This window comes from Zingiber officinale, chromosome 6B (genome assembly GCF_018446385.1).
Source record: "Zingiber officinale cultivar Zhangliang chromosome 6B, Zo_v1.1, whole genome shotgun sequence".
NCBI classification, from domain to species: Eukaryota; Viridiplantae; Streptophyta; class Magnoliopsida; order Zingiberales; family Zingiberaceae; genus Zingiber; species Zingiber officinale.
This window is the reverse complement of record NC_055996.1, coordinates 54,226,846-54,298,934: the sequence shown is the minus strand read 5'-3', so window position 1 is coordinate 54,298,934 and position 72,089 is coordinate 54,226,846. Positions and strand designations below refer to the sequence as shown.

General features: G+C 36.0%; 2 protein-coding genes across 3 annotated transcripts; both read left to right on the top strand.

Annotated features, from left to right (window-relative positions):
- The first annotated feature begins 25,404 nt into the window (after positions 1–25,404).
- LOC121992449 lies at positions 25,405–46,718 on the top strand. Of its 2 annotated transcripts, none has more exons than XM_042546834.1 (8): positions 25,405–25,638; positions 25,913–27,037; positions 28,199–29,519; positions 29,766–30,045; positions 43,613–43,720; positions 43,799–44,077; positions 45,550–45,693; positions 46,186–46,718. In XM_042546834.1, exons 2-8 carry the CDS (start codon positions 25,966–25,968, stop codon positions 46,372–46,374), a joined length of 3,393 nt encoding a protein of 1,130 aa, XP_042402768.1. In that variant the 5' UTR covers positions 25,405–25,638; positions 25,913–25,965; the 3' UTR covers positions 46,375–46,718. The 2 variants fall into 2 exon arrangements, with proteins under 2 accessions (XP_042402768.1, XP_042402767.1); XM_042546833.1 differs by lacking the exon at positions 25,405–25,638 and adding an exon at positions 25,769–25,808.
- A 747-nt stretch (positions 46,719–47,465) lies between these two features.
- Positions 47,466–49,549, top strand: LOC121992450 (deoxymugineic acid synthase 1-like). Its single transcript, XM_042546835.1, has 4 exons — positions 47,466–47,842; positions 48,100–48,343; positions 48,438–48,617; positions 48,877–49,549. The coding sequence occupies exons 1-4, from the start codon at positions 47,514–47,516 to the stop codon at positions 49,099–49,101; spliced, it is 978 nt and encodes a 325-aa protein (XP_042402769.1). The 5' UTR covers positions 47,466–47,513; the 3' UTR covers positions 49,102–49,549.
- Positions 49,550–72,089: the final 22,540 nt, after the last annotated feature.

Sequence of the window (72,089 nt, the reverse complement as noted above, 5' to 3'; positions counted from 1 at the left end):
ACTTCTGACAACATTTTGATATTGTTTCCAACTACCAAAAATGTTATCTACGTATAGTACAAGAAATATCACCACGCTTCCATCACACCTTTTGTATACACAAGACTTATCCAGTTACTAAATGAATCCAAAGGTCTGGATTACTTTGATAAACCGGATGTTCCAAGACCTCAAGCTTTTATCGGTCCATAGATCGATTGAGCTTGCACACAAGATGCTCTTAGCCCTTTGCAATGAACCCTTCGGTTGCTTTATATGGATGCTTTCTTCAAGACTTCCATTAAGGAATGTCTTGACATCCACTTACCAAATAGATAAAAGAATCCGGATAGACTTAAGCATGGCTACCAGTGAAAAAGTTTCCTTTTTCATCTAGCCTTGCTTTGAAAGTTTCTACCTTCCTGTCTATCCCTCTTTTCCTATTATAGACCTTTTATACCCAAAGGCTTTTACACCATTTGGTGGTTCTACAAGCTTCCAGATTTTATTAGAATACATATATTCTAATTCTGTTATTCATTACTCTTTGCCAAGATATTGCATCTTTATCTTGGAGTGTTTCGTCATATGTCCGGAGATCAGGTTCATGTCCTCCAGGGATCGAGTCCAAAAACTCTCCCAAAACATGAATCTTTTTAGGTTGCTTAACAACCCTCCCATTACGACAAGGCACTTTCTGCAATTGTGTATCATTTGTGATATGTGTTGCAGTTTCCTTGTGATATCTCATCTTGTACAGTTGGTACTAGATTAGACATGCCTTTTAATATTTCCTTAAGAACAAATTTTCTTATGGGCACGTGGTTTATTACATAGTCTTTTTCTAAAAATCGGTCATTGATGCTAACAATGACCTTCTGATTTTTAAGACTATAAACCTACTTTCATTTCTCTAGGATAACCCACAAACAAGTGAATTCCTGTCCAACTTATCATTGTCTCTCTCCAGCATATGTGTTGGACTACCCGTATCCGAATATGCTTCGAAATAGGCTTACGTCTATTCAGCAATTCTATATGAGTAGAGAGTTCTGACTTTGGAAGGTACTATATTCACTTCCGTTTCTAGAGTATATCCTAAAAATGACTCATCAATCTACTTATTTCCATAAGAGTCCTATACCTTCCTTTTTCTTCACCATTCTGTTGGGGTGTACCAGGTGCAGTTAGTTGGGATTGAATCCCTACTTCTGATAAGTGACTCCTAAATTCTCCCAAGAGGACTTGCCACTATGTTCTTACCATAGTGACTTTTACTTTAACATTTCTCCGCATCAACCTTGTACTATTTGAACTAATCAAAGTACTTAGTCTTGCGGTACATTAAGTAAATTTATTTGTATCTTGAATAGTTGTCTATAAAATAGACGAAATATTCAATACTACCTCTTGTCTGGATAGTCATAGGATCACACAAATCAGAATGAACCAATTTCAACATATCTTTGACTCCATACCCCTTAGACTTAAAAGCTTCTTGGTTATTTTTCCTTTCAAGTAAGACTCGCAGGTTGGAAAGATTTCCACTACTAATGAACCCAAAAGTTCATCAGCTACCAATGAATCCTACTCAAGTTAATATAACCTAGCCTTAGATGCCAAAGATATTAATGGTTCATTTCCGAAGGTTGCTTTCTCTTAAAATTAGAAGATGTGTTACTAATTTTCATTTATTGTATCGTGAGAGTTATTGGATTTATAAATTGCCAACCAACGTACCAGAACAGATAACTTCCCTCTTTTTCTTAATAACAACTTTGTTATTAAAAGAGGCAGAATATCAAGTTCTTTGAATAGTTTAGAAACTGAAAACTAGTTCTTTCTAAACTTGGTGCGTAAAGACAATTACTCAAAAATCCATGTTTTATTCTTATCAAAAGATAAACATCTCCCACTGCAACAACTACCATTTTTACAGTAGTGCCTATGTGGACGGTGTTTTAATTTCATTTAGTTGCCGGGTTTCCTGGAACCCTGCAATGAATTGCGGACATGATTGATGGCATCTGTATCTACACTCCAGGTTCTGGTAGATAACACCACTAAACATGTTTCAACTAATGAATTAAATACACCTATATTGTTCTTAGTTCTAAGAAGACAGTCTACCTTAATGTCCAAGTACTATTTCCAATCATTACAATTGGGACTACTAAGTCTTTTCTATAGTATGACTATTAGGGATTGACAAACATTTTAAATCCTAAGAATTACAAAAATATTTGGTCAAGATCAACTCCTTAAAATTTCCATGAATTTTGTGTATACAAAATCGAAGAGGAGATTTTATTCATTAATTTTATTATCTCGTCAACTTTACTTTATGACGAATAAAATTAATAGTTGATCTGTCTTTGATCAAATATTTGGTCAAAAAATTTTGAATTTAAAAAAATATTGATTCCTCAAACAATATTATTTAAATTCACCAATACCTCAAACACCGTGAATTTTGCATGCCACGTTAGTGTGGACGTATACAAATTCAACATTTGTAAAAGGAGGGTTTTAACCCATTAATTTTATTATCTTGTCAACCTAACTTTTTGACAAATAAAATTAATAGTTGGTATCATTTGGTCATACAAATAATAGCAGTGACTCCGATGGGGAGGATACTATTAAATGTGTCTAAGTGTATACCATTACTTGACACTAAGTCCATTAATAAGATTATGCCCCTTCCGTTGGGGAAGATCACACGCCTTTAACTTCGTCATCCAAAATGGAAGTCATGGAGATGATCACAAACATCCATCCACATGAAGGAAGGCACTCAGAGCCAACGCGCAAGCTTGTTTGTATCACTTACAAACCAGTAATGGAGACCATGGGATTTACTTAAAAATCCCTTTCCCACTTAGTTATTTATAAATGAGGAATTTTAACTATGCTAGCCTACTAAATATGTAACTAACATGCACACACAGCACAATATAAAAGCAATAAATAGAAAATCTAATTTTCAACTATTATGGCTTTTATCTCTTGTTGTCCTCCGTGTGTTGTCATCCCAAGCTGCTGCCATATTTGGCCACTGCCACCGGGTCTAACTGTCGCATCCATCTTGCTCCTAGTTTCGCTGCGCCTCTGGTCCTTAGAAGGTTCCACGCTTTGCAAGATTCGATCCGCGACATAAATAAAATTTTACATTTTGATCCTATATTCCTCGAAGGAATGTACATGTAAACTAGATCGAACATAAAATAAAATTTACATCCATCGATCCTATATTCCATAAAAGGAATGTACATGTAACTAGATCAAAAATAAAATCCTAATAAAACTAAATACATTCTATTTTATAATACAATCATGCACACACAATAAAATGCCCTTGACATGTCCAAGGGTCCAATCACACACATAATAACTATAAGCCATAATAGTTGGATCCTGCATCCACAAAGTTAGCACATCCTACTATTATCCTGCCTAAATTATGTATGACATGTGCATAATTAAACTAATACCAAATACACAGAGGCAAAACCCTAGCTCTGATACCAATTGTTGGTTGCTACTCGGAAAACCTAGAGGTTCCACTGTACAAAAATTTTGTACAAAGGTCTGAACCTTTTCCTAGCTACCATGTGTTCTTTTAAATTAAATTTTGGATCGCCTGCGGAACTTAACACGTTTGATCCAAAACTTAATCTATTCGTTCTTTTAGGTTTTGACTTGGGTCTCCTGCGGAACTTAACACGTTCGACCCAAATCACCTTAAGTTATTAATTCCATTAAATATTAATTTCCATAATTGGTTCCCAGTACTGACGTGGCGAGGCACATGACCTTCTTGGATATGGGAGCAACCACCACCGACTAGACAAAACCTTTTATGGAAAGCTAATATTTAATTTCCTAAAATAACTTTAGGTTAACCGAAAAGAACAATCAAATCACAAGGAAAAAAAACAAAAGAACACTATATCGAAAACAAATTCGAAACTCTAGAATCGTATGCCTCTTGTATTTAGTATTATTTCCAAAAATAACTAGTATGATGCGGAAACAAAAATTACTAGTTATACCTTTTAGAAAGACCTCTTGATCTTCTACCGTATTCCTCTTCTAACCTCGGACGTTGTGTGGGCAACGATCTTCCGAGATGAGAACCACCAAGCACCTTCTTCTTCCTTACAAGTTTCGGCCATCAAAACTTCTCCTAGGATGAAGAGGTTCGGCCACCACCACCATGCTCCAAGGGATGCTAGAAAAGAGGCTTCTTTTCTCTCCTTCTTCTCCTTCTTAGATCCGGCCACCAAAGCTATCTCCACCATGAGAAGGTTTCGGCCACACAAAGGAGAGGAGAGGAAAGAAAGGGCCGGCCACACCCAAGGAGAAAAGAGAGGGAAAATAGAATAGAGTCGTTAGCCTTGAAGTCTCCTCTACCCCCTCTTTTATAATCCTTGGTCTTGGCAAATAAGGAAAATTTAATAAAAACTTCCTTAATTCTTTTGCCATTGAAAAGGAAAATTTATTTAATTAAAATAATTTTCTCTTTTCAAATTATAATGGTCGGCCACTCTTCTCCCCAAAACAAGGAGAGTTTTAATTAAAACAAAAATTAAAACTTCCTAATTTGTTTCTAGAAATTTATAAAAATTTCTCCAATAATTTTAATCCCTTCATGATTGGTTAATAAAAAGAAATTTTATAAATTAAAATCTTTCTTTTAAACATGTGGATAATTTCCAAAAAGGAAAGTTATCTCTAAAAATTAAAATCTCCTTTCAATCTACAAATAAGGAAAGATATTAAATCTTTTCTTAATCTTTTGTAGAAACTAATAAAAGAGAATTTTTAATTTTCAAACTTTCTTTTAAATCATGAATATAATTAAAAGGAAAGTTTTTACCAAAATTAAAATCAACCTTTTAATCTACAAATAAGGAAAGAGATTTTAACTCTTCTCTTAATCTTTTGTAGAATCTTATAAAAGGAAGGATTTAAAATTTTAAACTCTCTTTTAAATTATATTATCCACATAAGAAAAATTTTAAAATTAAAATTCCTTTTTATTTTAATAGGGACGGCTACATGAATTCACCCATAAACATACCCATGGCCGGCCCTAGCTTGGTCTCCAAGCTAGCTTGGCCGGCCCCTATAGGATGGATAAGAAGGTGGATATAGGTGGGTATAGTACTCTATAATTAAGAGGCTACGATAGGGACCGAGAGGAGGAATTGGTTTTGGTCTCTCGATAAAATTAAGCATCCCGTGCTCGCCCCGAACACACAACTTAATTTTATCAATAATAATTCATTCCACTAGAAAACTATTATTGAACTACCGCACCAATCCCAAATTACATTTTGGGCTCCTTCTTATCATGAGTGTGTTAGTCTCCCTGTGTTTAAGATAACAAATGTCCACTAATTAAGTAAGTTACTGACAACTCACTTAATTAATATATAGCTCCAAGAGTAGTACCACTTAACTTCATCGTCATGTCGGACTAAGTCCACCCGCAGGATTTAACATGACAATACTTATGAGCTCCTCTTGGGAACATTCTCAACCTAGATCACTAGGACACAGTCTCCTTCTATAATCAACAACACACACTATAAGTGATATCATTTCCCAACTTATCGGGCTTATTGATTTATTGAACTAAATCTCACCCATTGATAAATTAAAGAAATAAATATCAAATATATGTACTTGTTATTATATTAGGATTAAGAGCACACACTTCCATAATAACTGAGGTCTTTGTTCCTTTATAAAGTCAGTATAAAAGGAACGACCTCAAATGGTCCTACTCAATACACTCTAAGTGTACTAGTGTAATTATATAGTTAAGATAAACTAATACCTATTTACACTACGACATTCCAATGGTTTGTTCCTTTCCATCTTGGTCGTGAGCCACTGTTTATAATTTATAAGGAACCGATAACATGATCTTCTGTGTGTGACACCACACACCATGTTATCTACAATATAAATTAATTGAGCAACTACATTTATCATAAATGTAGACATTTGACCAATGTGATTCTTATTTCTAGATAAATGTTCATACCAAAAGCTAGGCTTTTAGTATATACTCTAACAATACATGCATTAAATAATAAGTCTAATAACCTATGTCTAGATACCATAACAGCAAGTACCATAGTAATAATCTAAATACAAGAGGATCTAGCCATCTAGTCATAATATCCTCTCGGACTCCATGGTATCATCATACATATAATAAACAGTAGGATAGATGGTGATTCGCAGAGAATAGCCTAGTGGAATATGCTACCCCTGGGAGTGGTTTCTATCAAGTATAGGTAAGTATGATCTCACTAGCCTATATGCCCTTACACAAGCATACATCTATACTACATATGATATCAATAACTTGTAGGCAAGAGCCTAAGTATATAACCATATTATAATATAAATACATAAACATAAGTCTATAACTAAACTATAGTTTGGTAATATCATGCATATATATAACCAACCCAATCATAAATAACAAATGAGATTACATAGATATCCAATAGATCAAAATATAAGGACAAGCAATAAGGTATCAAACTCCAGAACAGATCTAAATTAGAGTCAAGGTAAGTAAATCAGTACTACCAAATCAATAATATAGATCATGCACTAAAGTCAAAGATCTAAATAAACAAATCAAGAAGTACCCACCTTTATCTGTAGTTCATATAGAAGTAAATCCCATGTCAAGCTGCTCATCTTATATCAATGCCCTGCAACAGTATGTATATTATAGCTAAATTCCACCATAAACCAAGTAGCAAAACCTAATCCTAATCTGATTAGGTAATGCCAATTAATTCATCATATAAAATAGATCAGATACTGCATTGATCTTTAACCAACTGATTAACTTGTCCATCCATTATCTCCTAACACCTTAATTGATTAAGCATAATGAATCATTTACCAAATCTAATCATCCCTATTCCACAACCAACATTCTCATTAAGCAATTCATATTTAACTATACATAACACCATCATCAATTAACAATCAAATCCAAAGTAGGGATGAAATCAATTGTAACTCAGGCAAATCTGGATGCTCCTTTGTTAACCAATAGCCGAAAAGCTTGCTGCGGGGAAATGTGACCGAAGCTAGGTGGATATGTTGATCACTAAATCAAATGCTCCAATTCATGATCAATACATCTACATCTGTGATTTAAACCAAAATATTAATTCACAACTTTTAAACTTGTTAGGGTCGAAATGTGCTAGAGGGGGGCGAATAGCTCGTCGCGCTTGATTGCTTGCTTCGTTATTGTTGATAGGCAGCGGAATAAGACTACGAAGCACTCTACAATGCTAACACGAGGATTTACTTGGTATCCACCTCAAGAAGATGTGACTAATCCAAGGATCCACATACGACGCTCATTCCACTAATAAAATACTCCTTCTTGGCAACTACCAGAGGTGGAGAAACCTCGTACAAGACTCACACACGCATACAACTCAAAATAAGAAGAAATACAAACACAAACCTTACAAGGTTTACACACTTATGCTCTCTTCTTGTTTGGGAATGCCTCTTGATGCTTGGGAATACAATTGCACTTCACTCCAAGACTCTTCAAGAACTAGCGTGTGTCACTGAGCTCTGTGGAGAAGAATCGCTGAGAGTGGAGTCGAGAATCTGCGGAGGAAAGCATTCGCCAACGGCTATAACCTGCGCAACGATTGGATCCCAATCGATTAAATGACTCTCAATTGATTGGGGAGGTTTGAATTGATAGGCTAATCAATTCAGAACGCCTCTATACTATCTGGAAATAGCCTGAATCGATCGACCAATCGATTCAAGCTTTCTCGCGTTTGCGCAAGAAATCCAGCATGTCCCCAATCGATCGGCCGATCGATTGGAGGTTCCCAATCGATCGGCTGATCGATTGGGAAAGCTTCTGTGCGCATGACATAAGCTCCCAATCGATCGACCGATCGATTGGGCCATCTTTCTTCGCAGCGCACATCCAATCGATCAACTAATCAATTGGACTTTGGTTCAATCGATCAATTGATCGATTAAACCACCTTTGACTTGCCTAAAACCAAGTCCAAGGTCTCCAATTCCAACATCTGGACAACCGTGACCTGTTGGAATATTATGCCTAGCATCCAGTCAACCTTGACCTGCTAGGACTTCTTTACCAAGTGTCCGGTCATTCCCTTTGACCCACTTGGACTTTTCTTCTCGTGTCAAATGTCCGATCAACCTTGACCCACTTAGACTTACCGTCTTGTGCCAAGTGTCTAGTCCTTCATGACCCACTTGGACTTCCTTCCACCAGATGTCCGGTCAACCTTGACCCACCTGGATTTCCACATGTCTGGTTTCACTCACCAGGTCTTTCCACTACCCGCCTTCACTCACCGGGACTTCTACCTGCCTGGCTTCACTCACCAGGACTTTCCATTGCCCGGTTTCACTCACCGGGACTTTCACCTGCCTGGCTTCACTCACCGGGATTTTTCCATTGCCTAGCTTCACTCACTAGGTCTTTTACCTGGCTCACTCACCAAGATTTCACATATGCCTAACCTCCAGTTAGGACTTTCCTAGTCAAGTATCCAGTCAACTCTTTGACCTACTTGACTCTTCTTCATATCTAACTGGTCAACCTTGACCAGAGGGGAATTGTATCACAATCTCCCCAAACAGACGATTGCATCTACAATCTCCATGTATTATCAAATATTGAAACCCAAACATCTAGACTCAAGCTTGAGCCAACTCAAGCCTAGTCAACTTGATCAACTTTGACCCAGGGGATATTGCACCAACAAAACTAACATCTTACCCAAATAAATTCTCAAATCTAGCTGGAACAGTGATGTTTGACTGGTACATGGATTTTGGCCGAGAGCTTCACTTCAGACTAGAGGGAGAGGTCCAGCTCTAACCCTAGAGGTAGAGGGTTAGCGAGAGTGAAGTATCTAATGGCTACAGCTAGCTACCGATGACCAAGACTCAACCGAAATTGAACGCCTAGCGGAGGAAAGATTCTAGAGTGAGGGAGCTATGTCTTTGGCAAGGGTTGGTTGGAACAAGAGATTCTAGTGGTCAGAGCTATGTCGCGTAGGTGTGACGATAGGGGAATCAAAGTTAGGGCTTGGATCCCTGTTCTTGGCCAAAGACCAGCCCATGTAAGGGCGTTGACGTGGATAGGACAACAACCAGATGGAACTTGAGTGATCAAAAGAGAAGGAAGGCTCAATTGACAGTGGTCACACGACGTCGGCGCGATCGGAGATCTGTGGATATGAGATGTCAGTGATAGATCTACAACATTGCCAAGTGGCCTTTGCATGAAGAAGATGACGGCGTTGCTTTGAAGGGCAGCACACGGGTGGTACTCAGAGGGCTCTTGAGCACCGACATCAGGGCGGCATTGATCAGGTGTCAGGCCATGGGAGTCGGTGGTAGCGCAGAGAGGAGAAGGGAGAAGGGAATCGCGAAGATGAGTTCAGGAAGATAAAGAGGGATTAGGAATAGGAACTTAGGTTTAATTAATTAAACCTTATATTAATAATTCCAATCAACTCTCATCTTAATTGGATATCCAAACAAGCTTTCTCCAAACCCAATACCTCTATCCCCTTAAACTTATCATACAAGCTTCAATTAAATTCTAAAAAATTTCTATAAAATTTTAGAAAATTTCATAAGGTTATTTTTCTAATAACACTTATTATTTAATTTATCATATCATACAACAATACTCTTAACATGTAATGTTTTGATCAAAGACTTTGAGTAACAATCCTGACAAGTGACACTACAACAAATATGGCTTTTCACAGCTCAAATATGTTATTCGTAGCATGCATTGCATGTTGCATAATTGTAAGTTGTTAAAAGTCATAAGACATTCGTAGTGCACGACACGCACTACAGTTAAGAGCATTTGTAACGCGCGGCACGTACTGCGGCTAAGAACATTCATATCTCATTGGATAATCTTGCCCAATTTTGATTAAATCTAACTCATTAGAATAAATCTGGCTCATTGATAAAATTTAGAAAGATCTAGCCCAATTAGATTCAATCCTGTCTGATTGAATCAAACTGATCTTGTTAAACCAACTAATGGTTTGAACAAGATTGAGTTCTTATTGAATCAAATTGATCTAATTAAATCAACTAATGATTTAAACCAGACAAATTTAATTGGGCCAAACTAATCTAATTAAATTAACCAATAATTTAAATTAGATTAAATCTCAATGATCCAATTATTCAAGTCCATGTCTAATTCATGGATTGCATTCATTGAAGAAAAATAATATATACGTTAACATTTTTTCTTTGCCAATACTATTTGGCCATGCAATTCAATTAAAAAAATCATGTTTTTTTTAATGTGCGATTAACATGCAATGAAAAAAATGTTGTTTTCCTTTGTTTTTTTCCTTCTACCATCAAAAACGCTAAACCTAATCCCTTCTATGCCAAGCCGCACCGCCATCCCTGCACCCATGCAACCACTTTTCACTCGTCGACCATTTGAGGGATGTAAAACTCGCCGACCATATGTTAAAATATTTGAGCACTGCCATTTGGTATTAGTTTATCTTGACTATAAAATTATACTAATACACTATGTGTATATTGAGCAGGACCATTTGAAGTTGTTCCTTTTATACTGATTGCATAAAAGAACATAACCTCTGTTATTATAGATGCGCGTACTCTTAATCCCAATATAATAACAAACACATATACTTAGTATTTATTTCTTTAATTTATCCCCGCAGGACTACATGTTTACATCCCTGCACCCAAGATACACACATGTTAGAATGTATACTAAAAGCCTAACTTTTTTTATGAATATTTATTTTAAAATGAGAAATCACATTGGTCAAATGCCTGCATTTAGTTAAATGCAGTTGTCCTTTTAATTTATATTGTAGATAACTTGGTGTGTGGTGTCACACAGAAGATCATGTTATCTGTTCCTTATAAATTATAAATAGTAGCTCACAACTAAGATGGATTGGGGCAAACCATTGGAATGGTTGTAGTGTAATTTGGTATTAGTTTACCTTGACTATAAAATTACACTAGTACACTATGTGTGTATTGAGCAGGACTATTTAAGGTTGTTCCTTTTATACTGATTGCATAAAAGAACAGAACCTTTGTTATTATGGATGTGCATACTCTTAATCCCGATATAATAACAAGCACATATACTTAGTATTTATTTCTTTAATTTATCAAAGGGTGAGATTTATTCGTTAAATCAATAGGCCCGATAAGTTGGGAAATAATATTATTTATATGGTGTGTTGTTGATTATAGAAGGAAATTGTGTCCTATTTATTAGGATGATGATGTCCCCTTGAGGAGTTCATAAGAATTGTTATGTAAACTCTGCAGGTGGACTTAGTTTCGACATGACAATGAAGTTGAGTGGTACTACTCTTGGAGCTAGATGTTAATTAAGTGAGTTATCGGTAACTCATTTAATTAATAAACATTTGATATCTTAAACATAGGGAGATTAACACACTCATGATAAGAAACCCATAATGTAATATGATATTGGTCCGATAGTTCAATAATAACTCTTTAGTGGTATGAATTATTATTGATGAACTTGAGTTGGGTATTCGGGTCGAACACAGGAAGCTCAAGCTCATTAGGAGGTCAAAGTCAATTCCTCCTCTAGGTCCCTGTTGTAGCCTCTATGTATAAAGTCTCGTATCCAACTAAGTCCACTTCTTACCCAAGTAATGGGTCGGCCACATCCTTGCTTGGTGCCCAAGCAAGGGTCAGCCAAGCTTTGCTTGGAGCCCAAGAGGTGGTCGGTCAAGCCTTGCTTGGTGCCCAAGCAAGGGGCTGACCACAAGGGAATTAAAAGGGAGTTTTATTTTTTTTTTAAATCTTTCCTTTTGTAGCCATCCTCCAAGGAATTTAAAAGAGAAATTTTAATTTTAAAATCTTTCCTTTTATAGCCATCCTCCAAGGGACTTAAAAGAGATATTTTAATTTTTAAAACTTTCCTTTTATAGCCATCCATAAAAGGATTTAAAAGAGATATTTTAATTTTAAAATCTTTCATTTTTTGTAGTCATCCACAATGGTTTAAAAGAGATATTTTAATTAAAAATTTTCCTTAATTGTTGCCCAAATAAGGGTCGGCCACACATAATAGGAAGGTTTTAATTTTAAATCTTTCCTTTTTTGCATTCACCAAGGATTATAAAAGAGAGGTAGATGGTGTCTTATGGTAGAACACAACCTAAGTCTCTTCTTTTAATCCTTGTTGTGGTCGACCCTCTTCCCTTTCAATTCTCCCCTTGTTTCCTTTATCAAGGGTCGGCGGCATCAAGAGGCTCCATCTTCTTGTGGCCGGTTACTTGGAGGAGAAGAAGAAGAGAAGGAGGCTCCTTATTCTAGCATCCCTTGGTGGCCGAAAGTCTTGGAGGCAAAGAAGTGGTTCAGGTGGTGTTGTCTTGGTAGATCGTTGCCTACACGACGTCCAAGAGGAGGAGAGGAATACAACAGAATATCAAGAGGTCTTTAAGATGCAAAGAAAGGTATAACTAGTTAATTGTTTCCATTGTGTACTAGTTTAGTTTTCCTTTGTATGGATCCTGAAATACCAACACAAGAGGCTAGCGATCTTGTGCTTCGATTGAGGTCTCTGTAGTTAAACCTAGGGTTTACTGTAAGGAGCTTAAATATTTAATTTCTTTGAAATGCTTTGTCTAGGAAGTGGTGGATGATCCCATACATAAGAAGGTCGAGTGCCTCGCCAACGACCTGGAAGTCAATCCTTGAAATAGATATTTAATCAACTTCTGTAATATGGTTTAACTTCTGATAAAGACATGGGTTAAACTTGGATTAATAATGTTAAGTTTCGTTTGCAATCCAAGTTTAACTTCTGAAAAGCACATGGGTTGCTAGGAAAAGTTCTGTGCTTGTACAAATTTTTGTATAGGGGAAACAGAACGGAATTCCGAATAGCACCCAACAATTGGTATCAGAGCTAGTTTTCTGCCTCTGTGTGTTTGGTTTTCAGTTAAATTATGCACTTTTCATACATAAATTTAGGTAGGATAATAGTAGGATGTGCAAATAGATTAACTTTGTGGTTGCAGACATCCTAGTTCCAACTATTATGGCCCTATTGTGTGTGTGTGTGATTTGGACCCTCGGACATGTCGAGGGCATTTTATGTGTGTGCATGATTGTAATTATTAAATATAGCAGGAGCTGTATTAGTTTTAGGATTTTACATTCTGTTCGATCTAGATTATATGTACATTCCCTTATGGAATATAGGATCGATAAATGTAAAATTTTATTTTTGTCGCAGATCGTATCCTTGCGAGGCGTGGTGCTATTTGAGGACCAAAGGCACAGCAGAAAAGGAAGCAAGATAGATGCGACGACATGACCCATTGACGGCGGCTAGGGTTGATGGCACACGGAGGACATCTATGGATGAGGCCATAATAGTTGGAAAATTATTTTTCATATTTATTGTCTTTTATACTGTTTATATGTGCTGTGTGTGTGTGCATGTTAAAATTTCTCGTTTTAAATAACTAAGTGGGAGAGAGATTATTTAAATTCCACGGTCTCCATTACTGGTTTGTAAGTGATGCATTCAAACTTGCGCGGATGAGTTTGTTTGCGGATCACTAGATCAAACTTCCTTTATGGATGATTATAGGAAATTATTTAGGTTTGTGTGATCTTCTCCATCTAAAGGGGCACAATCCTATTTAATGGACTAAGTATCAAGTAATGGTATATACTTAGGCACATTTAATAATATACTCCCCATTGGAGTCACTACTATTATTTGTGTGACCGAAGAAAAACCAACTATTAATTTTATTTGTCATAAAGTCAGGTTGATAAGATAATAAAATTAATGGGTAAACCCCCCTCTTACAAATATTTGATTTCGTATACGTCTACACTATCGTGGCATACAAAATTCACGGTGTTTTGAGGTGTTGGTGAATTTAAATGATATTGTTTGAGTATCAATATTATTTTAAATTCTAAAGTTTTGACTAAATATGTTATGATTCTTAGGATTTCAAATGGTTTTCAATCCTCTTGATGTTATATTGAAAGAAAACAAACTTACTGGTCTCAATTATATTGATTGGAAACGAAACTTGGACATTGTCTTAACTGCTGAAGGATATAAGTTCGTACTTCTTTAGGTATGTCCTAGCGTGCCTGATAAGGATTCTAGTGAAGAGGAGATAGAGAGACATAGGAAATGGGTCAAGGCATATGAGATGGTGCGGTGTTACATTTTGGCTTCTATGTCAAATGTACTGCAGCATCAGCATTAGGCCCTACCCACTACCTATGACATGATGATCAATCTCAAGAAACTCTTCGCACACCAGAATCAGGCTGCCAGGCAGGAAGTCATGAGAAACTTAATGACGACCACCATGAGTGAGGGGATACCCGTAAGGGATCATATCCTCAAGATGATAGCTCATTTGACGAACTGTCCTCGTAGAAACAAGAACAATGAAGGTGTATCTTATTTATTAGTTGTCGAAACATATTTAGCAGTGTTATCTACCAGTACCTGGTGTGCAGATACGGGAGCCACTAATCATGTCTGTAATTCATTGCAGGGGTTCCAGGAATCCGGACTACTACATGAAGGGGAAATCACTGTCTACATGGGCAATGCTACGAGAGTGGCGGTTGTTGCAGTGAGAGATGTTTATTTATCTTTTGATAGGAATAAAACATAGATTTTGAGAAATTATCTTTACGTGCCATGTTTTAGAAAGAACTTGATTTCAGTTTCTAAATTATTTAAGGATGGATATTCTGTTTCTTTCGATGACAAAGTGGCTGTCAAGAAAAATATGATGGTTATCTATTCTGGTACGTTGGTTGGCAATTTGTATACTCTAAATCCAATAACTCCCACAATACAATAAATGGAAATTAATAACACGTCTTCTAATTCTAATAAGAGAAAGTAACCTTCAGAAATAAACCAAACATATCTTTGGCATCTCAGGCTTGGTCATATTAACTTGAGTAGGATTCAAAGGCTAATAGTCGATGGACCTTTGGGTTCATTAGTGGTGGAAAATTTTCCAACCTGCGAATCTTGCTTGGAAGGAAAAATGACTAAGAGAACATTTAAGGCCAAGGGGTATAGAGCCAAAGATGTGTTGGAATTGGTTCATTCTGATTTGTGTGGACCTATGACTATCCAGGCAAGAGGTGGTTTCGAATATTTTGTCTCTTTTATAGATGACTATTCGAGATACGGGTACATTTACTTGATACACCGCAAGTCTGAGTGCTTTGATAAGTTCAAAGAATATAAGGCTGATGTGGAGAAACATCATGGTAAAGGTATCAAGACACTATGGTCTGATCGTGGTGGCGAGTACCTCTTAGGAGAGTTTAGGAGTTACTTATCAGAGGTCGAGATTCAATCCCAACTGTCTGCACCTAGTACACCCCAACAGAATAATGTGGCAGAACGAAGGAATAGGACTCTTATGGAAATGGTTAGATCAATGATGAGTTATTCAGAATTACCAAATTCATTTTGGGGATATGCTCTGGAAACGACAGTGTACATTTTAAACTTGGTACCTTCTAAGTGAGTAACCTCTGCTCCCACAGAATTATGGAATGAACGTAAGCCTAGTCTGAAACATATTCAGATTTGGGGTAGTCCAGCACATATGCTGAAGGGAGACACTGATAAGTTGGAATCATGTACAGAAATTCGCTTGTTTGTAGGTTATCCTAAAGGAACGAAAGGTGGTTTATTTTATAGTCCTAAAGATCAAAAGGTCATTGTTAGCACTCATGCCCGATTTTTAGAAGAGGACTATGTAATGAACCACAAACCTATGAGTAAAATTATTCTTAAAGAAGTAAGAGAGGACATGTCTAATCTAGTACCAACAGTACAAGATGAGATACCACAAAAAACTACAACATGTGTCACAAATGATACACAATTACAAGCAGTGTCACGTCATAGTGGGAGGGTTGTTCGACAACCTGATAGATTTATGTTTTAGGAGAATTTTCGGACTTGATCCCTGGTGAACATGAACCTGATCCCTAGACATATGATGAAGCATTCCAAGATAAAGATGCAACATCCTGACAAAGTACAATGAACTCTGAAATAGAATCTATGTACTCTAATCAGGTATGGGAGCTTGTAGAACCACCAAATGATGTAAAAGCCATTGGATGTAAATGAGTCTACAAAAGAAAAAGACGGACAGACTGGAAGGTGAAAACCTTCAAAGCAAGGCTTGTTGCAAAAGGATATACTCAAAAAGAGGGAATCGATTATGAGAAAACCTTTTTGCTAGTAGTCATGCTTAAGTCTATCGGGATTCTTTTATCTATTGCTGCTCATATGAATTATGAGATTTGGCAAATGGATGTTAAGACAGCTTTCCTTAATGGAAGTCTTGAAGAAAATATCCATATGAAGCAACCAGAGGGATTTATTGCAAAGGGCAAAGAGCATCTTGTATGTAAGCTCAATCGGTCTATCTATGGACTGAAGCAAGCTTCGAGATCTTGGAACATCCGGTTTAATGAAGTGATACAGTCTTATGGATTTATTCAGTGTTCGGATGAGTCTTGTGTATACAAGAAGAGTGATGGAAACATGGTGGTATTTCTTGTACTATACATAGATGACATTTTACTCATTGGCAACAATGTTAAAGTGTTGCCAGACGTAAGAGTATAGTTGTCCAAGCAGTTTGATATGAAGGATTTGGGAGAATGTGGACATATTCTTGGGATCAAAGTAATAAGGGATCACAAGAAAAGAATGTTGTGCTTATCCCAAGCTTCATACATCGATACTATTCTAGCTCGTTTTAGCATGCAAAACTCTAAGAAAGGTTTTCTACCTTTTCAGCATGGAGTACCTTTATCTAAAGAGATGTCTCCTAAAATATCAAAGGAAATAGAGAACATCAAGGCAGTTCCTTATGCTTCGGCTATAGGAAGCTTAATGTATGCGATGCTAGGTACGAGACCGAATATTTGTTTTACCGTAAGCATGGTTAGCAGATATCAAAGTAACCCAGGACATGAACATTGGACTGCCGTAAAACATATATTGAAGTACCTGAAAAGGACTAGAGATTATATGCTAGTTTACCAGACAAATGATTTGCTCCCTGTGGGTTACACAGATTCGGACTTTCAATCAGATAGGGACAATAGTAAGTCGACCTCAGGATATGTGCTTACTTTGGGAGGTGGAGCCATAGCAAGGAGGAGTGTTGAGTAGAAATGTGTTTTAAACTCCACTATGGAAGCTGAGTATGTGGCAGCCTCTGAGGCAGCCAAAGAAGTTGTATGGCTCAGAAACTTCTTGATGGACTTAGATGTGATTCCTAGTTTGCCCAAAATTATCATAATTTATTGTGATAATAGTGATGCAGTAGCAAACTCGAAGGAATTACGAGCCCATAAGGCAAGTAAACACATTGAGCGCAAGTACCACTTGATACGAGACATCGTAAAGCGAGGAGAAGTTGTTGTCGCCAAGATTGCATCAGAAGATAACCTGGCAAATCCTTTCACTAAGGCCCTTCCGGCGAAAGATTTTGATGGACATGTTGAGGGGATGGGGATCAGATGTATGACAGCATATATGGCAGCATAGTCTTTTAGTATAAGTGGGAGATTGTTAGAATGTATACTAAAAGCCTAGCTTTTTGTATGAACATTTATTTTGAAATAAGAAACTACATTGGTCAAATGCCTGCATTTAGTTAACTGCAGTTGTCCTTTTAATTTATATTGTAGATAACATGATGTGTTGTGTCACACAGAAGATCATGTTATCTGTTCCTTATAAATTATAAATAGTAGCTCGCAACCAAGATGAATTGGGGCAAACCATTGGAATGGTTGTAGTGTAATTTGGTATTAGTTTACCTTGACTATAAAATTACACTAGTACACTATGTGTGTATTGAGCAGGACCATTTGAGATTGTTCCTTTTATACTGATTGCATAAAAGAACAGAACCTTTGTTATTATGGATGTGCATACTCTTAATCCCGATATAATAACAAGCACATATACTTAGTATTTATTTCTTTAATTTATCAAAGGGTGAGATTTATTCGTTAAATCAATAGGCCCGATAAGTTGGGAAATAATATTATTTATATGGTGTGTTGTTGATTATAGAAGGAAATTGTGTCCTATTTATTAGGATGATGATGTCCCCTTGAGGAGTTCATAAGAATTGTTATGTAAACTCTGCAGGTGGACTTAGTTTCGACATGACAATGAAGTTGAGTGGTACTACTCTTGGAGCTAGATGTTAATTAAGTGAGTTATCGGTAACTCATTTAATTAATAAACATTCGATATCTTAAACATAGGGAGATTAACACACTCATGATAAGAAACCTATAATGTAATATGAGATTGGTCTGGTAGTTCAATAATAACTCTTTAGTGGTATGAATTATTATTGATGAACTTGAGTTGGGTATTCGGGTCGAACATAGGAAGCTCAAGCTCATTAGGAGGCCAAAGTCAATTCCTCCTCTAGGCCCCTGTTGTAGCCTCTATGTATAAAGCCTCGTATCCAACTAAGTCCACTTCTTACCCAAGTAATGGGTCGGCCACATCCTTGCTTGGTGCCCAAGCAAGGGTCAGCCAAGCTTTGCTTGGAGCCCAAGAGGTGGTCGGCCAAGCCTTGCTTGGTGCCCCAGCAAGGGGCCGACCACAAGAGAATTAAAAGGGAGTTTTAATTTTTTTTAAAATCTTTCCTTTTATAGCCATCCTCCAAGGAATTTAAAAGAGAAATTTTAATTTTAAAATCTTTCATTTTATAGCCATCCTCCAAGGGATTTAAAAGAGAGATTTTAATTTTAAATTTTTTTCTTTTATAGGCATCCACAAAGGGATTTAAAAGAGATATTTTAATTTTAAAATCTTTCATTTTTTGTAGCCATCCATAATGGTTTAAAAAAGATATTTTAATTTAAAAATTTTCCTTAATTGTTGCCCAAATAAGGGCCGACCACACATAATAGGAAGGTTTTAATTTTAAATCTTTCCTTTTTTTGCATTCACCAAGGATTATAAAAGAGAGGTAGATGGTGCCTTATGGTAGAACATAACCTAAGTCTCTTCTTTTAATCCTTGTTGTGGTCGGCCCTCTTTCCTTTCAATTCTCCCCTTGTTTCCTTTACCAAGGGCCGGCGACATCAAGAGGCTCCATCTTCTTGTGGCCGGTTACTTAGAGGAGAAGAAGAAGAGAAGGAGGCTCCTTATTCTAGCATCCCTTGGTGGCCAAAAGTCTTGGAGGCAAAGAAGTGGTTCGGGTGGTGTTGTCTTGGTAGATCGTCGCCCACACGACGTTCAAGAGGAGGAGAGGAATACAACAGAAGATCAAGAGGTCTTTAAGATGCAAAGAAAGGTATAACTAGTTAATTGTTTTCGTTGTGTACTAGTTTAGTTTTCTTTTGTATGGATCCTGAAATACCAACACAAGAGGCTAGCGATCTTGTGCTTCGATTGAGGTCTCTGTAGTTAAACCTAGGGTTTACTGTAAGGAGTGTAAATATTCAATTTCTTTGAAAGGCTTTGTTTAGGAAGTGGTGGATGATCTCATACCCAAGAAGGTCGAGTGCCTCGCCAATGACTTAGAAGTCAATCCTTGAAATAGATATTTAATCAACTTTTGTAATATGGTTTAACTTCTGATGAAGACATGGGTTGAACTTGGATTAATAATGTTAAGTTTCATTTGCAATCCAAGTTTAACTTCTGAAAAGCACATTGGTTGCTAGGAAAAGTTCTGTGCTTGTACAAATTTTTGTACAGGGAAAACAGAACGGAATTCCGAGTAACACCAAACAAAACGGAGATAAACTATGTGGGAGTGGTCATTGTGTATAAAGCCCCACAACAGTGGTAGATCGCGATACATTTGACATCTTACCAGCAATGGTGACAATTAGTAAATCGTGACATAGTAGTAATCTCACCCGGCGACTACAGAACATAACGGAGCATCGGAGCATAGACGATATATACCTCCAACAATGATTAGTGAACAGGTGTAGTGAGACATACATCACAGGGATTTAAACACAGAAATGTGTTGAGGTAATTCATTTCATGCATTTAGAAATAGAACTCGCTCTAATACCATTGTTGGTTCTAAAACATGAAAAATATAGAAAACAAAATCTATAAACCGTAAAAACTTACAATGCTCTTGGAGAAGAAATTTGAGAAGAAATTGAAGAATAACTCATTATTGGAAGAGTGATCACGAACGAACTGAAAAACTCTTCAAGGTTCACAAATCAAATCCCAACCCTATGGTAATGGACGAACCAAAACTTATGTTCTTCGCAGTAACCATTTCTCTCTTTTTTGTACACACAGATGAACCTTGCACAGAGATCACACGCACAGGATGAACCCTTTCTCTTTGACCTTGCACAAACTTCATACACAGCTTGTCTCCTCTCGCTTCTTGGACTTTGGACGCAATTTTATAGAAGGAAGATAACTCTTCCTCTTCCTTTATTAATGGAGGAATTTGAATGAGCTAGAAGATAAATGGGAAGGAATACCCTTTCATCTTCTAAATTCTAACATGTAATTTAATGACTCCATCCATCTCAGTATCAGTTGGTTGTTCATTACTATCAATTAACTATTACCTAATCAATTGAATCCAAAAATCGAATTTTGAACTATACTATAAGAAAATAGGGTTTTAAAGATGAAAAAAATCTGTCTCTGAAAGTTAGTTTTCTGTCTCTAAAGAAGTTTGAGATAGAATATTCTGCCACTAAAATATGTTATTGAAAGTCCCATTATTAATTCAGGAGACGGAAATATTTCATCTCTAATTTAGAAATAGACTGTTTATAAATCTATTTTTAAATTAATCAAATGAAATTAGTTTCAAATATAAAATCCATCTCTAAATAATTTATTTTAAATCCATCATTAATCTATCTCAAATAATATATCAAATATAATTTTAATATGTTTATAATTAATCCGTTTATAATCCTATTTATAAATCCATATATAATTTCATTTTTTTAATTTATCTCTAATTTTTATTATATTTGATTACTATATTTCACATCTACATTTTTTACAAGAAACAATCTCACATTTTAAATAAATTAAAAGTACTAAAAATAATTAATTTCTAGATCCAAAAGTATCATATAATTAACATTGAGATAAATAAATATTCACATAATTCAAACAAATTTAACTATTTAATCAAACTATAATAGTATAAATTTTAAAATCTCACCATAAATAATCTAATCTTTACATCATCTATCACGACGCTAACGGAGACAAAATCCTCTTGGATATAAATGACTTGTATATCCCACCTCTACTTACTTTTTTTATAACGAGTATCAATTTTTTTTTTTTTACTTTCAAAATTTCTTTCTTCATCCTCTTGTTAGTAGCACACATCTTCAATTTCTTGTGACAGTTCTTTCTTCTTCTCATTAGAGGACATCTTATCACATTCCACCATGATTTGAGATTGAATGAAAGATGAATGATGATCAATATTTTGTTTCTCTGTATATTGTTCTTGTCCATATTACAATAACTTATTAGTCTAATAAATATTAAAAAATATAAGTGAAATGTCAACACGATATAATAAAAAATAAACAATTAATTATTTTAACCTACACTAACTTGGGCCAATTTGTTGTTTATGAATTCTCCGATACCTTGTTTCCTTTTATGCATTCTTGAACCTATATTTCATTTGATATGTTATCAAAGTTAGACATTGTATCATGTTTCCTACATACATCATCATTAAAGTAAATAATATATAACTCAATAATTTATTCAAATTGTACAGCACTAACTAGCATTAAATGTACATACTCATCTAGGATTGTAAGAGATTGTCATCTCCGTTGTCCTCTCCTTCTCTCTCCCCCTTGATCTTCTTTTGTTAGAACCAATATCCTTCTCTCTACTTGAAATCTTGCATCAATGTTAAATGTCTTACAAGCATACAAACCAAAAAGGTACAGGCCAACTAGTTAATCATGTGCACCTACTTAAGAAAATCATATTTGGCAAGTTTAATGTAACTAATTGTGGAAGCCTTTTAATGGATCTTTTTGCCATTGAACATGGGGGATTTTAGAACCCAATTTTCTTTTAAAAAATAGCCTAGAAAACTGAAGCCTGCATTGAAAAAAATAATAAATTTTGAGAATATCTGAAATTGCTATAAGACAAGGGCATTCAAAGTACAATAGGGTAAAAAAGTAGCATGAAAGAAGGAATAGTTAGCATAAATCTTGAATGTTCATATCAAGAAAATACTAGAAGCATCTCCATTGACAAATGTTTTGGATTGAGTTTTTTCATTCTACACCTTGTAGGTAGTCGTAAAAGCACACACATTACGTTCATAACTTTAAAAGTCAAATTTGGTAAACACCAATTCTATAAATAACTCATCATCATCTGATTATTAGCTACAAGCTGACTTGCTTGTAACTATTATATCTCATTCCCAACATGAATTTCAACATCTCTGTCGGTTTATTGTAACTTGAATTCCTAAGAAGTGAAGTTTCTTTTACTACATAACTATAACTTGGATTCATAACGTTTGCATCAATCAATTGCAGACAAAAACAAAAGACAAAGTTCATCAGACATGAAAGTAACATGTTTCTATTAGCTAATCTGATACAGACCAATAAAATATGACAGTTTTATGAAATATTTTCACTTTTACAAATACATAACCTAGAATATTTTTCCATACTATGTCAACTTAAAGAAAATCATAGAAAGTATCAATGGTTACTCCAAACTATAATATGTTCTACGATCAAACACACATGTTGATTAATTAATACTTGAAAACATATTCTTGTTAAAAGAGAAGGCAACTCGTAAACAGTCTTATTATTTGTTTCTTACTTCAAACCCTAAATTACAGGATTTTGGGCCGCTATTTCCTTCTTCAAGAAGGGTTGCTGCCTTCGCCGAGTGCACGTACTATTCGTTCGAACAATGATATCAATCGACTAATACGCTTCATCAATCAACTGATTATGACTAGTAGAGCTAAACAATTAAATTTCTAACTAATTTTCTATTTGCTACAATAAATAGTCGACTGTGCTACAATAAACCCTAGTTACTATAGTAAATTCCAAAAATATTGTAGCAAATCTAAATTATTATAGCAAACTCCAAAAACACTATGGCAAACCCTACTTGCGGTAGTAAATCATATTTTAGGGGTTTAGCATCTATCAGTCGATTGATAAACCTATTAATTGACTAATACTCCTTTTTTAGCCTTATCAAAACAAAATTATCGTCTCGCCTAGTATCTTATTGACATCAACTTACTAGGAATTCCTTTGCTCGGTATCCGATCAACCTTGACCTATAGGGATTTTATCATTGCCTAACATCTAGTTAACTTTGACCTGTCTGGACTTTATCATTTTTTAGTATTTGGTTAACCTTGACCTGTTGGAAATTCATGTCTCATGTCAACTCTATGTTGGACTTTCGATCGCCAAGTGTTCGCTCAATCATGACTCACATGAACTTTCCTCTCACCAATTCTCTATTGAACTTCCGACTGCCAAATGTTCAATCAACTGTAATATTAATTCACTTGAATTTTTCTCTTCCTAATTTAATCTACATGACTCTTCGCTCTAGTCAATAAACATGTTGATTAAACATTGAAACTCAACTCGAGTCAATTTGAACTTGGTCGACTTGGTCAATCTTGACTTAAAGTCGATTACATAAATAAAATTAACTTATATTTATAGTGTTATGAAAAGTTAACTAGTATGTGTTCAATGGAGGTAAAAAATAAAGGAGAATAATTTCTTTGGAGACATTCAATAAAGTTGAATATATATATATATATTTTGGAGACATTTGATAAAATTAGAAAAATTGAAGAAGAATAATTCTAATAATAAAGTTGTTTATGTTTTCCCTTTTATGTAGCTTGGACTAAAGACAAAAACAAATGATAAATCAATATGTCATCCCTAGTAAATGATGTTAATTAAAGCAATAAGTAATCTTAATATTCCTTGTTATTTCATGAAAAACACATTACCACTAAATATGATCGTGTTATTATCACAAAAATAATGGTGTTAAAAAATAGAGAGATATTTTGCATTTTTACTCTTAGTTGACAAAGGCAATAAAATGAACACAATTTATTCTTTCCTTATCCAACAAGTGACTAAGAAACATAAAAGATACAAAAGTTGGAGGATTTATTATCATTCACATCACCTACCCAATTTGAATTAAAGTATGCTTAGAGTTTTAAAGTTATTACTAGCTATATGATATGTCTAGTTGGGTTATGGTAAGATAGTTTAAACTGCCTTCCTATTGGTGATAATGAGAGAGGTCTTAGAAAATCATTTCCTTCATTTGAATTTATCTTCATGTTTAGCTCATGATAATTAAACAAGAAAAATGATGAGTTGTAACATGATGTAAACAAAAAATAAAGAAAGATTGACCAATAATATTATTCGTATAAATTAATATAACTACTATAAGTGTCAAATCAAAGAAGAACAAATCATGTGTCATTCACCAATGATGAAGAGAATGTAGACTATTGATGTAATTGTTCGAATCATGACTCTAAATTTGTATATTTTTAATAAGACTGACACAAAATTACCATTTTCCATATTAGTAGACTTTAATTCGCTTTTACTTAAATTCTTATCTGATCAATTATATTCATACCCAATGTACTTATTAATTATTTAGTTTATTAAAGAAATCTATGAAAGAAAATGATCAAACTATATCTAAAACCTTATTTGTTAATTGCTATTTTTCTTGGGCATTATTGTATATTGTGTGTGAAAGATTTCATTCACCTCTAAAATTTATTCTTTTTAAAAATACTCCTAATTTTTTAAAAAATTATAATTAAAAAATAACTCAAGAATATCTAAATTCGTATCATTCATTCATAATAATTAACATAATTACTTTATGTCACATTATTTCTTTATCTAAATTAACAGTATGACTATCTCAACGTATATAAATATATAAATACTAATACTATTTTGTTAATTTTTAAAAATTATGAGTATGTTAAAAGGGCAAAATTTAAGGTGTCAATCCGGAATATTTCTATTGAGAAATTATTACTTAGCAATTTTGTCACATAGATTGCTTCTAAAAAAGGAATATTTTATTTATTTATTCCAACTAATTTTAATTTAAAGTTAAAAAAGAAAAAAAATATATATATAGTAATTAGGAGCTATATAATTAGTAATTTTGGGATTTAATATGATGCTGCTGTTCTCGGATCGATTTGTGCCAAACCCTCGCAGCAACGGATCGAATCGAATCAGATCGTCCCAAATGCCGTCCTTCCTCTGGCCCCTCTACCCCTTCCTCCTTTGCCCCTCTTCCTGATGCCGCCGGATTCCGCCGCCCGACTCCGCAGCAACTCCTGTCCTCCTAGGGGTGCCGCCGCTGGAACTCGCTGAGGCCCGCCCCTCTCCTCCACGGTCCCTTTGTTGATTTGATCCGTGAGTATCTCCATTCCTACCCCTGGCTCCGCTCAAATATTCTCATTTTTATTTATATTGTCCCTCGGATCCCCCCCGGACGCTAGGGTTTGTTCCTACCTCCGATCCCGATGTGAACTGGCGCGGGATTCGCGAATTTTCTCGTATGAAGTTTTGTTCTTGGGAGTTAGGTATAGGGGTTTCGCTTGTTACAGTTATTTACATGTCATTGCTTGTGTAACAGAAGTGTTTATTTCGTGCAAAAAAAAAAAAAATCATTGCTTTTAATTTGTAGGTTTGTCCGTATCTTATTTTTACATCCGTGCGGTGGGATCTTCCTTCTGGGAGATGGTGGACTCGGTGAATGTGGTGTTGGAGTTTCTGAGAAGGAATCAGTTCACGAATGCAGAAGCTGCTTTGCGAGGGGAGCTGAATGCACGGCCAGACTTGAATGGATTCCTTCAAAAGCATCTCGCTGAGGAGAAAGAAGAAGCAGGAAAAACAATTGGAGAAGTTGATAGTGTGAGGAAGCAAAGTATGAATAGCGTCGGAACTTCGAAAGAGTTCATTGTCAAGGAAATTGAAGTAGGAGCAACTGGTAACAGATTCAGCAGCAAGAAATGTGTTGGTTTTGGTCAGGATAGGGATAGCAGCTCTGTAGATCTTTACCCTTGGAATTTTGGTTCTAATAGCAGTAATCCGAATTCATGTTTGAAAGACACTGGTGCCATTATCAACACCTTTACTGACCTCTTGTTATCAGAAGAGCCGAAGCACTGTCGTGATTCTTTTGTGGTAGAAAAGAGGGATCGTGCGGTTGGCACTGAACCTGAGCATGCTGAAAAGCCAACAAGTTCTTATGCTGGGAAAAGAGATAAAGATGACTTTGTTGGAATGAAGCCTGAGATCAACCAGTCTGGACTTCGCAAGGATATAAATGCTTATTCTCAAGACCATTTTGTTAACGACTTGTGGCTGAAAAATGGGGACTCTCTGAAGGAGGGATGCTCTGTGAAGACAGTTTTTCCCTTTCCAATGGACAATGCCTCATCCAGTTATGGCGGATCATTTAGCAAAAAAAAGGAGTTAAAACATATAGATAATAACAATGACGTTAGAGAATCAAAAAATGAACAGCGTGATGATATGAGAAGGTCATACATCTCTGGGAAGTCTCAAGAATGTGCTCAGCCAACAAGTTGCGAGAGATTTGATTTACCAGTTATTGGTGAAAATCACTGCGAAGAGCTACCTAGGCTGCCTCCTGTAAAACTTAAGTCCCAAGACAAATTAATCAATTCTGAGTTGGAGGATAAGGTCGATCAGCATGGATCAACAACAGAGTTATCCAATGTTGATAATACTTTTATTATCGGATCATTCCTCGATGTTCCTATCGGGCAAGAGATCAACTCTTCAGGTATGTCATTGCTGAGTGTTTTATCTAGGTGTCATTATGTTTCTTCAACAAATAAGGGTACAAGAGATTTCCATTTCTCTTTATATTTAGCCAGAAAATATAGAAAATTCGTGTTCTCATTCATTTATTAGGATCTACGTCCACTGCTAGATAGATGTACAATCTCTTGAGTTGGTGATGGTATGAAAAACATTACACTTAATTTGTTTTGTCTTAATGCAAAATTTGAGATTGGCACCATATGTATGTTATCATTATGTGATTGGATTTGGAATTTCCGCTCATATACCATTCTGACATTACAGTTTTACTGAATCATTTTTGTTCATCATATCGCCTGTTTTAGCTATTAAAATTACAAAATGAAAATTATAATGTGGAACTGAATGCAAAGACAAACATTCACTCTCCTTGTGGTAACACTAGTATGAATAACACCAGCATTCTGAAAGGAGAAGATGTCTGGTGCTGTATTTAGTAAAATTGTAAGTTCAGAACTATCAGAAAATAGTTTCTTTGATCAAAATGTGGTGCATTTGTAGAATTCAGTATAGTCAATTGTGCACTTGTTACTTGTCTCTTTGGATGATTGGCCTCCTGAACTATAAATATTTGCCCTAAAATACCCAGAATTCACATTCATATTTTCTGATGCCAAAGGTTGTTATCAAAATTGGTTGTTATGTTTTATAGTGTGCTTCTGAGTTCATGCTTGTTAGTCATGCAGTAGGCTCTAGACTCTTGCCCACCTTAATTTTTCTAGAGTGACTGTGCTACATTAATCACAGCTACTTATTTACAAATAGTTAAAATGACATGTTTTTGAGCTAGTTGTTCTACAACTTCCATTATCAAGAGGGAATTTGTAAAGCTTTTCAATCCATTTCTTTTTGTCAACTATTAGGAACCTCAAAGATGAACCTAATTCCGAATATTTTTGTAGATTCTGATTTTTTTTTGTTAATTGATATATTGGTTAAAGAGAATGATGTTGCTGAAACCTTATATCTTTGCTTAATTTTGTATAATCTTGGGGATTGAATTGGACAAGGCATCTTGATGCTATGAATCTAAACTGCATCTTCAATATTTGCTGTGTATCTTTGTGGTGTTCCAAATGCTGGAAACCACCGTTTTATAAAGTCTGAAATCTTACTACAGGTGGAAGGCGAACAATTGGAAGTAGTTGGCTCTCTGTAAGTCAAGGAATTGCTGAGGACACTTCTGATTTGGTATCTGGTTTTGCAACTATTGGTGATGAATCTATTGACTACCCAAATGAGTATTGGGATTCTGATGAATATGAAGATGATGATGATGTTGGCTATACGAGACAGCCAATTGAAGATGAAACTTGGTTTCTAGCACATGAAATTGATTATCCAAGCGACAATGAGAAAGGAATGGGTAATCATCAGAACCAGGCACCTAGAAAGGATGAAGATGATGATCGTTCTTTTGCTGAGGAAGATTCATACTTGTCGGGTGAACAATATTTTGAGACTAAAAATGTTGAACAAGTTGCTATTATGAAGGGACCAATGGGTCATAAGATGCTAGGAGTATATGGTGGAGCAGATGAAAATGATTTAATAGCTCACTATGATGGGCAATTAATGGACGCTGAAGAACTAAGTTTGATGCATTCAGAACCTGTTTGGAAAGGTTTTGTCACACAAAATAATGAACTAATGATGTTAGAGAATGACAAATTCCCTAATGAGGTTAGCCAAAGCCGTCGGGAGAGTTCACATATAGAAGATGACCAACATGGTTCAGTTAGATCAATAGGTGTGGGCATTAATAGTGATGCTGCTGATGTAGGCAGTGAAGTTCGTGATAGCTTGGTTGGGGAAAGTAGTGAAGGGGACCTAGAATTCTTTCCTCACCATGATGTCACTGCCAGAAGGTGTCCTCAAGGCAATACAATCGATATAAATTTGAGTAGGTCAAAGAAGGAAAAGATGAGGGGAAATAAACAGGATAATTACATTGTAGCATATGAAAAGGATATAAACCTGTCAGGAATGGGAGTTGATGGTGCTTTTTCCTTCCAGCCTCCTGTGAAATCTGGAAGTATGTTGGGGGCTGATTCTGGCAAAACATTATGTTTAGGCAAGTCAAGCGACGTGATCATTGATACAGTTGATGACTATGCAAATGGTCTAGTTACAGATGATATGCTTGCTACTTGGAGGAGAAAAAGTAGCGACTCTTCTCCTGTTAGGAGCTCCAGGGATGAGAGGACTTCTGGTGCTAGATCAAGGAATTCAAGTGCATCATCAACGCCAGACTGTTGTTATGATGAAACAGGCAATATCAGAAAAAGGGGCTGTGAAGCAAATGAGATAAGGGAAGAGGATCCTGGAGAAGCAGTAGAAGATGAAGAAGTAGCTGCATTGCAGGAGCAACTAAAACAAATAAAAGCTCAGGAGGATGAATTTGAAATATTCTATCTCAAAATAGTCCATAGGAAAAACAGGTAAGATACATTGGAGGAACAGGTATCATCAAATTATTTTTGTTTTTGCAATATTCTGTGTGAAGTCTAATATATTGCATGAACTTTGGTTTTCCTTTACATTTTTTTAAAAAGAAACACTAACTGCTTAACTAAATACACGACTTTAGAATTTCTCACCCTTCCTAAAATTTGGGTTTGTTTTTGTTACTTTTCACTTTTCTGTTCTAACTTTGAATTTTTTTTTCACTTGATGTCATTTATCAGAACTGGCTTTGAAGAAGACAAAAATTTTCATGTGGTTCTAAATTCTGTCATTGCCGGACGATATCATGTTACTGAATACTTGGGTTCTGCTGCATTTAGCAAAGCAATTCAGGCTCATGACTTGCACACTGGCATGGATGTCTGTGTTAAAATTATCAAGAATAACAAAGATTTCTTTGATCAAAGCCTTGATGAAATAAAGCTTCTGAAATTTGTGAACAAGAATGATCCTGCTGATAAATATCATATTCTACGTCTCTACGATTATTTCTATTATAGGGTGAGCTATACTTACATTTTGATCATTTATTTTTAATTATTATTTCTGATTTTTAGTTTCATTTGTTCTCATGCAATTTCATGATATGATACACAGACACACAATAAATGATTAATAAAGTTCAAAACATGACTTGACAATGATGATTGAAATAGTTCCTAGCTTATCAAGAAATGCTTGAATTCTTTGAAGGAAACATGGCTTAGTAATGACTAGCTATAGTTATCTTACCTAGGAATGTTTGAATTGTTTGAAGAGAAGTTTTCAGTTGACAATGTCATCATGCCACTATTACCTGAAGAAATTTGTGGAAATTTCAGAGAACTGAATATTCATTAGACGAACCCACCAATGAGGCTATGACATGCCTCATTTTGTTATAAAGCTGGGAAATGTTAGTAGACTTAGTAGTTGTGATGATAATGCATCTCAAAGACAATATATCAGATGACAATTTTATTGAATAATTATCTCGTCAAATGACAATTGGAATGTTCTGATTAGCATAGATGGCATCATGGCCTGTCAAGCCTCTGAAGAAGCCCAGCATGCATGTTAAACTACCTCACTTATAGCAACCTTATGACTTACGAGAACCCAACTTGAAAATTTTACCATATCTTCTGAAATTTAGAGACATCCCAACTTGGAACTTAAGTCTTGGATTAGGCGCACCTCTATATCTCTTTGGAGAAAGACAAAAGATTACTTGTCAACCTGCACATCTGCCAAGTCTAGAATAATTCCTGCACTAACTCATCTTAAAGCTCATCCTCTAATTTGCCATCCCACTCTGCAAGGTTATTTTAACCTGAATAACGTGCTAGACATGCGTCTGAACTGACAGGTCCATATATGTGTTATAGCCTGACCAGATCATTAAGTATTTAATTGACAGCATATCTCGGCATCATAAGGATTTTTAAAATTTGCTTCACCTTTAGAGCCTTTATGCTATCAATTTGCTCCATTAATGGCATTCCTTGTTGTCTGATGATCATCCAGCTGATTTATTCTTCATGGAGTTTCCCATTCGTGTAGGTATTTACTTGTTTGGTATCTTGTTAAGTTCTTTCATACTTCTCTTAAGCTGGCATCTCCATCAACAACATTCCATTTTGTTGGATGGTCATCCAGATGATTTATTCACCATAGAGTTTCTCGGAGATTCGATTAAGTATTTGCGTGTTTAGTATCCTGTTAAGTTCTTTCATGCTTCTTATTTTTAGCTGATATCTTGATTACAATCGATTAGGATACAGCCTTGTTGTAACCACTTACTCAGTACCGTTACACAAGATGGTAAAGGTAGTACTCAAACATCAATATAATAAACTTATGATCCTAGATTCTGATTTATTCTGTTGCTAGTTCGCATACGATTTGTCTGTTTGACTGCAAAATCCTTAGGGTTCATATCTTTTATGTGTAATCAAACTTGCTTGTCTTGGTTTCTTATATATATATTTAGTTGAAGAAGTTGTCATTTTTGCTCAAGTTTCAAAACATTAATGTCTTGTGAGATGTGTCAAAGTCAACCATTACAGATGTGATTGCCCTAATTGGATCAATATTAGTAAAGATTGATCCAATTCTTTGTGAGAAATTGAGCGTTTCATGAAGATTAACTTGAGAATTTTACTAAATCTTTAGACTTGAATAAATTAGATATAAATAAGTTTGATTTCACTAGAAAATTGATAATATTTATTGAAATTTAGTCAAACTATGAGTCAAAATAGATGATTGATTGAAATTTGATCAAAATCAGGCTTGTTTTGCATTTCTCAAAATTGTACTAGTTAGTTGACTAGTTAATCAACAAAACCAAATATTTTAAAAAAAGAGTAAGTTGATGTATGAAGTTCCCGCCAATGCGAGTCTCAGGGAAAGATCAAACCATATTGGATCTACTGTATGCAATCTTACCTTGTATTTTTGCAAGAGACTATTTTTGTGACTTCTTAAAGTCACATGGAAGCAACTTTACTATTGCGCTACCCTTCTACACAATTGAATATCAAATTGGCAAAAATCAAAAGGGTGCTCCTAATTATCAAAATCATCGAAAGGGCACTCTTTTTTTTTAAAAAAAAAAGTCAAAACAACGCCCTTTCATATTTCTCGTCACGAAAATACCCTTTATCTCACCGCTATTGCAGTAGCTATGATGTAACTATGAAAAACTGTCACAATGTGTAAAAATAAACCAATTCAACTTGGTTAAAAAATATAAAAATATGCGACATGTAGTCAGGTTTCCGTAATACTCAAGATGCATACCCAACTTTCATATTTACCAAAACACGTAGATGTTTTCCATTATACCTGTCCTTTATTAGTAGTCGACTGCCTATAACTTTTCAATTGATTACTAAACTTTCTAATGAGCTTATGACAAAATATCTCTAAGATGTGCCAATTTCAAAAACTCATAGCTCTTTATTTAGGCTATGAGATCCATATCCGAGAGGGCATGGTTGTACTCAAGATGATGTAAGGAGTGCAATGAACTTAGTTTGAAGTGATTTTGAAGTTCCTAATGCCATCAACGAGTTTTGACTAAAATTCGCTTATGTCCTACAATGTCCAAAATTTTAAAATCTTGGTATGATCTAAACTAGAGGAGTCCTAGGAATTCTTTGGTGTTATTGGTGAGTAAGTATGATAGACGTAAGTCCTTTAATGAGCTTGTGCTAAATTGTTTAAGGTTGTGAAGATTTCAAAAATTCATATCTCTCAATGTAGGCTGTGGAATCTAGGTCTGAGGGCATGATTACACTCAAGATGATGTAAAGAGTGAAATGAACTTGGTTTGAAGTGTTTTTGAGATACCTAAGACCATCGACGAGTTTTAGCCAAAACTCGTTTATGACCCTACAATATCCAACATTTTAAAATCTTGACATGGTCTAACCAAAGGAGTCCTAGGAATCGTTTGGTGGTGTTGGTGAGAAAGTATGATAGACCTAGGCCCTTTAATGAGCTTGTGTCAAATTGTTTAAAGGTTGTGAAGATTTCAAAAGCCCATATCTCTAAATCTAGGTTGTGACCCCTCATGCCTTGCCACCTGCACTAATGACTAGTAGCCACCCGTGATTTACCTTCTCCGTGTTGGCCTAGGGATGGGTTAGCTGGGGCGCTGGGGGCGAGCAAATGACCTTTTTTCCCACATGGTTACACTCAGGACGCTCTCAGGAATGTAACAGTCATGGTTTGAAGTGATTCTAAGGTTCCTAAGGTCATTAGTGAGTTTTTGGTCAAAACTCATTGATCAAAATTTTGGCATGGTTTGAACCAAGGGAGTCCTAGGAACCTTTAGTGGTGTTGGTGAGTAAATATGGCAAGCCTAGGCCTTTTGATGAGCTCGTGACAAATTTTCTTAAGATTGTGAAGATTTTTAAATCCCATATTTCTCAATTTAATTTGTGGAATCTAAGTTTGATGGCATGGTTATACTCAGGAGGCTCCAAAGAGTGTAATGGTCATGATTTGAAGTGATTTTGAGGTTCCTAATACCATCACTGAGTTTTTGGTCAAAATTGATTGTCCTGAATTTTGAAATCTTGACATGGTCTAAACCAAGGGAGTGTCCTAGGAATCCTTTGGTGGTGTTGATGAGTAAATATGACAAGATTAGGCCCTTTAATGAGCTTGTGCCAAATAATCTCAAGGTTGTGAATATTTCAAAAATCCACAACTCTCAATTTAGACTATGGAATCCAAGTCTAGGCATGGGTACACTCTGGAGGCTCATAGGAATGCAATGATCCTAGTTTGAAGTGATTTTGTGGTTCCCAAGTTCATCAACTAGTCTTGGTCAAAACTCATTGATAACTTTAGTGCCTAGAATTTCAAAATCTTGACATGATTTGAACTAGGAGAGTCCTAAGAACCTTTTGGTGGTGTCGGTGAGTAAATATAATAGGCCTATGCTCTTTAATCAACTTGTAACAAATTGTCTTAAGGTTGTAAAGATTTCAAAAATTCATAGTTCTTAATCTAGGTTGTGAAATCTAGATTTGAGGGCATGATTACACTCAGAATCACTTCAAAATAAATTCATTGCTCTCCTTACATCATCCTGAGTGTAACCTTGGCCTCATATATGGATTTCATAACCTAAATTCATTGCTCTTTAATCAACTTGTAACAAATTGTCTTAAGGTTGTAAAGATTTCAAAAATTCATAGTTCTTAATCTAGGTTGTGAAATCTAGATTTGAGGGCATGATTACACTCAGAATCACTTCAAAATAAATTCATTGCTCTCCTTACATCATCCTGAGTGTAACCTTGGCCTCATATATGGATTTCATAACCTAAATAAAGAGCTGTGAGATTTTGAAATTGACATAGCTTTGAGATGTTTTGTCACGAGCTTATTAGAAAGTTTAGCATATAATAGGTAAAAAGTTTGACAGTCTATTATGAGTTATGGGCAATCAACCCTTAATAAAGGAGGATTACAATGGGAAACAACTATACATGTTTTGGTAAATATGAAAGTTGGGTACGTATTTTGGTTGGGTACGCATTTTTGTATTACGGAAACCTAACTATGCAGTTTAGTAAATTATCGAAAAATATATACAGAATATTTTTATATAAAAAATAATTTACCAACTTGATCAAGATTGATTAAATTTAATCTAAATCGCTTCAACATCTTCAAATGATTGTAATATTGTTAAAACATTGTAACAATCAATTAATGGTTGCTACAACATACTGGTGTAGCAGCCATTTAATGGCTACTACAACAATATTATGATAATTTTAACTTTGTTGAAGCGATTTGGATTAAGTTAAAATAATTTTGACCAAGTTAGTAATTTTTTTTTGATATATAAATGTTTATGTATAAATTTTTTAACTGAGTTAAAGTATTTTTTTTTGACTAACTGCTACAACAACATTGGAAAAAGAGTATTTTCAATATAAGAAATATGGTGTGCGCCCATTTGATTTGATTTTTTATTTTTTTTTGAAAAAGGGGTGCCCTTTTGATAATTCTGATAATTAGGGGCATCCTTCAAATCCAATCTCATTTGATCAATGAAAAAGTTTCCGATTGTTTTGCAACGATTCTGTTGGAGAAACTAAGATCTGATTGAGTCACTACATTATCCATAGTTTTTAAAAACACTAGAATTATGAAAATTTTGGCCAATTTATTGATTTCAGCTATCCTGAATTAAATCCTAATGAATTCGTATGAGGAGAATATAAAGTCTCCTTCACTTGCTTAAATCTAATCTTGAACCACTTAACCTAACTACAGATTATCTTCTTACAATAAGCATAAGGACCTCTCATTCAATTTTGTTGTCCCATGCGATTTGCTACTCACTTGACATGATTCTGTACTGTTAGACACAATATATGTTAGTGTGAATATAATAATTTATTATCTGCCATTAATCTAATTTTGATTAATTCTGTTATTTAATTATAGTGTATCATTAGTATTTTGGTATTTAACAATGGCTAGGTTGTCACTTGTATGTAATGGGCCTGCCATTCAGGTACCTCGTCATGCAATTAAGGTAGCAACTGGGAATCTAACAATACTTTCGAGGATGTGACTAGAATTAATAGAAGTTATGGTTAGAAGAAAAACAAACATAATATGATTGCAAGAAACATGTCAAGATACATAGAATGAAATGCTCTCTTACTTTTTTCGTTGTGCACAATAATGAGTATATATACATTAATTATGTATAGATACCAAAAAATAGAAAAGAATACAACAACAACAACCAAGCCTTTTCCCACTAGGTGGGGTCGGCTGTATGAATCCTTTTATGCCATTGAGCTCTATTTCCTATTATATTATCATCTATATTTAAATAAATTTTATCTTGTTTTATTGTTGCTAACCAAGTCTCTTTTGGTCTTCCTCTTCCTCGTTTGATATGCATGTTTATCATAGTTTCACATCGCCTAATTTGAGCATTTATTGGTCGTCTAAGTATATGTCCGTACCATCTTAAACGCGTCTCTCGGAGTTTTTCCTCAATAGATGCAACTCCGACTTTCTCTCTAATGCTCTCATTTCTTATTTTGTCCATCTTCGTATGCCCACACCTCTACCTTAACATCCTCATCTCTACAACTCTCATCTTCTGCTCATGTGCTCGAGTCATAGTCCAACATTCAGCTCCATATAACATAGCAGGTCTAACTGCGGTTTTATAGAACTTATCTTTAAGTTTAAGAGGTATTTTACGGTCACATAAAACACTCGACACTCCCCTCCATTTCATCCATCCTGCTTGTATTCTATGTAAGACATCTCTCTCAATTCCTCCATTTTGTAAAAATGATCCTAAATATTTAAATCTCTCGGTTCCGGGTAACTCGTCCTCTCCTATCATAACAATTGTTTCATTACTTCTAATATTGCTAAACTTAAATTCCATCTCTTAGCAAGTTAAACATGTTTGATATATATGTTCAACTTGAGGGGGAGTGTTGTGAGAAGCAAGGGTAGATAAGTCTTTTTATCTTTTGTAAATAAGGTGATGCTTAGGGTTATGTGGCTATATAAGCATATGTAATTCTCCTGAAATATTATGAATATGAAGAAAACTTTTTATTCCAACAATACATATCCTTAATTAGTTCAATATATGTTACGTTAACACCTCTCTTTCTAAAATTCTCCATATAATTTCTCTTGGGACTCTATCATAAGCTTTTTCTAAGTCAATGAATACCATGTGTAGATCTTGTTTTTGCTCCCGATATTTTTCAATTAATTGTCTAAGAAGATGTATAGCTTCTATTGTCGACCTTCCAGACATGAATCCAAATTGATTTTCTGTCACTGTGGTCTCCTTCCTTAATCTTTTTTCTATTACTTTTTCCTAAAGTTTCATAGTATGACTCATTAGTTTAATATCCCTATAGTTTGCACAATTTTGTATGTCTCCCTTGTTCTTATATAAGGGAACTAGAGTACTTATCCTCCATTGATCAGGTGTTTTTTTCATTTTCAATATAATGTTAAATAATTTTGTAAGCCATTCAATACCTTGTTTCCCTAAGCACTTCCATACCTCTATCGGAATATCATCTGGTCCAACGACTTTTCCATTGTGCATCTCATTTAAAGTTTGTTTTACTTCTGAAGTTTGAATTCTATGATGAAAATTAAAATTTCTATGCTCATTTGATTTAATTAAATTACCTAAGTTAAGTTGATCACCTAAACCTTCATTAAAAAGTTGATGAAAATACCTCTTCCACCGCTCTTTTATTCTCTATCGTTTACTAATATCCTATTATATTCATCTTTAATACATTTTATTTGGCTAAGATATCTTATTTTCCTTTCTCTCACTTTAGCTATTCTATAAATATTTCTTTCCCCTTCTTTTGTATCCAATTTTTGATATAACCGTTCAAAAATTTCATTTTTTTGCTTCACTCACTACTTTCTTAACTTCTTTCTTGGTTATTGTATATTTTTTTAAGTTTTCCTCGTTCTTACAAATATATAATTCCTTATAAGTTATTCGTTTTTCCTTTACTTTCTATTGTACTTTTTCATTCCACCACCAAGATTCTTTACTTAGTGGTGCATGTCCCTTTGACTCATCGAGTACACTCTTAACTACTATTTTCAACTGTGATACCATCTTATCCCATATTGTATTAGAGTCATCGTATATTTCACCTAATGCTTGTACTTCTACCTTCTCCTTAAATATATTTTGCTTCCCATCTTTTAACTTCCACCACTTGATTCTAGGAATTGTATATATTTTCTTTCTATTGATACTATGTTGGAGGCATATATCCAACACTACTACCCTATGTTGGGTGGTTAAGCTTTCTCTAGGGATGACTTTGCAATCTTTACAAATCTTTCTATCCTTCTTCTTAACCATAAGAAAGTCAATTTGCGATTTATTATTCCCACTTTTGAATGTGACTAAGTGTTCTTCTCTTTTCTTAAAAAACGTATTAGTTAATATAAGGTCATATGCTATCGCAAATTCTAATATAGTTTTCCCTTTCTCATTCCTCGTTCCAAACCCATAACTCCCATGTACTCTCTCATATTCCTTATTTTTCACTCCAACATGCCTATTTAGATCACCTCCTATTAAAATCATTTCATTTGGTGAAATATTTTGTAATATTTCATCTAAGTCCTCCCAAAACCTTGATTTGGTAGCTTCATCTAATCCTACTTGTGGTGCATATACGCTAATTATGTTCATAGTTTCTTTCACCACTATTATCTTAAGGTCTATAATTCTATCCCCTTTTCTAACTACTACAACTTCATCCTTTAACAAACTATCTACAATAATACCCACTCCATTTCTTGCTTTACTCTTTCCAGTGTACCATAACTTAAAACCCGAGTTCTCTATCATCTTTGCCTTCTCGCCTGTCCATTTTGTCTTTTGTATACACAAAATACTAATTTTTCTCCTAATCATCATATCTACTACCTCCATTGATTTACCAGTGAGAGTTCCTATGTTCCATGTTCCAAATCTTAGATTATTAGTTTTTTTATCATATTTGTTCTTATCTAACCTATGGTGTGAGAACTCTTGCCTATTTAACATTATACCCAAGTTCTCATGAAGATGTAGCGGTCTTTGCTGAGACGTTACAGTCGGATCCTGTAACGCGAACTCTTGCATATTTATCATTACACCCGAGTTCTGGAGATGTAGCGATCCTTGCCGAGACGTTACAGTCGGACCCTACAACGCGTTCCTTCCGAGGAACAACTTAGCATTAGTACAATAGTTTAATGGATTCATTCATTGAATATTTGCCATAGTTTAACGCTGGCTAACAACCTAACGCAACCCTCCTCCTTTATCCGGGCTTGGGACCGGCCATGACCGGTCGTCATGGGCGGAGTTAAAAAAAAAAATAGAAAAGAATAAATTATAATATTTTATTCCTAAATTGGATCCTCATATCAAGGATTTTCCATGATCAACTATCCTAAAATACTTTGCCCAATATGAATTGATTTATAATGTGGGCTGCAGTAATCATGACTTCCCCCAATATGATTTTGAAACTCGATTTTGGAAGATCATAGCATGGGTTGTGGCAAGTGCCCATTTTTCCTCTCACCAATCCCATTATGTTGAGGAGCATCTATACAAGATGACTCATGAATTATCCCTTGTAGAAATTATGGTGAAAGAAATTGGTTAAAATAGTCCTTAGCATTATCAGACTAGAACTTTTTTACTTTGACACCAAATTGGTTATGTATATGACAATGAAGTTTGGTAGGATAGTGGTTACATCGGTTTATGTTTGAGAGTGAAAATCCACGAGACTCGTGTAATCATTAATGAAAGAAACAAACCTCCGAACTCCTATATTGGAAATTCTAGAGGTGCCCCATATATCAGTGTGAATCAAATAAAAAGCGAAAGAATTTCTATTATTGCTCAGTGGAAAGGAATCCTTTTATGTTTGACAAATTCACATATCTTAAAAAAGGGTAGCCCGATGCACGAAGCTCCCACAATGCGGGGTTCCGGGGAAAGATCTATTGTACGCAGTCTTACCTTGCTTTTTGCAAGAGGCTGTTTCCAAGCAAATTCACATACCTTATAATGAAAAATTTCAACCTTAACACTATTAAACAAGGGAATATTGTTTTTGAAATAGTACATGAAGGATGACCAAGATGGAAATGTTGATGCCAAAAGAGATCATTATTTGAAACAGAAAAATAAGACTGAGAAAACATGCTTGACAGTTGGTGAGTATATGGCAGATGCATTGAGATAGTAGAGGTCACTCTTTTTCTTATCAAGTCTAATCCTCTTTCCTGAAATCTGATCTTAAAATATACATTGAGAGTGATAAAACAAAACATTACAATTCATATCACGGGTTAGTTTGTGAATAGACAGGAGACTAGTGGACAATTTTGGAACATGGAATACATCTTTTAATAACAAGGATGGACTCCACTGAATGTGAGCAACACCAACCGCTGTGGTAACAAAACCATTAGCAACAATAATTTTTCTATTATTAGGACAAGGTGAATATGCTGTTAAATGGATTGAGGAAGGTGTCATGTGATCTGTAGCTCTGAGTCAATAACCCAAGAATCTTGTATAAATCAGTCTAAGGCATCTAATCCATTAGAAATAGACTTACCAAATAATGTTAATGAACAGAGTCACTGGCCTGCTCTAATGCCCCTAATAAAGCTTCTCAATCTCGGTCCGACTAAAGTAACTGGGAGTATTCTCTCTAGAAGGTTGTTGGGTCGAGTTTTGTGGAACAATTTTTATGGAGGAAACTTGATGATCATATTGTTGAATTTTTTGTTGTTCTTTGCACTAAGTAGTGGGTTTGCCATGTGCAATTTCCAGCAATGATTCTTGGTATGTCTTGACTTCTTACAGTAGTGCACTAAGTTTATCTCGAGGGTTGTTTTGGGATGTCTCTTTGGTTTTATTTCTATTGGTGTCCTCTTGTGAAACCATGGCAGATCCGTTAGTTGTCACTAGTTCCAGCATAATGCCTCTCCGATTCTCCTTAGCTCGAATCAATGCAATAACCTCATTCAGTGAAGGGACATCTTCCTTGCCAAGAATTTGAATCCAGACTCATCAAATTCTGCATTTAGGCTAACAAAAAAAATCATTCACCGATCTTTCTCAATAAATTTCTTTAAGATCACTACATCCTTAGGGCACTCTCTCAAGGACCTGATAATGATTGAGTTCTTGCTATAGATTTTGCAACATATTTGCATATTTTGTCATTATCGTTTTGTTGCTTTGTTTCGTAATGATACTCTTTACTTTGACTTCATATACACGGACAACATTTTTGGCCTTTGAGTATATTTGGTGAAGGGTGTCCCAGATATCTTTTGTAGAGGTGAGAAACATACACGTATCATTAATTTATTTATGATGTCATTGAACTCCATAACCAAGACATAATCATGGAGTCCTCTTCATCCCAAGCATCAAAATCCAGATCATCTTGTTTTGGTCATGTGCTGAAAAGATGTCGAATTTTCCCTTTGCATTTTAGGTAGGTACGGACCAACTGAGACCATTTCAAGTAGTTTTGTCCATTGAGTCGGTAAGAGTGGTGGATATTTTGCAATTCACTAGTAGGAAGATGGGTGCTTATCGCTCCTTCATCAGATTGAGGAGGGTTGTTTGTTATTGCAGTCTTAGACATCACAAAATATGAAAACAATACTAGCTATGAAGGCCGACACAACGAGAAGAAAAAGGATATCGACAATGAAGGCCAATAATAAATCAACAATGAAAGCTGAGAAAGAGTGGACAAAAACTTGGCCATGAAGATCGAAAAAAGAAAATTTCAGAGGCACAAACTCCTAGAACTCTGATACTAAATTCTCTCTTTTTTCATTATGCACAATAATGAGTATATATACATTGTACATTGATTATGCATAGAAACCAAAAAGATATAAAAGAATAAATTCTAAAATATTTTATTTCTAAACTAGATTCCAGCATCAAGGGATTTTCATGATCAACTATACTAAAATAGTTGCCAATTTTCCAAGAAAATGGAATGCATTAAAAGAAAAGGCTAGAGAAGAAGGTAAGATATATATTTTAAAACCAAATATAATAGATAAGTTATAAACAAAATTGAAGAAGCTGGCAAAGTTAAGAGCTACGGAGATAGAATCATTGCGCTGAACTTTATTTTTGGAAATGAGATATCAAACCTTGTAAGTGCTTATGCACCTCAAGAAGGATTGAATGATCAAATCATTAGGAATTTTTGAAGAGCCTAGATGGAATTATATAAGATATGCCTATACTGAAATACTTATATTTGCAGGTGATTTAAGTGGGCATGTAGGGAGTCTCTGGGAATATAAAAGTATACATGGAGGTTTTGTATGGGGAAAGAAACAAGGGAATACTATGATTTTGGATTTGGCTATATTGAGCTTATAATTGTTAATGGAGGTTTTGTTTGGGGAAAGAAACAAAGTAGTATGATTTTTGGATTTTGCTATGTTCATCTTATAATTGTTAATACTTAAAGGTATATGAAAAGGACGAACATTTGGTTGTTTATTAATCCCTCCAGTTTGTTAATCATGCCTAAACACATACAAATTTCACACTGTTGGTGGTTTAGCTATGGTTCTTCAGACTTCAGAACATCTAGTATTTGCTTTCAATATAAACATGCTATTTTGACAATAAGCTTCCTCATACAACCAAAAAAACAGACTTATCACTTCATTTTGATTGGTATCTGCTACTATTTTTCTCCATTTTAATGTGTATCTTGTATAATTGCAAAACTTGACAATTGGATTATTGGCAAGAAGCAAAAGTGTGAAGGATGCTTTTGTCCAGAATTGCCTTGTTAGTTAGTGGGCATTCATGTTGATCACAATGCTCTTTTATGCCTAAAGATCTTGTTTTGGTCCTTCATGGGCATTCTTCTAAGGTATTTCTGATTAATGGTGAAATCTGATCGTCAGCGTTGTATATCTTCATCCTGATTTCTTATCTTGGATTCTGGTGCCTTGTGAGGATTAGCACAACATTGTTAAATCAAAATTGCAATTATGTATTGCTTGAAGTGCTTATATTTGTTTTCTCTGAAACAGATTGGCAGATCTTTTGTCTTGATTAATTTTTTCCAAAGATAGAAGAAGTATCTTGATTTATTTTTTCCCAAGAAGATAAGAAACAAATTTTCACTGATTTTTAAGAAAGAAACAAGAAAAGAAATTCCAGATAGCTTAGATTTATTGATTCATAAATAAAAATGATTTGTTAGTTACACATATAGACACAGAAAATGGAAATTAGAAATAAACATGCTCATGGTTGAAAGATTGATCGTAATAAACCAGAAGAAAATTCATTTTATATGCATATCTGATATCTTTTTAGATCTAGATGTAGTTCAAAAAGAAACAATTTCAGTTTTGTAACACTAATTTTTTTTTGCCTATGAAAAAAAAGAAGAAAAACATGAAGAAAGATAGAATAAATTTCGAAAGTACTACTGTTTATGGATCTAATCACAAGGATGAGAACATGCATTCAACTTTTCTATGTGAATGTGCATGTCAGGATGTTACAAAGTATGTATTGCACATACTTCATTTTAGAGGGCAACCTGGGATAAAACACCTTCAATAACTTAAAATTCTCAGTCAATCAACTTAAGCTCAGAATTTATACACCGTTACCTGTCCTAATTGATCCCCGTTGCTAATATCAGAATACATAATGCTGTTACTAGTAAATTAAGCACTGGTATCAATCAGAATGCCATTTTTTCTCTTCAACTTCTGATAAGAATCAGGAAGTTATTAAAATGGAAATTAGCCTAAGGGGGACAATTTCAGACAATAATTTTGGACTCTGAACTCATTATAATTCTTATAAGTTCTGACCCTGTAAAATGTGTACTGTACATTTCTGTTTTTTGGATTATATTTAAGTTTGGTATTCTTTGACAATTCCTATGCCTAGAACTTAAAATATTGTTTGATATTGTTGATTGATAATATTGACCTGTAGGAACACTTGTTGATAGTTTGTGAACTTCTCAAAGCAAATTTATATGAATTTCATAAGTTCAATAGGGAATCTGGAGGCGAGGTTTATTTCACAATGCCAAGGCTACAGGTTAAATGCTGCAAGCCCATTGCCCATGCTTGTGATTTTACTGTATCTCCAACTTATAATTGCCATGACATCTTGCAGTCCATTACCATTCAATGTCTAGAGGCACTTCAGTTTCTGCATGGACTTGGTCTTATTCATTGTGATTTGAAGCCTGAGAACATATTGGTGAAGAGCTACAGTAGGTGTGAAGTTAAGGTCATCGACCTTGGCAGTAGTTGTTTTGAAACAGATCATTTATGCTCGTATGTACAGTCACGATCTTATCGTGCACCTGAAGTTATTTTAGGTCTCTCATATGATAAAAAGATAGACATATGGTCCCTTGGATGCATCTTGGCGGAACTTTGCACTGGAAATGTAAGTTCCAAATTGTATATAGCATTTGTTTCCTTCAAGATTTTTATTCATTCAATCAATTTTGTAATTGAGTTGTCTATTTTCAGGTTCATAATCGCTTTACCTATTTTCCTTGAGGAGATTTGATTGCAGTGAACCCTTTTCCTTATTGTGGTACTAATGTTTTTTAGCTTAAGTTGTGTTTCTTTATTTACTGGGGGATGGAGAGAGGAAAAAGAAAATAGTAGGGAAGCTCTAATTTGTTGATTCCTTGGAGGGAAGCTTAGAATAAGAAATTGGAGGTAAAAAGAGTAGCCTTAGCCTCATTTTGATTTTGTCCAAGTTTAGTTTATGAAAATTTTGGAAGATGATATCAAAGCCCTTCTACCTCCTTGTGCAACATATCTTTCCTCTTTAGGCAGTTCCAAGTTGATTTATGGTACCTGTCTCATTGATGATGAGATATTCATTGTTGGGATCTTGTTGATGAGATTTACAAGACCCTAGTGGCTGCAAAACCCGTTGCTTTTGTCATGAGTGGATGGAGATCTAACTGTCACTAATAGAAACACTTACAAGCTTTGGAGCATCCACGTGTCAATGAGAGGAATACAAGTTGTTGGATGGATGTAGCAGAAATGAAGTTTAAAATGTAGCAGAAATCAAGTTTGAGTGAGTTAGGCATCAGAGCAGTTCTGTTGGCCATCTTAAAAAATGTATATCCGCTACATTAACGGCCCTCCTAGTGCCGGCCCCACGGATATGAAGAGAGGTATATGCAGGTAGCGTCAGGCGCATGGTGGGGTAAACCCCAAGTCGTCAGTTCCTAAGAATCGACCCCTAGCCATTACGCCAGAGATGCCATGCGCCCACCCTGGTGGCTTCTGTTGGCCATCTCAAGCTTAAGAGGATGGTGGTTAGAGGTAGAAGATATATTGCCTTTTTTTCCCTTTCTTTTTTCCCATCTTTCTAAAGAAACACAACAAAAGGAATCGCAGGCACAAAAGGATATATTTACTCTCCCTTCAGTCTCCATCTATGCCTCTCTTCCCTTCTCTCCCATTCTCTCACTCAAAGAAAACACAACCTAAGGTTAGGCTAGCCTTTAAACATCTATCTTGAATTTGCACAGCTTGTATATAATAATATTAAACTTATTGTTGGACCGAGTTTATTGCAATGATGTGCTTTGTCATACTTTACATTTGTGCATGTTATGTAATTCTTTTTGAAGGATTACTTTTTACGCTTTTCATAAATTTGCTGCTGTCATACTGAAGTTGCTTCAGATAAAACAGGTCGACAAGTTAAAGACCTTTTTCTATCTTCTCTATTTTGCTTCCGCCTATTATATTTCATTGGCTCTTCAATGACTAGATTAAACAGACCAGTCTCTTCTTTCTTGATTTACCAATTCATAATAGTAATGCTCTTTGGTTTTGCCACCTTAAGGTTCTTTTTGTTTAGTAACTATTGAATCCCCACATCCGCAGGTTCTCTTCCAAAATGACTCTTCTGCAACATTACTAGCACGTGTCATTGGAATCATTGGTCCCATTGATCAAGGGATGCTTGCGAAGGGACATGATACATACAAGTATTTTACAAAGAACCACATGCTATATGAGAGGAACCAGGTTTGAGATCTTTGATAGCTGTTTTTTTAAACCGATGACTGCTCTACAGTCTGGTGATTTTATCTAGTGCATTGACTTTCTATATGAACTGGTAATGATGCATTCTAACTTGAAAAAATCAAAATAGAAAATGTGAATGTTTACTCATAATTTGAATATCCATAAAGATTCAAGGACCATAGAGTTCTTGTATGACTAGATCATCTTCTCACCAGATCGTTGCAATATAGAACCAATAATGATGCATGCTTTCAGCAATTGATCATCTGCAATTAACAGATTCTTGCTGATGTTTTTACAGCTGCCATTCAATATTAGCCTTGAAAAGATTCATCCCATTGTGTCCTTTCTTTAATATCATTGTACATTCAATTAGATGTCACTATGTTATATTAATGTTGCCACCTTAGCTTGTGCCCTGTCTGATGCCATGCCTTCATGGAAGAGAAGTATTCCTTGAAAAAGTGAATTTAACTACATTTTTCCTGCCAGGAAACCAATCGGCTGGAATATTTGATTCCAAAGAAAACATCACTACGTCACCGACTGCCAATGGGCGATCAAGGTTTCATTGATTTTATCGCACATCTTCTCGAAGTTAACCCAAAGAAGCGACCAAGCGCTTTGGAGGCACTCAAACATCCATGGCTTTTCTATCCGTATGAACCAATATCATCTTGAGTTGTTCGTAGAGAAAACTCAGTCATCAGCTAATGCACAGAAATGGTATCAGACCAGTAGTATTTAAAACAGCTTCACGATCCAAGAGTACCCGGATAAAGCTTCGGTGGATTCAAGCTTGAAATCTCATTCCAATATTCCATCATCTTGCCTGTTAGTTTCTCTTGCGACAGTAGGATCCATCGTCTGCTCTTTGTGATCGATCGAGCCTTGTTGTAATCTTACTCCTTTCATGATGTCTTAAAAGATGAAGTCAGAATGTAGAGTGATGGCTTTTGTCCATGTTCTGTTGTATATGATGTGATTATTATCGAGGCCTAGAAATGTTGGCAAGTTTTTACTTACATTCTGCGAAGGTTTGTGCAAATGGGCAGAGGGGTATCATATTTTCTCGTCAGGTAACCACAATTTCTAACTGTATATATTTTATCTATGTTTTTGCTTGCTTCTCGGTTTGGATCTGCAGACTATTTCATCATTCTGTACTTGTGGTAAATCTTATGAGAACCATTTGAGAAAGAAATAGAACCTTGATGGAGTTTGCACGGAGCTTTTCTACGAAAGCTCCACACGCTGATGAAACGAAGTCGCAAGAAGTTTAGTCTCGGATATCACTTGCAAGCACTACAACAGATCTTACCAAAAACATCAAATTGATCCCATGAGCACCAACAACCAAGGAGAACCCTAATTTGTCCTCGACAACTGTAGTTCAAGTGCAAAGACGCTGAGTTGAAAGAGAAAGGTAGCCTAAATCTTCTTTGGGAATAACTTATATGTGAAGCAGCCTCCTGCCCATTAGCGCCTGAATCTCTTTAGCGATAGCTCATTTTTGTTTGAGAGAGGTCCAAATCAACTCCATGTGACGTCAAGAGCACATTGATCTCGATCTTATCTGATTGAGATTCCTGTTAGCCGACAGTCTCTGTAACTGACCAACTTGAAAGCTTATAACACTGCAAAAGGCCAAGCACGATGACGCATGCGCTCATGTGTTTTTTTTTGTCTTTACTCTTTCTTCATAGTGGCAATATGCAAAATAATAATTAAAATAGTGAATTAAAAAACAATTTCTATTTCCTCCTCCCGTGATAAATCGTCACAAAGTGGCCACTTTGCAACTACCAGCGACCGCTAAAATGTCCAGCGCCATAGCAGCAGTTCGTCTGAACAACGCCGGTGGCAGCAAGGCGATGCCGGTGATCGGCTTCGGCACTGCGTCCTTCCCGTGGGGCGATCGCCCCGACGTGACCCGCTCCGCCATCCTCCACGCCATCGAGCTCGGCTACCGCCACTTCGACACCGCCTCCCTCTACCTGTCGGAGGAGCCGCTCGGCGAGGCCATCGCCGACGCCCTCCGCTCCGGCCTCATCGGCTCCCGCGACGACCTCTTCGTCACCTCCAAGCTCTGGTGCACCGACACCAGCAGCCCCGACCTCGTCCTCCCCGCCCTAAGGAAGAGCCTTCAGTAGGCAACATCCTCCTCAACAAACCTTCTCAGTTGTGCTTTATATCATGCTAATTTTGTCTTTAACAGTAGAAGGAAAAACTAAAACTACTATTATCTACCAATGCTCTCTTTTTCTATACCTCAAGCATTGAACTTCTTAACTTCTCTAGATGCATTCAATTGAAGTGCCACAGTTGGATATGTTGTCTCCTTCATTAGATTCTGTGCCAAAGGGGTCTTCAGCTGAATCATGATAGCTTTTTTATTTGCTGCAGGAAGCTTCAGCTGGACTATCTTGATCTCTATCTAATACACTGGCCTATAGCCATGAACCCGACAAAAGATTACTCAGATCAACCTAAATGGGAGCTGTTTCCTATTGACCTTGTCTCAGTGTGGAAAGCCATGGAAGAGTGTCATGCCCTTGGCCTAACAAAGTCCATTGGTGTCAGCAACTTCACTTGCAAGAAGTTGGAAGCACTGCTGGATTTTGCAAAAATTCCTCCGGCAATAAACCAGGTGCATCGTTTGTTCGATAATTCTCCATTTCCCCCCCTCATTTTTGGATTAATCTAGAGATGGCAATGATGGAACTTGATTTCTGCCGAAAAAGGTGGAGGTGAATCCTGTTTGGCAACAAAAGAAACTGAGAGAATTCTGTGTGGCCAAGGGGATTCAAATCTGTGCCTACTCGCCCTTGGGAGCAAGTGGATCTTACTGGGGCAGTAACTGGGTCATGGAATGTGATGTCTTGCTTGAGATTGCGAAAAACAAAGGCAAAACTATCGCTCAGGTATGCGTAATCTCGAATGTAATCAGTTTCGATTCATAGATCAAACAATGCAGCGCAAGAAGTGTTTTTAGATTCAACACTAACAACTTGAGGTTTCGAGCTAAGTAGTTAGTTAATCCATCTTGACAATGAATAGGTAAGCATAGGATCTACTCCACACTTGCTTGAAATAAAAGCGCATATCGAAAACTAACTGAATCTGTATTTTCTCATCTCCAATGAAATTGAATTTAGAAACTTGAGTTTCCATTGTGCGCAGATTTGCTTGAGATGGTTGCTTGAGCAAGGAGACTGCATGGTTGTTAAGAGCTTCAATGAGAAGAGGATGAAGGAAAACTTGGACATATTCGATTGGGAGTTGACAGAGGAGGAGAAGCAAAAGATTAGTCAGATTCCTCAACGCAAAGGTCATCCAGCTCTAGAGTTTGTATCAGAAGATGGGCCTTACAAAACTGTCCAAGAGCTGTGGGATGGAGAGATCTAATAAGGAGATTTAGATCTTTCTCCTCGTTATTTATAGTTAATTTCAGGTTAAGAAATGAACAACCCCATGAGCATAGCTGAGTTGGTAATCGAATGGTAGATTTGTATCACAGGAGCAAAATTCGAATCCTTTGGGGTTCATTCTCTTAGAAAATAAGTTCCTTTCACCTAGAAGACATTTAGTACCGTGACTTCTCTTCCACAAGGTCTTGGGACGAGCAATGAAGAGACATACGAGGTGAGCGTTATCATCTTGAATTGATCTTTTTTTATGAATGAAATAAAGTAGGTTGATATGGATGTTGTTTGCACTAGAAGTTTGTCATTCAAGATCATCCTCTTGTATGTCCACAATCAAGGCACTGTAAAATGTCTCGTTATGTTAAATATGTTTATGAAAATCCCTTTACGATGAGTGGGGTCGTAATAAAGGTGCAAGTATTTTGTTACGTTTATCGTAATATGTTTTTTTTAATCAATAAACGAACAAATTAAAATCACTACAAGTGATGCAGTGATATAGGGAGGTCCATCTGATATGGGATCAATTATCAAGGTAGAGGTTAAAGTCAAGATGATTAATATCAAGATGTCAAAGGGCCGAACAGAGGAGGATTGCAACGGTTGGTCAGGGCAGTTAGTGTCTGATCAGCGGGAGACATGTCCGAGCGGACCACCCGTCCAGCTTAGGATAATATGATAAGATAATCAGACGTTCAGTGCATAACAGCAGAATGCTGAGGAGACCAAAGAGCTTGTCTGATCAGAAGGGACAAGCCACTACAAGTAGTCATCGTAAGGAAGAGTGGCTGATGTTGATAGAGCGGAGGGGTCTCGGCCGAGCGGCCACCCTGCTTGGCCAAGCAACGGGACCACTGTCGAATCTCTCGATATCCTTTTGGGAGATAGTGCCGCTGACACTAGGTATAGACAACTGACAGATCGTACGGCGAAAGCTTCTACTGTCTCGTCAGGGATATGCATGCTTGGTTAAGGAATGATGTCAGAAGCACTTTCCTAATAGGTCATTTCATAGGACATATTGGAGAACATATGCACGCCTCGAGGAACGTGCACGTCGCCCACCAGGGTTCTATATAAAGGGGGTTCAAGCACCAGCAGAGGTACGCGTTATTCACTGTTTGCACTAGGATTATTGTTGCTCAACTTTCTTCCACTATTCTGGTGACTGACTTGAGCGTCGGAGGGCTAACGTCGGGGACTCCGTCCCTGGCTCGGCACTGACGTTACTTGTTTTGCAGAACGGAGCGAGGTCTACAGCCGGTTAGTGAAACCGCCACATCCCCAGCTTTCCACCTTCCCGCTTTCGGACAGGTTCAACAAGAATAATAGAATTTAACAATCAAAATTTCGATCATTTTTCTGCAATTAGGGATAGATTAGTGATAAAAAATTTGAATCGCTAGTATTTTGGTTGCTAATGTCATTTAGTGATAAAAATTTATTTGCATCACTAATTAGCGACGACAATTATTTCCATTGCTAAAATTAGCGATGAGATTAAACGTTCATCGTTAAATATAACAACTAAATTTAATATTCGTCTCTAACTTAGTGACGATAAATTTATTTCCATCGCCATTTTAGCATAGCGACGTAATTACATTCTCCACCACTAAATTAAGATAGAATTAGTGATGGAAATAAATTTTTTCATTAATTTTAAATTAAATTTAGACAGAATATCCTCTAATTGAGCTTTCAATCCTGTTTTACATTCAACGATACATTCGATGACAACATTAAACAACAAGAGTTACAACTAACGATACAGTCGACATTCACTATATACGCCCCCATGGGTTGCACAATTATTACCTGCATGAGTGGTTGCTTCAATATGTCTTAGAGTTAATTCTCAACAGATGCAAAATACTTTGTTGGGTGTCTGACCTCCTCATGCAAAGGGTTACTGTGCTAGGGTAAATGCCCCTTGTGATTTATCACCTTATAGAGAGTGTGACACTTGTTAGAGTGTATACTAAAAGCCTAGCTTTTGTAAACATTTATTTGATGAAATAAAAGAATCACATTGGTCAATTTCTGCATTTATTTGTTAAATGTAATTGTTCAATTAATTTATATAGTAGATAACATGGAGTGTGGTGTCACACTCAGAAGATAATATTGTCGGCTCTCTATAAATTATAAACAGTTGCTCACAACTAAGATGGAAAGGAACAACTCATCAGTATAGTCGTAGTGTAATTAAGTATTAGTTTATCTTGACTAATAAATTACACTAATACACTTTAAGTGTATTGAGTAGGATCATTTAGGTATGTTCTTTTGTACTGACTTAGTAAAAGAACTAAACCTTAGTTATTATGGAAGTGTGTGCTCTTAATCCTAATATAATAACAAGCACATATATTTAATATTTATTTCTTTGATTTATCAAAGGGTGAGGTTTAGCTCGATAAATCAATATGCCTGATAAGTTGGGAAATGATATTACTTATAGTGTGTGTTGTTGAAAAGGAATCTGTGTCCTAGTTATCTAGGTTGAGAATGTCCCCAAGAGGAGCTCATAAGGATTGTCATGTTAAACCCTGCAGGTGGACCTAGTTCGACATGATAATAAAGTTGAGTGGTACTACTCTTGGAGCTAGATATTAATTAAGTGAGTTGTCAGTAACTTACTTAATTAGTGGACATTCATAATCTTAAACACAGGGAGACTAACACACTCATGATAAGAAGGAGCCCATAATGTAATTTGGGATTGGTGCGGTAGTGCGGTAATAGCTCTCTAGTGGAATGAGTTATTATCGATGAACTTGAGTTGTGTGTTCGGGGCGAACACGAGATACTCAAGCTCATCGGAAGGCTAAAACCAATTTCTCCTCTAGGTCCCTGTCGTAGCCTCATTATAGCCTCAAGTCCATCCAAATGTAAGGCTCTTCTTGGTGTCCAAGAAGGGGGCCAGACCATTGCTTGGTGACCAAGCAATGACCGGCCACATCCTATTGAAGGGGCCGACCCTATAGCTTGGTGACCAAGCTTGTAGGGGCCGGCCATAATAATTCAAAGAGGGAGGGTTGTTTTGAATTTTTAAAATCTTATTTTTGTAGAAAACTATAAGTTTTAAAAGTGAGATTTTAATTTTTAAAACTTTCCTTATTTGAATTAGACCACATGTTTAAATAGAGAGTTTAAAAGATTTTAAAACTTTCCTTTTTTAACCATCCTTATGGTTTAAGAAAAAAAAGGAAAAGAAGTTTTAAAATTTAAATTTTCTATCACCATGTTAAAAAAGGAAATTTTATAAGAGAGTTCTTAAATTTTAAAACATGGTTTTAATTTTTAGAAACTTTCCTTTTTTAACTCATACTTTAGGAAAGAGAGCTTGTAAATTTTATAAGAGGATTTCTTCTTGTAAAATTTTTAAAAATTATTTTTCCTTTCCTTTTAATTGTGGCCGACCACCTTGCTTGGTGCCCAAGCAAAGGCCGACCAATAGGATTAAACCAAATTCAATCTTAAACCAAATAGGATTGATCTCAACCATTGATTGATGATTGATTCAATCAAGAGGAAAGAAAAGGAAAAATAAAAAGGGAAAAGGAAAAACTCTTGGATGATTTTATTTTTTTGTAAAAGGTTTTTCCTTATTTGCCTTGGGCAAGTAATATAAAAGAAGGGGTGAGGGGGCTTCATGAGACACAACTCTTATTCTTTTGCTTGGGTGATCTCTTGGTGGCCGGCCCTCTCCCTTCTTCCTCTCCCCTCTCTTCTCCTTGGTGGTGGTGGTGGCCGGATTTTAGAAGAAGGAGGAAGCTTTTGGGTGGTGTTCATCTTGGAGGATCGTCGCCCACACGACGTCCAAGGCGAGGCGAGGAATACGACAGAAGATCTTGAGGTCATTAGCTTACAAAGAGAAGGTATAACTAGTATTTTTCTTCCGCATCATACTAGTTATTTTTCTTTGTATGAATTCTAAATACAAGAGGCAATTAGATCTAGTTTATCGAATTTATTTTTCGATTTTGTGTTTTTTTCTTTTTCGAATTTGTGATTCGATTGTTCTTTTTGGTTAACCTAAAGTTATTTAAGGAAATAAATATTAGCTTTCCTTAAAAGGCTTTGCCTAGGCGGTAGTGGTTGCTCCCATATCCAAGAAGGCCATGTGCTTCGCCATGCAGTCCTGGAAGTCAATTTTGAAAATTAATATTTATGGAATTAATAATTTAGGTAGATTTGAATCAATAGTGTTAAGTTCCGCTTGCGATTCAAATCTAAACCATTAAGAACAGATAAGTTAAATTTGGAATCAATGATGTTAAGTTCCGTCTGCGATTTCTGATTTAATTTCTAAAGAACACAATAGGTTATTTAAGGAAAGGTTCGACACTTGTACAAAAATTTTTGTACAGTGGAACCGGTACGTTTTCCTAGGATTAACCAACAATTGGTATCAGAGCTAGGGTTTGCCTCTGTGTATTTTTAGAATTCAAATAGTTTATGCACATATCATGCATAATTTAGGCAGGAAAATAGTAGGATGTGCTAACTCTTTGGTTGCAGGCTCCAACTATTATGGCTTATTGATATTGTGTGTGATTGGACCCTTGGACATGTCAAGGGCATTATTTGTGTGCATGATTGTATGTATAAAATACAGCAGGAGCTGTATTATTTTTAGAATTTTATTTTTGTTCGATCTAGAATACATGTACATTCCCTCGTGGAATATAGGATCGACATATGTAAAATTCTATTTTTGTCGTGGATCGGATTCTTGCGAGGCGAGGTACTTTCGGAGCACCAAAGGCGCAACGGAATAAGAAGCAAGAAGGATGCGACAACTCGACACGATGGCGGTGGCTAAAGATGGCAGCAGCTAGGGTTGGAGCATACTGAATAGTTGGAAAATTAATTTCTAAATTTATTGCTTTTATTTACTGTGATGTTTATATGCATGTGATGTATGCTAGCATAGGTTAAAATCCTCATTTCTAAATAACTAAGTGGGAGAGGGATTTTAATAAATCCCATGGTCTCCATTACTGATTTGTAAGTGATGCAACAAGCTTGCGTGTTGGCTCTGAGTGCCTCCCTCCACAACGGATGGGTTTGTTGCGGATCACTAGATCAAACTTCCTTTTATGGATGGTTAAAGGAAATTATTTAGGAGCGTGTGATCTTCTCCAACTGAAGGGGCACAATCCCATTTAATGGACTTAGTATCAAGTAATGGTATACACTTAGACGCATTCAATAGTATCCTCCCCAACGGAGTCACTGTTATTGTCTTGTGTGACCAAAGTGAAACCAACTATTAATTTTATTTGTCATAAAGTTAGGATGACAAGATAATAAAATTAATGGGTCACACCCTCCTCTTACAAATGATGAATTTGTATACGTCCACACTAACGTGACATGCAATATTCACGGTGATTTGAGGTGTTGGTTAATTTAAAATAGTATTGTTTGAGGAATCAATATTATTCTAAATTTAGAGTCTTGACCAAAGTTTACTTTTGTGATTCTTAGGATGACTTTCAACCCACTAGCCATTATACTGAAAGCGAACAAACTTACTGGTCCCAACTATATTGATTGGAAAAGAAACCTGGACATAGTTCTTACTGCTGAAAGCTATAAGTTTGTACTGACTGAGGCTTGCCCTGATGCACCTGACGGTGACTCTACCCCAGAGGAGATTGAGTATCATAAGAAATGGGTAAAAGCTGATGAGATAGCGCGGTGTTACATTTTGGCATCAATGTCAAATGTATTGCAACATCAGCATCAAGATTTACCAACAGCTTATGATATAATGAACAATCACAAAGAACTCTTTGGCCACCAGAGTCGGACTGCTAGGCAAGAGGCAATGAGGAAGTTAATGACAACCACCATGTCTGAGGGGACACCCGTAAGGGATCATATCCTCAAAATGATGACTTATCTGAATGAAATACAAGTCCTTGGAGGAGAAATCGATGGGGAAACCCAGGTCGATATAATTCTCCAAACGTTACCCAGAAGTTTTGAGCAGTTCCGCCTGAACTATAACATGAACAAAAGAGAGTATACGTTGGCGGAACTTCTGACAGAACTACAGGCAGCAGAAGGAATATTTCGTCACAGTTCTCAGATTCACTATGCTGAAAATGGTTCTACTTCTAAGTCGAAAGGCAAGAAGAAGAAGAAACAAGTCTTTTCAGCAAAGAAGGTGAATAAACCTCAGAGTATAGGACAGGAAGCTGGAATGAAGAAGCTAAAGGGCAAGTGCTTCATCTGCAAGCAGTCTGGACATTGGAAAGCGGACTGTCCTCGTAGAAACCAGAACAATAAAGGTATATTTCATACTCTAGTAGTTGAAACATGTTTAGCGGTGTTATCTACCAGCACCTGGTGTGTAGATACGGGAGCCACTGATCATGTCTGCAATTCTTTGCAGGGGTTCCAGGAAACCTGGCGACTATTTGATGGAGAGATAACTGTCTATATGGGCAATCCTACTAAGGTGGCGGTTATTGCAGTGGGAGACGTCTACTTATCTTTTGATAGGAATATAAATTTGATTTTAAGAAATTGTCTTTATGTACCCAGTTTTAGAAAGAATTTAATTTCAGTTTCTAAACTGTATATAGATGGATATTTAGTTTCCTTTAGTAACAATGTCGTTATAAAGAGAAATAAGGTGATTATCTGTTCTGGTGCATTGGTTGGCAATTTATACACTTTAAATCCAATTTCTCCCACAAAGCAAAATATGGAAATTAATAACACATCTTCTAATTCTAATAAGAGAAAAGAACCTTCGAAAATGAACCAAACATATCTTTGGCATCTAAGGCTTGGATATATTAACTTAAGTAGGATTCAAAGGCTTGTAGCCGATGGACTATTGAGTTCATTAGAGTTGGAAAATTTTCCAACATGTGAATCCTGCTTGGAAGGTAAAATGACCAAGAGACCTTTCAAGGCCAAGGGGTATAGAGCCAAAGATGCGTTAGAATTGGTCCATTCTGATTTATGTGGTCCTATGTCTATCCAGGCAAGAGGTGGTTATGAATACTTCGTCTCCTTTATAGACGATTATTCAAGATACGGATACATTTACCTGAAGCGCCGCAAGTCTGAATGCTTTGACAAATTCAAAGAATATAGGGTTGATGTGGAGAAACGTCTTGGTAAAAGTATCAAGACACTACGGTCTGACCATGGTGGCGAATACCTCTTTGGAGAGTTTAGGAATTACTTATCAGAAGTCGGGATTCAATCCCAATTGTCTGCACCTGGTACACCCTAGCAGAATGGTGTGGCAGAACGAAGGAATAAGACTCTTATGGAAATGGTTAGATCAATGATGAGTTATTCAGAATTACCGAATTCGTTTTGGGGATATGCTTTAGAAATAGCAGTGTACATCTGAATATGGTACCTTCTAAAATAGTACCTTCTACTCCCATGGAATTATGGAATGAGCGTAAGCCTAGTCTGAATCATATCCGGATATGAGGTAGTCCAGCACACGTGCTGAAGGGAGATACTGACAAGTTGGAATCACGTACAGAAGTTTGTCTGTTTGTTGGATATCCTAAGGGAATGAAAGGTGGTTTGTTTTATAATCCTAAAAATCAGAAGATCATTGTTAGCACCAATGCTCGTTTTTAGAAGAAGATTATATAATGAACCATAAGCCCATGAGTGAAATAGTTCTAGAAGAAATTAGAGAGGATACGTCTACTTCAGTACCAACAGTACAAGATGAAGTACCACAAGAGACTGCAACACGTGTTGCACATGATACACAACCACAGACGGTGCCTCGTCGTAGTGGGAGGGTTGTAAGGCAACTTGAGAGATTCATATTTTTGGGAGAGTCTTCGGACTTGACCCCGGGTAAACATGAACCTGATCCCCGGACATATGATGAAGCACTCCAAGATATAGATGCAGTATCTTGGCAAAAGACAATGAATTCTGAAATAAAGTCTATGTACTCTAATAAGATCTGGGAGCTTGTAGAATCACCTGATGGTGTAAAAGCCGTTGGATGCAAGTGGATCTACAAAAGAAAAAGAGGGACAGATGGGAAGGTAGAAACCTTCAAAGCAAGGCTTGTTGTGAAAGGGTATACTCAGAAAGAGGGAATTGACTATGAGGAGACTTTTTCGCCGGTAGTCATGCTTAAGTCTATCCGGATACTCTTATCCATTGCTGCTTATATGGATTATGAGATTTGGCAGATGGATGTCAAGACAGCTTTCCTTAACGGAAGTCTTGAAGAAAACATCCATATGAAGCAACCAGAAGGGTTCATTGAAAAAGGTAAAGAGCATCTAGCGTGCAAGCTTAATCAATCCATTTACGGATTGAGCAAACTTCAAGATCTTGGAACATCCGGTTTAACGAAGTAATCTAGTCATATGGATTTATTCAGTGCCCGGATGGGTCTTGTGTATACAAGAAGTGTAACGGAAACGTGGTGGTATTTCTTGTACTATACGTAGATAATATTTTGTTAATTAGCAACAATGTCAAGGTATTATCGGACATAACTGTATGGTTGTCTAAACAATTTGATATGAAGGACTTAGGAGAATGTGCACATATTCTTGAGATCAAAGTTATAAGGGATCTCAAGAAAAGAATGTTGTGTCTATCCCAAGCTTCATATATAGATACAGTCCTTGCTCGTTTTAGCATGCAGAACTCCAAGAAAGGTTTCTTACCTTTTAGGCATGGAGTAGCCTTATCTAAAGAGATGTCTCCGAAGACATCAAAGGAGATTGAGGACATGAAGGCAGTTCCTTATGCTTCAGCTGTAGGAAGTCTTATGTATGCAATGCTGTGTACGAGACCTGATATCTGTTTTGCCGTGGGCATGGTCAGCAGATATTAGAGTAACCCTGGACAAGGACATTGGACTGCAGTAAAGCATATATTGAAGTATCTGAGAAGGACTAGAGATTATATGCTAGTTTACCAAGCAGACGAGTTGCTCCCTGTGGGTTACACGGATTCAGACTTTCAATCAGATAGGGACAATAGTAAGTCAACATCAGGCTATGTGTTTACTCTAGGAGGTGGAGCCATTGCATGGAGGAGTGTTAAGCAGAAATGCGTCTCGGACTCAACCATGGAAGCTGAGTATGTGGTAGCCTCTGAGGTAGCAAAAGAAGCTGTATGACTCATGAACTTTCTAATGGACTTAGATGTGATTCCTGGTTTGCCCAAGATCATCACAATTTATTGTGATAATAGCGGTGCAGTTGCAAACTCGAAGGAACCACGAGCCCATAAAGTAAGTAAACATATAGAGCGCAAGTACCACCTGATACGAGACATCGTCAAGCGAGGAGAAGTTGTCGTCGCCAAGATTGCATCAGAAGATAACCTGGCAGATCCTTTCACAAAGGCCCATCCGGCGAAAGCTTTTGATCGACATGTGTAAGAGATGGGAATCAGATGTAAGGAAACATATATGGCAGCTTAGACTTTTAGTATAAGTGGGAATCAGAGTGTATACTAAAAGCCTAACTTTTGTAAACATTTATTTGTTGAAATAAAAGAATCACATTGGTCAATTTCTGCATTTATTTGTTAAATGTAATTGTTCAATTAATTTATATAGTAGATAACATGGAGTGTGGTGTCACACTCAGAAGATAATGTTGTCGGCTCTTTATAAATTATAAACAGTTGCTCACAACTAAGATGGAAAGGAACAACTCATCAGTATAGTCGTAGTGTAATTAAGTATTAGTTTATCTTGACTAATAAATTACACTAATACACTTTAAGTGTATTGAGTAGAATCATTTAGGTATGTTCTTTTGTATTGACTTAGTAAAAGAACTAAACCTTAGTTATTATGGAAGTGTGTGTTCTTAATCCTAATATAATAACAAGCACATATATTTAATATTTATTTCTTTGATTTATCAAAGGGTGAGGTTTAGCTCGATAAATCAATATGCCCGATAAGTTGGGAAATGATATTACTTATAGTGTGTGTTGTTGATTATAGAAGGAATCTGTGTCCTAGTTATCTAGATTGAGAATGTCCCCAAGAGGAGCTCATAAGGATTGCCATGTTAAACCCTGCAGGTGGACCTAGTCCGACATGACAATAAAGTTGAGTGGTACTACTCTTGGAGCTAGATATTAATTAAGTAAGTTGTCAGTAACTTACTTAATTTGTGGACATTTATAATCTTAAACACAGGGAGACTAACACACTCATGATAAGAAGGAGCCCATAATGTAATTTGGGATTGGTGCGGTAGTGCGGTAATAACTCTCTAGTGGAATGAGTTATTATTGATGAACTTGAGTTGTGTGTTCAGGGCGAACACGGGATACTCAAGCTCATCGGAAGGCCAAAACCAATTTCTCCTCTAGGTCCCTGTCGTAGCCTCATTATAGCCTCAAGTCCATCCAAATGTAAGGCTCTTCTTGGTGTCCAAGAAGGGGGCCAGACCATTGCTTGGTGACCAAGCAATGACCGGCCACATCCTCTTGAAGGGGCCGACCCTATAGCTTGGTGACCAAGCTTGTAGGGGCCGACCATAATAATTCAAAAAGGGAGGGTTGTTTTGAATTTTTAAAATCTTCTCTTTGTAGAAAACTATAAGTTTTAAAAGTGAGATTTTAATTTTTAAAACTTTCCTTATTTGAATTAGGTCACATGTTTAAATAGAGAGTTTAAAAGATTTTAAAACTTTCCTTTTTTAACCATCCTTATGGTTTAAGAAAAAAAAGGAAAAGAAGTTTTAAAATTTAAATTTTCTATCACCATGTTAAAAAAGGAAATTTTATAAGAGAGTTCTTAAATTTTAAAACATGGTTTTAATTTTTAGAAACTTTCCTTTTTTAACTCATACTTTAGGAAAGAGAGCTTGTAAATTTTATAAGAGGATTTCTTCTTGTAAAATTTTTAAAAATTATTTTTCCTTTCCTTTTAATTGTGGCCGGCCACCTTGCTTGGTGCCCAAGCAAGGGCCGGCCAATAGGATTAAACCAAATTCAATCCTAAACCAAATAGGATTGATCTCAACCATTGATTGATGATTGATTCAATCAAGAGGAAAGAAAAGGAAAAATAAAAAGGGAAAAGGAAAAACTCTTGGATGATTTTATTTTTTTGTAAAAGGTTTTTCTTTATTTGCCTTGGGCAAGTAATATAAAAGAAGGGGTGAGGGGGCTTCATGAGACACAACTCTTATTCTTTTGCTTGGGTGATCTCTTGGTGGTCGGCCCTCTCCCTTCTTCCTCTCCCTTTGCTCTCTTCTCCTTGGTGGTGGTGGTGGCCGAATTTTAGAAGAAGGAGGAGGAAGCTTTTGGGTGGTGTTCATCTTGGAGGATCGTCGCTCACACGACGTCCAAGGCGAGGTGAGGAATACGACAGAAGATCTTGAGGTCATTAGCTTACAAAGAGAAGGTATAACTAGTATTTTTCTTCCGCATCATACTAGTTATTTTTCTTTGTATGAATTCTAAATACAAGAGGCAATTAGATCTAGTTTATCGAATTTATTTTTCGATTTTGTGTTTTCTTCTTTTTCGAATTTGTGATTCGATTGTTCTTTTTGGTTAACCTAAAGTTATTTAAGGAAATAAATATTAGCTTTCCTTAAAAGGCTTTGCCTAGGCGGTGGTGGTTGCTCCCAAATCCAAGAAGGCCATGTGCTTCGCCATGCAGTCCTGGAAGTCAATTTTGGAAATTAATATTTATGGAATTAATAATTTAGGTAGATTTGAATCAATAGTGTTAAGTTCCGCTTGCGATTCAAATCTAAACCATTAAGAATAGATAAGTTAAATTTGGAATCAATGATGTTAAGTTCCGTCTGCGATTCCTGATTTAATTTCTAAAGAACACAATAGGTTATTTAAGGAAAGGTTCGACACTTGTACAAAATTTTTTGTACAGTGGAACTGGTACGTTTTCCTAGGATTAACCAACAACACTGCCTTGGAGGAGCCACTAAGTTGACGGTTTCACCTTTTACTCCAACATTCACTATATCAACAAAACAAGCACATATCAACAAATCAACGATACATTTAACATTCGTTATATCAACAAAACATCGGACATGGTTCAAAAACTAAATATTTTCATCACAAAACAAGGTCATATAGTTCAAATCCAATACATCTCGTAATGATAAAAAAACTAGTATATTCATCATCATTACTGTTGGGAGATTGTTGGTACAATTGTTCCTCAGGTCAAGGTTGACTAGTTTGACTAAGCTCGAGTAGATTCGAGTTTGAGTTTCGATGTTTAGACAATATGTTATGGACAACATGTTCGGATAATATGTGAGAAAGGCCAAGTAGGTCAGTGAAGACCACACGTTGGTAAGGAAAGTCCAAGTGGGTTAAGAAGGACCTCACGTTAGCAATGAAAGTCTTAACTGCGGTTAGGCAAAGGAAAGTCCAAGTGGGTCAAGGAGGACCATACGTTGGCAAAGAAAGTTCTAACTGTGGTTAGGCAAAGGAAAGTCCAAGTCGATCAAGGAGGACCGCACATTGGCAAAGAAAGTCCAAGTGGGTTAAGGAGGACCACACATTGGCAAGAAAAGTCCTAACTGCGGTTAGACAAGCAAAGTCCAAGTAGATCAAGGAGAATCGCACGTTGACAAAATAAAACCCTAACTATGGTTATGTAAACGGGAAGTCCAAGTAGGTCAAGGGGGATTGCACATTGGCAAGGTAAAGTCTTAATTGTGGTTAGGCAAGAGGAGAATTTAAGTGGGTCAAGAAGGACCGTATTTGGTGATCGGAAGTTCAACAGAAAGTTTATAAAGCTCGAGTGGATCAAAAGGTTGACCGAACACTTGGTGGAGAAGTCCCAACAAGTCATAGTTGACCGGAGATTGGGCAAGAGAACCCTAGATTTGTGTTAAGCAAGTTAGGGTTAGGTGATTGCTATGTTAATCGATCAGTGGATTGATTGATCGCTCTTCTCCATGACACAGAAACATTCTCAATTGATCCATTGATCGATTGAGAGATGCACCAATCAATCAGTGGATCGATTGAGCGCACTTCTCTGCGACACATAGAAGGTGGCACAATCGATCGATTGGGTTGTGCCTATCGATCGATTGGGTTGTGCCAATATATCAGGTGATTGATTACATGCGTTTTTCTATGCGACAACCAGTGGTTTCCCAATTGGTCAAGTGATTGTTTGGGAGGAGAAAATCATAATAGACAGAGAGTGGCTGGATCGATTAGCTGATGATTCAAGCCCCAAAATCGATTGGCTAATCGATTGAGAGAAGACCATTGTGAGGTTTGACAGCTGGATTTGTTCGGATCTGATGTGGCAATCGATTGAGGATAAGGATAATTGATTAAGAGCCCTAGATCGTGAGATAAAGTCTTTGGCGAGATTCAAACAGTAACACTTCTTCTCCACTCTTCACTGCCTATTTTTGGAAGATTCAAGGTAAAGTGCTACTGCATTTCTGAGTCTACAAGAGGCATCTACAAGCTATAAGAGATCGAGCAAGTTGTTCATTCATTTTCTTATTGTATTTTCTTGTTGAGAGCATGTACGAGATTTCTTCACATCCGAAATATTTCCGAGAAGGAGTATTTTCATAGTAGAGAGTGTACTCTATGCAAATCCTTGGATTAGTCACCTCATTAAGATGGATACCAAGTAAATCTAGGTGTTAGCATTGCTTTGAGTGTTTTTCGTTGCAACTCATCATTGAAGAAGTGATTGGTGCTAATCACCCCCCTCTAGCTCGCTTGAGTGTCCTAACAAGTGGTATCAGAGCGATGTCGCTCTTCATTGGACTAATTGCCAAGAGAGAAATGAACTAGAGGAAGAAGAAGATATTGAAGTTTGAAGCTCTAATTTCAAAGTCAAGAAATTATCATCAAAAGTGCTTAAGTTCAAAATAGAGTTTAGAGACAAATTTGGATATGATATTCGAGCACCTCCACCATTCAGCATTGGAAGATTCAACCTTTAGAAATCAAAGGTTAAAAATTTTTTAAAGATGGAGATAAAGCAATGGTTTACTCTAATAGAGGGATTTCAAACTCTAATTGATAGAAAAGGGAAACTCCTCAAGAAGAAGAAATGGATCGAGGAGCAAGTCAAGAGATGTGAGATCAACAAGAAGGTAATCAAATTATTGGTTAATTTATTACCAAGCATCATATTGCATAAAATTGGAGAATATCAAGAAGCCAAGGAGCTTTGGAGCAAATTGACAAAACTTCATGAAGACCTATCCTCAATGGAATGCAACAACCAAGGCAAAGAGGAAAACTCTTTATTTCATGAGTATGAGAATTCTAAGGTTGGGAGGTACTCAACATCCGAGAAAGAAATTGAAGAAGTATCTACCTCAAGGATTGAGGGGGAGCGTTAATCTTTGACATTGGAACAAGAAGAATCCTCTACTTCCAGGTTAAATGAAGGAGGATCATATGACATCTCTATAAGCAAAGAAGGTATAATAATTTTAATTTGTAAAAATAAAAATCGTATTATTTGCTTTGAGTGTAGGGAAAATGGACAATATAAGAGCAAGTGTCCAAAAATAACCAAGATGAAGGGTCAAGTGGTACCCAAGGGCAAGGAGAAGCCAAAGAAGGTCAACCCCATGATACCCAAGGGCAAGGAGCATATTGTGTGCTTTTCTTGCAATCAAAAGGGATATTACTGGAACCAATGTCCAAGGGGAAGAGATCCGACCAAAAAAAGAATTGGAAGCTTGAGTCAAGAGGAAGCTTCCAAGAACAAAACTAAAGTACCATTAGTTAATGATATTTCCTTGAATAATGATAAAAAGCATGTTAGAAATAATTTTTATCATTTCAATGTTATTTATCATGAAAATAGAAAATATAAAAACCAAGGGTCAATTTTAAATCATTTATGCTAAGACTACCTCATATAAGATTAGGAATGTAGATAACAATTTAGGCAAGAACTCTATGAATTTTAAATATATTCCTAAAAATAAAAATGCTCAAGGAAATCAAGAAAAAAAAAAATCCAAATTTAAGGATTTAAGGAGGGAAAATCAAGTCTTAAGACTAAGGCTTGATAAATTAGAGAAGACCCTTAAGGACATGACAATTAGTGTCCAAGAGCCTAAGAAGAAAAATCTAGGGATAGATCGGCAAGAGCCATTTAATGGCAAGAGAGGTTTGGGATACAAACCAAAAGCCAAGAAGAATATGCCCTCATACCATAGAGTTTCATATAGCTATGGAACTAACTCTAGGTCTAAGAGTCAAGCCAAGGTAACAAGAGAAGTTATCTCTAGAAGTAACTTTAAAAAGATTAGTATGACTAAGACTTCTAAGAAGCCTAAAAAAGTCACTAAGAAGGTCATAAGGGAACTTATCCCTAAAGTTGATCGCGAGGAGTCTAGTGTGATCAAGGCTTCTAAGAAGCCTAGAAAGTTCATTAGGAAGGTATTAAGGGAAGTTATCTCTAATGAATACCTAGAATATCCAAGGAATACTAATAGGGTTTGAGTTCCTAGGAGTGTGTTCTCTACACCCTAGATGAGTTTAGAGAGTGTGTCAATTCTAATGGGAAGGGTAGTTAACCCAACCTTGATGAAGTTGATAATTTGGGGGCATTTTCAAGGTATTGCTACACATTGAAAATGAAGGATTAATGTTTACTCTTTGGAAGAGTAAACTGCGATAAAATTTAAAGATTTGGACCTAATTAAATTGACACAATTAGGATAGAAGTAAAAAAAATGCCAAGTTAGGATTTTGGTAATTGCTTAAGGAGATAAGGACAACTTAGACTTTATTTCTAAATTTAGTGATTAGTTAGGAATATTTAGATAGAGAATCTAGGTATTTTATTTATGCTAAATTGTCATGATTGTGTGCCCTATTATATGTCATAACATCATTGTGTTTTCATTCATATGTTTATGAAAAATATCATATATCATGTCATACATGCATCATGTAGCCATGATAATTTTTCTTTTGAAAAACACTCATTTGATGTATGCTATAATCATTTTCATGCATTATTTTAACTTTCCTTTTGATTAAGAACAATGGCATCAATGACATCCTAGGTTGGATGATTAAAGTTTAAATGCCTAATTAGATATGCATGATCCTTAATTTTATGAAAAACCTATTGTACATCTTACAAGAACCATAGACTTGACTTGTATATATTTTTAAGACACATTAGATACAAGTGAGATGTTAGGAGGATGAACAAAACTTAAAGTGGTGATTTAGTGCATTTTTTTTTTAGTTTAAGTTTCATCTTAACAATAGGTTATGAGAAGTCCAATCATTGGGAAAGCTAGTATATAAGTCATGTGCATTTAGTCCAAAGATTATAGTTGAAAATTTATTTTGAAAAACATTTCAAAATCATTTTGGAAAATCTTGGTGAAGTCTATCTTTTGATAGGAATCACCATTGATTAATTAGGCACAAAGTAGAGTGAAGCATTAAAGTTTTTCAATGTTTTTTTAATTTTGTGTCAATATTTGAAAATGAGAGCTATTTTTATAGAAAAATATTTTTCCAAGATAGTATATGACATAAATAGTGTCTACGTAAAATTTTATGATTTTTTGATAATTATAGAATTATTTAGAGATTTTTGAAATTCGGTCTGAAATTTATTTCAAAAAATTAAAAATCCAAATGATCAAGTGATCAATTGGGACTGCTCAATCGATTCGATGATCGATTGAAGTGAGTTTTATGCCAGCACAGAGACTGATGGAATCCATCAAGTGATTGATTAAATCATTGGAATCTATTAGCTGATCGATTAAGGTCACTTTAATCGATTTAAACCTAACTTCAATCGATTGAAAAGACTGTTTTTGGCTAAAATGGTTTGATTTTTGTCCATTAAGCCTCGTTTAGTTGTGTTAACTATCCCTAACCCTAATAAATGTATTTATAAGTATTTAAGGGTAGTTTTCTTGATGATAGCAAGAAAGGAATAGTTAAATAAGACTAACTTAGAGTTTATGATGAGGTTTAATTTTAAAGTAAAATTTTGAACATCAAAACTTGAAATTTTGGATTTTCTAAAGATTTAGGAATTTCAAGTCATTGTTGGTGCAATGATAGAAGTTTGGTGTATGTTTTAAGGCGTGGTTCTTCCTTAAATACATGATTTAAGTTTATTTTTGGGATAAGGAAACAAAGGAAGGTTGAGAATCTTCACTGTTATGAGTGCTCGAGGATGAGTATTGGAAACAATAGAAGATTGAAAATCTTTATTTTGATGGATAGGTGCTCTAGGGTGAGCATACAATATATGTTCAAGGGTGAGCATATGATATAGGCTCAAGGTTGAGCATGCGATATATGCTCAAGGGTGAGCATATGATACAATGAAGGTATACGACTTCCATTGCATTTCTTTAACAAAATTGACTTTTAAGGGGAAGAGTTTTTGATATGTGTCAAAGAGGGAAAAAAATGTGGGTTTAAGTTAAAAATCCACATTCATGCTTCGAGCATGGGATGAAGTTGGAGTTAGGCTAATATAAGTTAGCTTAACTTAAACATATTGTCAAACATCAAAAAGGGAGAAATTATTGGTGCAATTATTCCTCGGATCAAGGTTGACCAGTTTGACAAAGCTCGAGTGACTTTTAGCTTGAGTTTCAATGTTTAGATAATATATTGTGCACAATATGTTTGGACAATGTGTTGTTGGAAAATATGTGTGAAAGGTAAAATACGTCAGGGAGGATCGTACATTGGCAAGGAAAGTCCAAATAGGTCAAGGAGGAATGCACGTTGACAAGGAAAGTCCTAACTGTGGTTAAACAAATAAAAATCCAAGTGGGTCAAGGAAGATCACACGTTGACAAGAAAAGTCTAAGTGAGTTAAGGAGGACAGCACATTGGTAGGGAAAGTCCTAACTGCAGTTAGGCAAAGGAAAGTTTAAGTAGGTCAAGGAAGACTGCATATTGGTAAGGAAAGTCTAAGTGGGTCAAGAAGGACCACACGTTGGCAAGGAAGGTCCTAACTGTGGTTAGGCAGGTAAAGTCTAAGTGGATCAAGGAGGATTGTACATTGGCAAAGGAAAGCCCTAACTGCAGTTAGGCAAAGGGAAGTCCAAGTGGGTTAAGGGAGACCGCATGTTGGCAAGGTAAAGTCCTAACTACGATTAGGCAAGAGAAAAATCCAAGTGGGTCAAGAAGGACCTCACTTGGTGATCAAAATGTTGGTGCAATTTACACTAATGATCTAACTCAGCTTTTGATGAATGAAAAGTGAATAAAATTAGAGTGTTTGTGGTCTAATTGTTTTACTAAGTGTGCAGTAGTTGACGGGTCTAAAGGACCTGAGACTGGGCTGAAATCCAGCTAGGTTTGCAGGACCCAATAGCTGGTGCGAAGTTCATATAGGTCCGCAGTACTTGATATCTGGCGGGAAGTCTGGTTGGATCAGTGGACCTAACAATCGACCAAAATCCAGTTGGGTCTACCAACCTGACAACTGGCGGGAAGACCTGGTGGGTCAAAAGCAAGTCAAGCGATTGTAGTTAAGTAAAAGGTAAGTAACTAGAGAAGAGATACAGTGAAAACATGTTCCCGGTTGAGAGAACAGTATGCATCAGTCTAGCTTAGGTCCATTTGAAAAACCTAAGCTAAGACCTTGACTAAATCCTGATCTCAGGGTTGACAAGATCTAATTAATACTACTATCTTATTGTGCTAACTTTGTTTTATAGGATAAACATATTATAGCAGCCTGGACTAACTCTTTTTTTTTTTTTTTTTTGCAAGAAAGATAAGGCTGAAAAAGGGTTGTCGGGGCACCTAGAGGGGATCCAGACGCCGGACTCCGGACACCCAGTGTTGGTCCGAGCGCCCGGACTAGCTTCATCTAGTGGGTGCTTGGCTAGACATCCGGGCGGTTCGAGCACCCAGAGCTGGTCAAGGCGCCCGAACCAGAAAATTCATCCAGAAGCTGAGTTGGAACATATCGATTGTCCAAGCCTATGTCAACGGTCCACTCGCTCGGAGGGTGTCCGGACGTCCGAAGGTGGATAAACTTTGCGGATAAAGTTTTGATGAGAGATCACCATGTTAGCACAATCTAGGCACCCGGGAGGGGATGTAGGCACCCGAACGGGGCTATAAAAGGAGCATTCGACCAACAGCTTCAGAACAACATTTTACTACTACTTTCATATTCGTGCGCTGCTCTGAAAAAGGCTCTGACGACACCGAAAGACTACTCTGAAGTTCAAAGAACAAAGACTTTTTCATATTTCCTTTCTGTTTGTCAGTAACATTTACATTTTAGCTATTGTACTTAACTTTGTAAATCTATTTCGAATTGATAGTGATTGCCCATCGAAAGCACTTTCACGTACGGACCTTGGAGTAGGAGCCGACAAAGACTCCGAACTAAGTAAAACTACTTGTGTTAGTGTGTGCTCTTGTTCTCTCTCTTTTCCGTTGTGTGACTTGTTTTAAATCACAATTTTCTATTAATGCTATTCACGCCCCTCTAGCATATTTATGGTCCTACAAGTGGTATCAGAGCTGGTTGGCTCTAAATTAGTGCAGCAACCAATCAGGCAGGGGGTGACTTTCAAACTTTCTACTAATCATTCTTTTCGGTTTTGAGCTTTTCGATATAGTCTAAATTGGTACAATTATCTCTTTGGATAATTTTTTTCCGTTGTAAAATACATTGAATTGGTGCAACACCAATCTAGTTTTAATACTTTTATTATCTTCCACACTGCTAATCCAAGACCTAGTCTTAGGATTTCTTTCTTCCTCTTCTTTTTGTGCAAGATTCTATCTTTAAATGGCCCAAACCAAAGGATATAATACCGTTCATCCCCCGCTCTTCAACGGAGATGACTTCCTATATTAGAAGAAGTGGATGGAGGTGTACTTGAAGACAGACTTCGACCAATGGTTCAGCATCCACAAAGGATACAAGCATCCGATCGACAACAACACCAGAATTCCGATGAACCAAGAAAATAGGAATCTTGAGATGAAAAGAACAAACCAACTTCAAGGCGTTGAACACGATCCAGTGCGGACTCACGAAGGAGGAACTGAACCATGTTGGTACACATGAAAATGCAAAGGCACTTTGGGATAAACTCATAGAGTTACACGAAGGAACAAATGAGGCAAAGGTAACTGAAAAGGATTCACCCCTGAATAAATTACTTAACATCAAAATGTAGGAAGAAGAAAAGGTGACTTGGGATGAGGCGTCTTTCGAAGAATCGAACATCAAAAATCGGAAGCATCACAACTACCTTGCGCTAGTAGCATCCGGACCAGAATCAGAATGCAAGGTGGAACAAGATGACGAGTCTGAATATGAATCAAGCCATAAATCCGCACTCGTTTCCAAAGGTTCGAACGACGTATCATCTATCTTAACTACTAAATTCTTTAAAATAATTGCATGTCTTAATAAAAAATTATTTATATTTGAAAAATAAAATAAGACACTCCTAAAGGAAAATCAACATCTTAAGAAACAACTTAATTCCCAAACAAAAAATACTAACCCAACTCAAGTCGAAAGACTTGAGGAAGAAAACTCTAAATTAAAAACTGAAGTAACCAGTCTAAAAGAATTGTTAGAAAAATTTACAACCAGATTCAAGTACCTAGACATGATACTTGAATCTCAACGAGCTGTATATAATAAATCTGGACTCGGATACAAGTCCAGCTCAACAAATAAAATATTTATATCACTTACAAGCCAAAACACGAAACCAACTAAAGCGTGGGTTCCGAACACTTGTCTAACCAAGCAAGTAGAACTCAATCAATACCATGTACCTAAAAATAAAATATATTACCTAAAACCAAATCAAAATGAACCAAATAACTCAACCTTAATTGTTGGTATAGCGGGGAGGCAAGAGGGGGGGGGGGGGTGAATTGCCTATAAAATATAAAAAGAAACCTTTACTGATCTCTCAACTCAGATTAGTAGTAATCGCACAATTATAATAGGTTAATTGAACAACTAAAAAAAATAAAAGAAGCAGAAGAATTTACTTGGTTACAATCTAAGTGATTGTTAATCTAAGGTAAATAAAAAAACACTAAAAATCTTGTTCGTTGAAAGTGAAGAAGCCTCTTACACTCGTTGAATGCTCAGAAAAGAACTAGGAAATGAATACTAGAGTTGTTGTCTGTTTCCTAGGTCTATGGGTCTTTTTATAGTCCCTGAAAAACTCTATCCACAGCTTGAAGGCATCTCCAAGATGGTCCAAGGCGCCTTCCATCGGATAAGTTTTATCCGCAGCAGATAAAACTCTATCTACGACAAACAACTATCGGAAGGCGCCTTCAAAGGCTGGAAGGCGCCTTCATACTATATATCAAAGGCGTCTTCCAGCCATAGAAAGCGTCTTCCCCAGTGCAACTCAGCTAAATGTTGATCTCTTTGCGTAGTTCTTTGCGTAGGTGATTCTCTAGCTAACCAGAGTTGAGCTCATTCGAACCTAACTCTGACCTTCTCCTCGAGCAGTCTTCCTCCCCGGCTTCTTGTCCCTCAGACTGCCACGCGCTTCCTTCTCGTCCGTTGGTGTACTCTTCCACAGCATTTCGTCCTTTGGATGCATCTAGCCTGTTGACTCCCTTCACGTGCCATCCTTCTTGCTAGCTGCGTCTTCCCCTCGACTTCTTGTGTTCCTAAGCTCCTACACACTTAGACACAAGGATTAAACATAATAGGACCTAACTTAACTTGGTTGACCATATCAAAATCACTACGGGGTACTTACAATTTCTCTCTTTTTGATGTTCATCAATTCAAGTTAAAGTTAGGGTTAAACAACAAGTAATAACATGATAAATAAGTACAATAAAATAAGTACAAGGATAATTAAAAATTATCCTAACCCCCCTTAATCCCTCTTAATTTTTACCTATTCCTCCCCCTTTGATCACATCAAAAAAATTTGGGAAAAATAAAGTAAACTGTTAGAAAAAATTTCACAAAAAAATACTTTGTTTTTGAAAAGAAATAAATTATTTCAGTACAGAAAGTAATTTTTGAAAAAAATATTTTTTTTTAACCCTAAAAATTCTATTATTTTTCCTGGATGTATTAGACACATTGTTGAACAACAAAAATAAAATAAAATTTTCAAAAATTTCTATTTTCCTGTATTTTTAGTATTAACAATTATATTTTTGGAAAGTAATTTATAATAAATCAGACATTATTCAAAAAAATTTGAAAATATTTGTAAGGATAGAGAATATTATGTTTTATCACAAAAAATAAGATTTTCAAAAATTTAAGTCTTGTGAAATAAATTTAAATTTCAAAGTATGAATTTTGTTAGCAATTTTATAAAAAATAACTCAATAGTAAATAAAATTTTAAAAATTTCTATTTAGAGATCAAGTCATCAGATAGCATAGATAAAAATTTTTAATTTAAAATATGAACATAAAAAAATATTTTTCTAATTTGAGACAATTTCTATCCTAAAAAAATTGAGTGTAATCTAAAAGGGATTTTAGAACCCAATATGGGTTCTTACCTACTGAATTTATTAAAAATTTGGAAGGTACATCATTTTTAGAAAATTTTCTAATTTATTCCTGGTGATTTTTAATATATCAATTAATTTTGCCATACTTTCTAAACTTTGATTTTTGAAAGTAGTTAAAACATGCATGGTTATTTTTTAATTTTTCTATTTGTATTTTTAATTTTTAATTTTCTAATTTTAAATTATTAAACAATTTTAGTGGACATGCATTAGCTAATTATCTTTTCAAATCAATATTTTCTTTTTCTAATTTGCACATATTTTTAGAAAGTATTTTGATAAACTCATAAGATTGTTTAGAAGATAAAACACGTACCTCATTTACCTTATGCTCTGATGCTCCCCTTCGTCACTGCTTTCTTCAGAGGATCCTCCCCCTTCGTCAATGCTCATCTTGGAAGAACTTTCAACATCCCTCTCGTGATCTGCCATTAGGGCT

Bases quoted from the DNA above. Each gene is read 5' to 3' on its own strand.
- LOC121992449 (XM_042546833.1), top strand. From the start codon at position 25,784: ATGAAGTTTTGTTCTTGGGAGTTAG. The intron at 30,046-43,612 runs GTGAGCTATACT...ATTGACCTGTAG, and splicing joins ACGATTATTTCTATTATAGG to GAACACTTGTTGATAGTTTG. The intron at 43,721-43,798 runs GTTAAATGCTGC...GACATCTTGCAG, and splicing joins TCACAATGCCAAGGCTACAG to TCCATTACCATTCAATGTCT.
- LOC121992450 (XM_042546835.1), top strand. From the start codon at position 47,514: ATGTCCAGCGCCATAGCAGCAGTTCGTCTGAACAACGCCGGTGGCAGC. The intron at 48,344-48,437 runs GTGCATCGTTTG...CTGCCGAAAAAG, and splicing joins TTCCTCCGGCAATAAACCAG to GTGGAGGTGAATCCTGTTTG. The intron at 48,618-48,876 runs GTATGCGTAATC...CATTGTGCGCAG, and splicing joins AAGGCAAAACTATCGCTCAG to ATTTGCTTGAGATGGTTGCT.